A 72,089-nucleotide genomic window follows, 5' to 3' on the forward strand; every position below is an offset into this window, starting at 1 on the left:
AGGTGGTGCCTTTCGTTGTGCGGGTGCAAGATCGAGGATGCCGGGTCGGCGGCCCTGAATGGTGGGAACCTTGTGGGTTGGCGGGCGAGCCCGAGGTTCTGGTGCTGGCTGGGGCCATGGACATGGGGTTGTCATGGTTCTTAGCGAGTTGCGTTCTGTGGGGGCGTGGTGGTTATCACCTCGGTGGTGGCCCTCGCCATGTCTAGGTGGTGGAGAGGTGATGCCGAGAGGAAACTCTCGCCCTGGTACTTCCAGGGCCACGACGGCGGCGTCCACGGACGTCGTCTCCTTCTTGAATGCGTCGTTGTGGCTTCTCCCTGCCCCCTTTCGTGCTCCGGGTGAAAACCCAAGATCCCCGGATCGGGCGGTGGCGGCACTCCGGTGTCGTGCTCTTCTGGAAGACACCGTCTTGGAGCCCACATCACAAGGCTCTCCGACGGTCATGACGGAGGTGACTCTTCGGCGATCTTCGACAAGGCTTACTCCGTGCCCTTCCCTTGTCGAGCTTCCATGGTGCTGCTTCTCGGTCTGTGAGCAACGTGGGTTGGTCCCCGGTGGTGGTCGTCTTCCGGTGGCGTTTCTGCGACGGAAGGGTGCTGTCGACGGCACGCGTGAAAAATGTCTCGCTCTCGAGTGAGCTCCGGCCCGACACTGGAGCTTCCAGCTCTGCTCCGAGTCCTCGTAGGCGTTTTGACTGAGCCCGTTGGTCGCGCTTCCGGTTGTAGCTTCTCTGGTAGTTCGTGTGGGTGTGTGGTCTCGATGTGAAAGGTGGGTTCAACACTTTGTATCGTTTTCGTCGTTGGTGGCTTTGTTAGTTCAAAGTTGGGCACTTGTGCCTTTTATCTAAAAAAAAGGTTTGGTAGCACTTGCTGATCATCTCTTTATGTGTGTTGGCAGCCCTAGCAGGTAGCAGCCCATTGCCTGGCTTGGTCCTTGTTGGATTAGATCTCACAAGGGATGCTGGCTGCTGCTTTGGGCCATGCTGGTTTGCTCACTGAGTTGTTTTATAGTTTCCACAACTGTCTTGATTTTACACGAAAGTGTCTTTGACACATGGACACTAATGCTCTTTTCACTTTCAGATTTATATTTTTACACATCTTTATATTTTTATTGATTCCAATATCCGTAAATTGTTCATCCTCGAAGAGTACAAAAGAGTTAAAAAAGATTTGCTTTGCACGATCAGTTAATCTTTGCATTTTGCATTAATGAATCTTTTCGCTTTGAAGAATTAATCATCATTGTACTAACGGATGCATTGCTCATTGTTAGAGTATATGTCGGTTAGGGATAGATTAGGTAGGGATAGATTTGTTTCCTTGTACTCCTATATATACTCGCCCATGAGGCTCAATACAACATCCAACATATTCCGCATCCCTCTCTATCCTTCAACATGGTATCAGAGCAGGAGGTCGTAGGATCAAATCCTGGCGAACGCAAGAATTAAAAGAAATATTGCCGCTCCCCAAACATGCGTCACAATAGGCCAAAGCGCAAAGACGTAGGGTGAGTGTTGAAATAAATTGCCTACATCTTTCCATAAGCTCGGGCTTTTGGAATAGTTGTTTAGTGCATGCAATTCAATACTCATATATGTACTCCCGCTATCCTCCAGCACTAAATTTGTAAGTATATACTCTCTTTTAAAAAATAAATAAAAATATGTAGTGATGAAACCCACTGTTCAGGCTTCAAAAAATATATGTACTCCCTCAGTTCAGTTTTAATCGACGCGGGGAGACGGGATGAAAGAACAAAGAATTGTTTGATCGAAGTCAATTAAACTGAAACAGAAAGAGTACGATTAATCCACCAATGTTAGTACGTAAGTGATTAGTACAGCCAGTTTTGCTACATTGCCCTGAGCCGTTTTCCCATTCTCGATTGGGATCGACAGAGTCTAATTGTGCATGTTTATCTCAGCAGGTTCAAAAACCAAATCGGATACTTAGGACAAGGTCATTTTTGCGATTAATAACCAATTAAGATAATGTCAGAATCGGTTTTACGTATAGACCGGTAGCTGGGTTGGTTCAACCTAGAAAACCGATGCTTTGAGCAAATTCATGGATTCAATGTGATAATTGCCACTTTGGTTAATAATCAAAGAGACAAGAGTTTACTACCTTGGAGTGACTTTTTCTAAGAGAGGAGAGGAAACTAAGTATGATGTCGAAGAAGCCATAAAATATACGAGAACACAAAGGATTGCTTGCGGCTATATATGAGTTGAGACGAAATCTTCACAATTTTCTTGCCTGGCCTTCCGTCCTCCAAGAAGCAACTTGGCAAGTTCTGTTTTGTTGCTAAACTTATTCCTTTTTTTTTTTTTTGCGGGGGCTAAACTTACTCCTTTAGTCAGTTCAAATATCAAAACAAACTTGGCCAAACCGGAACTTCTGGATTTTATCGGGTCCTCCGGTTTTTATCTAAGCCGTGTACGTAATATTTTGGATCCTCCAGAATTCTCCCTAGGGAAGTATATTCCTACATTTTTCCATTGATCTTGATCACATAGAGTTAATGGCACCCACAGTCACAAAACTTGTCTTACATGTGCACTTAAGTCACACATATTGCAAAACAGACTAACCGATCACACAACTTGCGAAACGTGTGCATCCCAGGTCACAAAACGGTTTGATGTCCGGGTTTTGGAAAAAACCGGTCACGCGCGGACCACGTAAGGTGCGTGGTTCAGTCAGATTTTGCACAGAACCGGTCAAACGCTATTTCAAAACATGTTTATTCGAAACACAATTATTCCAGCTGTAAAATGACTCTCCTTTTGCTGCCAAACATGGCCAAACTGGACTGCGTTGAAAGGAGGAAAAAAATAGGGGGGTTTGTGTAAATTTTGAATGCCCCGTCTACCTCACGTGGCCCGCGTGTGACTGGTTTTTTGGCAAAAACCAGACATCAAACCGTTTTGTGACCGGGGGTGCACACGTTTCGCAAGTTGTGTGACCGGTTAGTTTGTTTTGCAACATGTGTGACTGAAGTGCACATGTGAGACAAGTTGTGTGACCGCGGGTGCCATTAACTCTGATCACATATGTATCACATTCACATGCATAACAAGATCCAAAATGCATTCACAAGATACCGTACTAACATCACAGGTCACAAAATGTAAGGGATTGAAAGGGTCACAAGTTAAGAGTTTTGACATCGTCAATGCTCTCTAAGATCATCTCCAGCCACGCCCCTCATACGACGTCTGCCAACAGCGCCAGATGAGCGCTACTGGGCCACGACACTTGTTGCCGCGTATGGGGGGCACCTTTTCCCAGCGGCACGCCCAATACGGCGGTTCCAATAGAATTTTTTCTTTATTTTCCAAATTTAACATTGTTTCTAAATTTTTTTTTGTAAAGTTTCACATAAGTAAATTAGTTCTACAACAATTAAAATGTAAGTAAAATAATTCATAAAACTAAAATAAAATAAATTTAAACTAGATCAAGGCGAAGGCGGCGACTTCTTTGAGCGCCCATAGATGCCCTATCATATTATTTTGCAGCTTGCGATGAACAACTTCATCATGGATCTTCGCACGGAAAGTAAATCAACAAACTTGGCCGGCCCCTGGTGATAAGAAGCGGCAAAAGGACCCTAGTGATAATATGGATGATCATCATTTGATGGATCTCCGCCTTCACTCTCGATTAATTATCATGTTGTGCATTATCACGCAAGCATTTATCACCTCCCACATAAGATCTTGAGACAAGGTAAGATCACGGTACCGAAGAATAGCAAAACGAGGTTGGATCATACAAAATGCTCGCTCGAAATCCTTCCAACAACTCTCCCGGTGCAAAGCAAAGTGAGACTTTTTCTAACATAGAGGCTCGGAGATTATCTTCACAAATGTCGACCACCTTGGATAGATGCCACTTGCAAGGTAGTACCCTTTGGTATAGGTATATTGGTTCCCATTGATCTCATAGTTTCACTCTAGATCATAGCCTTCAAGTCTCGCAACACCGGTGAGCGTTACAAGAGAGGCGATATTTTTGTTCCTTCCCCGACGAACCCACCTCGCCGCCCGTGATCCGTGGGATTTCTCACCTTCGGTGGCTGCTCCGGCAGCGGGAGGGTGGGGGATCTCCGGATCCGGGCGTGTACATATTGTAGGGCTTGTTAGGGCCCTTGCCGGCGGTGTCTCGGAGGTGGAGGTGTTGGCGGCGGGCGGTTTGGTGTCGGCGGATTTCCCCTCCGGCGGCGGCGTTCCACGGAGCTCCGGCACAGGTTCGTCGACTTCCCAACACTCCTTGCTCCTGGAGTGCTTGTTCCTTGGTCCGGCTCGGTCAGCTAGGCGGCGTGGCTGGAGGAAGATGAATCTGGTGTTTTTTCTTGCGACGACGACGATGGTGGCGATGGATGGAGATTCCCTGGAATCAAGCTTCGAAGACTTCCCGTCTGCGGAGGAGCCAACTCCGATCCAAGGCCAGAGTAGGAGCGGCGGCGGTGGCGCGCCTTCGATACATCATCGACGCTGGCGTGGTCCAGTTCTTGCAGGGCTGAGTTGTTATTTTGGTTTTCTTATGGGTGTTCCTGTAAGTTCGAGGAATTAATACCAGTTTCCTTCCCCGCAAAAAAAAAACACCGGTGAGCGTTACAACATGTTGATATCGTTGTGAGATCCCGCCATGCCAAAAAACACGCAAAATCCATAGGTCATAATCGGCCACAACTTCAAGTACCACACTGCACTCTATTGGTTCAAAAGAGATATGGATGGCACCTATACGATTGAATATGCAGTTTAAAAAATTTACGAGATGGGATTAGCAAATGCGAAATAAAACTAGCGTATAATTTATCAAGCACAAAACCTATATCAACCAGGGTTCACATATGTGCACCAATAAATTATGCAAAAAATACAAGCAACGATGTGATAGCAAGATATATACCTTCAAGCACGTAGGCCGTCACAAAGTAAAGCGCATAAGTAAAGAGCTCGGGTATATGAATAACCGAGGGGACGTGGTGTCAACACCCGGATTTTTAAGTCCAGGTGCCTATTATATGCCATACATCGCAATCCCAGGAAGATTGTTTTTGCGAGACATAATAGTCGATATCACAGATCATCATTCATTACAAACCATAATAGTCTTACAACAAAAGATCTCATGATCCAAGTCTTACAACAACGGTTGATCTAAGGATCAATTACAAAACACATAGTGGAAGAAACGTAGTAGCGGTCCATCTGTTCCACATGCAACGCTTGACGTTGGAAGGTAGTCCTAGTTATCATAGACGTCCTGTTGTCCATCTTCCTGGTACTGGTGCTCCTCTTCATAGTCTGGCCATTTGAATAGCCAGGGACAAATCCATGAGTACTTTTAAAGTACTCGCAAACTAATACTAATAGAAGTACTAATAGCTCAATTAAGGGTTCTATGCTTCTAGGTTTATTTGCACAAAGCTAGTTTTATTTCATAAACACTTATGAGTCAAAGACTCTTTATTTGCCTATAACTAGTCAAGTGGGAACATTAGTGTCATTCCCACAACTCTGTTGTGATCAGTCAAGTTCACTTGTCAAGTCACCCTTCACTTTTTGAAAACATCTGACAACGGAACAGTATGACCATCCAACTGTCCATGACCGCGGACGCGGCTATTCAAATAGTTTATCACTCTGCAGAGGTCGTACTCTTGTGCCACAACTTTTGATTACATCCGTCGGGGATAGCCCTGAATCATCATAACTCAGTATGCGGATCATCAACCATTAACCTTTCACTTACACCCTCTAGTATAGGCACCTCCCCTATGAGCTTGGCCTCCTAGTGATGGCAACTGCCATCCTAGGAGCTGCACAGGGCTTCGGTAGGACATTCACTCTTTTTCACGTTATTTCACTTTCGACGGAGGCAGCCTCAGCATAACCTCTATGACGCTTGTAAAGAGGGAACCCATACTAAGATACATAAATTTCCAGCTAAAGCCTTACCCATTATCAGGTATTGTGGGGGTACTCTAAAATTGGAATGGTATCGCATCCGAACCCAACCATCAGTTTTTGTCAAATTCACCATGTCATTCCAAAGTCATATTCACCTTCAAAACTTTCAATAGAATGACTCATCATCCTAAGGTTTTCAAGGTTACTTGATTCACAAGTTCCCATTTAGAGTAGTCAATTTTAGTTTAGCACTAGCAACTAATCATGAGGGGTGCTAACTTCATTTTAGCTCTCTAGGCTAAGTTTGAAACTCTTGGGGTACTCTATACTTAGACTAGAATTAGCTACAACAAGAAAGACTTGGTAATCAAAGTAAACACTTGTAAGATAAAAACTTGGATTTGGATAGATAAAACTTTAAACAACAATACTAGTGCCATGGTATCTTGCACTAGTAGATTGGCATTAGTAGAGGTTGCTCATATTAATGTCTTGTATTGGTAATAGCTTGGCTTGAGTGGTATAGTGGTCAAAGTGTTTCTCCTCTTCTTCGTAGAAGACCTCCCCCTCCTCGTAGCCTTCGGTACTAGCGTCTATAAACGGATACGAGGTAACAATCACCAAACAATACTTAAGGAGACTTTTTAGCCATAATTGCTCACACAAGATGATCTATCATCATCACAATCATCACTCAACATTATACTAGAGTTTTCCTTATTTAGTTTTGGGGAAAATAATTTCCTCTCATTGAAAAACAAGTACTAAGATTTAATACCTACTAGGGTTTCCATTTATTTCCTTTGAAAGTAATTTCCTCCCATTGAACATTACTAAGATTTAATTTCCTCAAATAATAGAATATGAACTTATGGGGACCAAAGTCACCACTTCATATTTCTTCATTTGGGAAAGTGATTTAAATGAGATACTATGTCTCATACAATTTAAATACTACTTTGGAAATAATTTAACATTCTCAAGTAATAACATATGAGGTCATGAATACTAATGTCATCACCTCACATTTAATTACTTGGGAAAGTGATTTAAAAGGGAGGCTATACCTCATAAGATTTAACTCTTATTTTTAAAATAATTTAAATGAGCTAGAAATGACTACATAGACATTATTTGAATCTAGCCCATGATCGTATGAAACAACTATGTCATATTTTTTAATATTTATAAAGAAAACAAGAAATCTGGTTTTTGAGAGTTGGAATCAACTCAAAATGAATTTTGGTTGATTTTTAATAATTGTTTGAATTTTGAAAAGGTACTGCCTTGTTATTTTTATTGCAAGTGTTCTATAGTGAATCAAAGGTTGAGACCAGTGGGGTTGGTTAGATCTTTTTATCTAATTTCACACAAAATTGGAATCACCCAAATTGGATTTGTAGATTTGATTTTATTCAAATTTTAGCAAAGCACCAGTATTGGATTTTGATTTAAACAAATTAAACGAATTCAAATAGTTGGGCTTAGGCGGGAAACTAAACGGGCCGGCCCAGCTTCGCTTCAGCGCGCAGCAGGCCGCCTGACAAGGGGTCCCACTTGTCAGCGAGTGTTAACTCCCGAAACGGTACGCGAGAGAGGGGGCCGTCGGATTAGATCGTGATCTAACGGTTGAGGTGCGTCGTCTCCGTCGACGAGATCTAACCCTGGGTGCGGCGGAGCTAGGGGGTCGGAGACTTACCGACGCTTTGGCGAGGCTCGGCGAGGTGGGCAGCTGAACTGGTCGACGACGGCGAGTCTAGCGAGGGTCGTGGGAGAGGCTGAGGTGGTCGGAGTCGTCGCCTTCTTCTGGTTACTGCCGCGGCGAACTCCGATGAAATTCCGGCGAGGGAGAGATTAATGTGGAGGAGCGAGGGGTCGAGGGAGCTCAGGGAGGAGAGGGGAGTCGAGTGGCGTGTAGAGATCGAGCAGGGGAGAGCTCTATTTATAGCGAACAAGAGGGGGTGGAAGTCACCGGCAGGTTGATCATGGCGGCAAGGCTATAGCGGCGGAGAGGCGTGGGCGAGGAGCGAGGACTGTTCAGTGTCGTCTGGTGGTCCTAGTGCGCGTCATGGCGCAACAGGAGGTGGACGGGAGCGTGCGGGCGACGTCGATGTCTGTCACGGGTCCGACGGAAGACGTCGATGGTGACGGCAGCTACAGGGCTCGCGCGGGCAGGTGAGCATGTCTGGGAGGTAGCTGGTGCCGTGGTGAGCGCGTGTGCAAGAGGAGAGGGCGAGAGGAGGTCAGCAGCGATGGGGTGAGGCCATGCATTGGCGTGTCCAGGGACGTGGCCTTGCAGGCTCTGGCGTGGCTCGGCGTCGTGGGCACGTCGCGTTCCAGGCAGTGCAGGGTCTCTCTTGGCCAATGGCCGGTACAGGCAGGTTCAGTGGAGTGAGGGGAGGCTCCAGGACAAGGTGAGGACAGCAGGAGATGAGAGGAGAGGAGTTGGCATGGTGGAGTGGCATGAGCTCACGGCATGGGCTTGTCCTGGCCATGATCGTCCATGATCATTGGTGCTGAGGCTTGGCATTGTACAGGAGGTTCAAGAGGACACTAATGATGACATAGGGGGTGATGGTTTAGGCTATTACACACTGGTTATTAGAGAGTATGTACATTTCTGAATCGACACAATGGCCGCAAGAGAAAATATTTCGAATTTTGCCAAAATATTTTATGGGTGTGAATCAAATAATGTTTGGCACCTAATGATGGCCTTGGTTTGAAAATTGGAGGTGGTTTGGTGAAATTAAAAAATGGGATGATCTAGAATCTGATTCAATGTTGCTACTTTGAATGCTTATAATAAGCAATTAAAATTGAATCATCAAGGTTGGCAAACTACAAGATGATCACCTTGATGTGTTCTTGGATGAGGAGCAAAGAGATGAGAAAGTTTAGTTTAGAAAAGATTAACCACAGGGGCTCAAAGTGGGCATCATGTTAAAATTGTCACAAGTGACCATTATCACATGTGCTAGGGTTTTTCATTTTCTTTTCGCTTGTTTTGATTTTCTTTGACCAAAAATCATTGTTTTGGGTTGCTTGAGTGTTAGGTTGAGTTGATCAAGGGTTTCAAACAATTTTAGTGAAGTAAACATGGCATAGGCTCTCATATTTGCAAATATGGCCATTTGCTCACATATGCCTCTCTTTTTATTTTCTTTTCTTTTCCTGGTTTCTCTTTGATTTTGAAAAGGGGTAGGGTTAGGGTTTAGAAATAGGTTCAACACTTCAAACAAACAATCATGGCAAAAATCCAATCATACATGCTTGAACACTATGCACATAAGGTAAGGCAATTCAAGTTTTTGTTGGCTCCAAATTTTGAAAAAGGGAATTGGTCTTCTTCATTGTTTTGAAATTTTGGGGTGTTACAAACCTTCCCCCCTTAAACAAAATCTCGTCCCGAGATTTAAGAAAAGTTAGGATCCTAAGAGAGATTGGGCAAATGGGTTAACATGAAAACATACCCTGCATGGCATTGGGTGCTTCCTGGGCTTCTGTTGCACTCATGCGGTAGAAACGACCGCTGCGGTTGTTCGGGTTCCTTCTAGTTGAGACACGACGCTGTTGCTGGGCAGGTGCAGTGGTATTGGGGGCTGTCTTCATCAGTTTCTTGGGGCACTCATTGGAGTAATGACCAGTAACTCCACATTCATAGCAGGTCACTGTTGACTTGTCCTTTGGGGCAATGGGGACATCATTGCTTCCAGTCCTTGGGGCAGTGTTGGGGTGGTTGTTGTTATTACCAGTATGGTTGTTGTTGTTGTTGCTCCATTGGGGTTGATGAAGTTTGAACGGAACGTCGGAACAGGTGGCTTGTTGGGTCTTGAGGCAAATCCTCCACTTGAGTTGGGGCGATACCTTGGCGTATTGCTGGGTCCACTCTGATTCATCATTCTGCGCTTGCGGTTCTCATTGCCTTGGTGAAGCTTCCCTTTCATCTGGATGGCAGAATCCACTAGGGCTTCCAGATCAGCAAACGGGATATTCACTTGCACTATCTGCATCTCATCATGCAGTCCATTCAGAAATCTTTCCTTCTTCTTTTCGTTGGTGTTGGTCTCCTCCGGGGCGTACCTAGACAGAGTGAAGAACCTTCACAATGATAGGATTATAGATCGAGATCTCCTCTGTTTTCCCTCAAAGTGGAACAACATGGGCAAAAACGAGCTCAAACTATGGTTAATCATTGGGGAAAAACACTGTCGGCCTGGTTCTGCTCGAAAAACAGAAGGCCAGTATTATCGCTCGCGGAGGTGAGATGAAGTAATGTGCACACTACTAGTGAGGCCAGTACTTCTCACTTCATATATATCTTCACATATGCATGATTACCATACGGAAGGAAAACTTCAAGCATATGATCTCTTCTAGACGGGTCATCTTGAACTTGTACTTATTTCTTCTTTCTTTCGTGTTGATGTTTTAAAGATACACATTAATGTTCACTTCATCTTTGTCTTCGGATATACTTGCCACAGGTTCAACTTCTCTCATGACCAATCTTCGGATCACTCCTAGAATAACATCTTGGTCATCCACACTTGATCTTCTTCACTCTCTTCTTTCAACCTTGAAGCCAACATATGATTCAAAGATTGGCTATGAACGTATCCTATAAACATAGCTCAATGCAACCATTAGTCTATAGATATTATCATCAATTAGCAAAACCACACGTGGATGCTCCATGCACTTTCAGGTTGATCTCATAGTTGCACTCTTGAGCATGGCCTTCAGCAAGTCCCGCAAACACCGGTGAGCGTTGCAACATGTTGATGTCATTATGAGATCCCATCATGCAAAAAAAAAAAACATTTCAAATCCACATGTCATATTTCTCCACATCTTCCAGTAGCACACTGCACTCTCCATGATACCCTTTGTACAATCATTTTCAAGCAAATGGACAATTCTTCCATGACTAATGCATGCAATGATGCTTCCAAGCATCTCAAGATATCTTGTTGTAGCATTCTGCGCCATGATCCGAGTTGTTTCTACTTCATTTCGTTCTGTCAAATAGTGTGGACCAAACACTCCCACCGCTGGCTTCAATGGTTGTTGACTCAGACATCCATTGGTAATTGTCAACTATGTGGGCAGGAGCTCCATATGCTAGCAGCGCATTTCTAAATTGACGAAAAAACAACCATTCCGGAGACATCTTTCTTCATAACGAGATTAAGAATAGACTGATCCAAGAGCTCCTTTGGGGACGAGTGTGAGGCTGATCTATGCAGTCAGCATGGCTGAAAGATCCAAACAAAATGGGCGACCTGGTGGTGGTGTGGCAAATATATTCGACAATATTTACACATGGCCATGGGGAGCAAGAAAACTTTGTGGAACGACCAGATCTGCTATAAGCCTACGACATTCTCCAGTTCCTTCTTATAAGATGTTTTGGCAGGTTATTTGGCTTGCCAAAACATCTTATAAAAGGAACCAGAGGAAGTATTTTTCCTTTTTGATGAAGTGGAACACATGATTCCATTACTTGGCTCTTATTTACCATAGTGACGAGAATTTAATCAGAAACATGATTGTACGGTTTGAGGAGCTGGCCACTGGCTCTTCAAATCTACAGTCTACACTAATTCGTTAACATTATTATATCGATTGTACAACATGACGTGCCATATGGCGTTCGGCGTGCACAGCTTATATGCAGGTTCATGACAATTGTTTGCAGTCAGGCACATGTTACGTGGACCGCCAGCGAATCTTCAGGTATCCAAATTTGCCAGCACCAGGAGATGAGCCCTCGAAAACAATCGGTAGGTAGCCGGTAGCTGCTTTGTATCTTTTCTGAATCTGAAAGGGTCCAACAAGTATGAGTTAGCAACTTAGTATTCTACAAGGGAAACGAAGGTAAACTGTAGTTCTCCTTCAGGAAAGATTCATCTATGTATAAGATGCTAGCTAGTATGGCTGTCCTTTGATCCACCTACAGTTTGGAGACGCGTGCTCACTAATACGAAAATAATAAATATATACTTACCTCGAAAATCTCTTCACTGCTTTTCAGGCAATTTTTACCAATCACACAAACCGAACCACCAGAACCTCCACCTGTGATCTTTGCACCAAACAGACTAGGACCTCCATTTTGCGAGCTTGTCTTCCTGTGCTGAATTTCTTGAACTAGATTCACTAGCCTGTCAGTCCCATCCGAACCAAGGCCACAAGCATTGTAGCTGTAATGGCACTGCAATCAAGCAGAAAACAAGATGGTCACTAGTGAGCTCCCTTAATAATACAGAAGCATGGAGATTGATATATAGCTGCCAAAGCTGATGAAAACTACCTGATACATAAGTTCTCCAAGGGCTGAAAGTTGCTCGTCTGTTTTGGCTGCTGTTAACAATGCTTTGAATGCCTACATAGGAGATAAGGTATTTTTTTATATGGAAACACCTCAAGATTCTTGCCCAAAGCATGTTATGCATAAGTTTTATCGAAGATACTTTTGATGTTATCTAACTGCAGATAAAATAAAAGGGCTTCTCTCCGTTTAGTATGTATCGGGAAACAAGCTTTTGAAGGTTTCTGAGATTTAACCTCTACAAAAGTACAAATTTAGTGAGCAATGGAAGAATAAGGCATATGGTTTAAGATATCAAACCTCAACACGGAAGTTCTCGTATATGGGATGTCTAGTAGGAGCCTTCACACTGTAAGATCTTTTTGGGTCAACAACTGTTACTGCATCGTTATGATCTCCATATTTCTCCAAAAACTCATCACCAGTAATGACCTCAGGAATATCTCTTGCATAGGCAGCTTCATATCTGTAGTAGAAGAATTAGCATGAGAATCTACATGACATGGAATATGACAATGCAGAACTATACAAGTCTTCATCAATTTTAGAAACATAAATCAGACCTATGAGGTGGTAGGTTGCACAAATACTGCAGCGAAGCTTCAGATTTCAGAAGCTCCGCACCATATTTCTCATATTCTTCAGAAGCGGCGCACGATTGCGTAGTAGTAGATGGAAAGGACTGAGAAAGTAGGTCAGATGCAGCACACTTAAGCATCTTGCGTCCCATATATGTGCCTACCCTCACAGATCCGTAATCAGTCCCACCAACACTAAAAAAGCAAAGGATAGTGCAATTAGCTTCGGTTCATTAGTGAAATTAGCTCAGGAGAACACAAAGTAGAATCAAGACAAGATCAAAATCTACCTATGCCGTATCCCAGAGTCAAGACCCCAAAATCGTATATGGGTTGGAATGCTAACCAATTCTTTCACTTCTGCAGGCTGCATGAAAGTTGACACAATAAATACAAAGATCACAGAGTTGGACTGGATGAATGATTGTATCAACCAGCTATCTGAGCATGACAACCCTCACTAACCTGGCAAACCATTGCAAGAAGTTTATTGGCTTCTCCGCAAGCAGATGTCATTTGGTCCATTACACCACAAGGAGCTCCAACAATGTGATTCTCAACCTACATAATTGTTCACCAATGGATGACTCACTTGAACATAAGATTAAATGATGATTGCAACACAGTTTGAGCCCATAAAGGGGTATCTTTTTATTTATAAATAGTGTACCTTTTGACAGAGTATAGCAAGATCCCTTGGAGCAATATTTAAACCTAAAGCAAAGAAAAGCACATGGTATAATGTCGTTTAGCATGTTCAATTAAATCAAATGTACACCAGCAAGCAGCAGCTGGAGAAGAACTTGGGAGTTCAACTAATATTAACTAAAATAGGAACCATTCTACAAGATTTTTCTACAAGCAACAAGTATTGATGTATACAACTAACCATAGACCGCAGCAATAGCAGACATGGTAGCAACCTCCACTGATGCAGAAGAAGAGACACCTTTTCCTTCAGGAACAGAAGAAGATACCTGAGGATACAAACAAAACTATCAAAAGGTGGGCATACAAGCAATCCATTTACAATTATGTATGACAGAAGAAAACTCGATCAATCGAGGTTCTGTCTGACAATAAAACATGAAACAAGATGCCTGAAGAATAATTAGAATTTAACACACATCATTTGTCATGAATTCTTGGGAAGAGATGAAGCTTTACATATTTTATTTAAAACTGTGATCGGAGTTGTATGAAAAATAGCAGAAAGGGTACCAAAATGCTCAAGCTGTCTGTGAACCGAACACCTAATTCAGTCATCAACACAAGAATTGTTCCAGCAACATAGGCAGCCCATCTGAGAAAAAACAGATTCGTCAAATAAGAACATACATGCAATGTTATCATTTATAGAGGAAAGCTAAGTATGTTTTTTCTTACTTTTGGGATGGGTCCTGGGAGAAATATTCTTTGGCCTTATCATAGGATATCGGTTTGTCGCCATCCATGAAATCAGATAGGTCCATATCGAAGGTTGGTGCACGATTGCTCAATTCAGACCCAAAAGACACCTGCAAAAACATTTTAGAGACACCCAGTTGTCCAAATGAGCATATTACTCACAAAACTAAACATGCCACATCTACTTTGGCCTCTGTTCAAAATATCAAAAGCAAAAAATGGAACTTAACTTGCTAAATTATTTTTAGGTATCCAATAAAAATGCAAGAAATGGAAGGTCAAAAAAACCTGCATGAACCATGACTATGTGCAATAGAAGGAGATAAAGAGGCTTGGATAGTTAATTATACGTACAATTTGCACCACTGGCACTGCTCCATTTGCTAGCTGTCTAGCTTGAGCATGCTTCCATAGCTTCTGCTTGATAGGATTGGTTCTCTGAATAGCAACATGACAGGCCTCTCTAATGGGCATCTGGTAGTTGGACAAACACAACGCCAATCAGACATGCCAACAAAATAGGACGCTTCCATTTTATTTCATAAATAGATTGAATGAATCAATTCCCTTGAAGTTTGTACTTATAAAGAAAAGTAGATGCTGATAAATATCAAATAAGATAACCAATCCCTGCTATAACCCATTCATGTAAGCACATCCTGAGAAACAAACTAAAAGCAAAATAAATATATAATGGAAGAATCCATAAATAGTGAAAAATTATTTTACTATTTTCATTGAATTGACATGCAAGAATAGAAAAGGGAATAAAAAATATTAGAATACCTGCAATACAAGACTTCCTGAATAATCTGCAATACCACCCATGACATCTAATCGCCCAGGTGCTCTTGCAACATATATTTCCTCCTGCAACAGAACAAATCACCACTAATTAACATTGTATTAGAATCTCATATGCCAATATACTTTCCTCTGAGATATGAAGGGTGTGTCACCAGACATGGTTGTAACTTTTGTGTTACCTCTAGCATAGTATAGATAAAAGAAGCAGAACATGAGACAGGTTACAGAATTAACTATTCAGACATTGGACAGAAAGAACTGCATACCTCCAAGTCAAAGAGTACAGAAGCAGCAGTCCTCTCTCGGGATTGCTTCTCAGGGCTCCTTGGATCATTTCCAACAAGTCCAGATAAACTCGTCAAGAAAGCCATAGTATCAGTTAATCCTTGCATGTCCCCATGGAGTATTTCAAAGTCCTCAAAAGATCTGACAAAAAGGTGAAGATATTTAGATGGAGAAACTTCAAATGATAATAAGGAGAAAGAAAGCAAGTGTGAAACTTACGATTCTGCATTTCCATTAATCCCGGGTGCTACTGCTGGGCGAACACCGATTTCTTTCTCAGAGAGAGAATACCATTCAGGAATTCCTACATCCCTCCCTGGAGCCCTCTGTAGTTGGTAGCCTAGCACTATGGCATCACGTAATCGTCTTGCCCCGCTCAACTAATATTGTGCAATAAAGCAGATTTATTAAATAAGTGGAAAATATGTGAAATTTGATTATAAGAGTTTAAAGGGTTTAATTAAACTTCCAAAGAAGCAAGCACATATTTCAACTAAGAAGTTATCAGGAACATGAACAGTCCTCCATTGCACATGCACACAATTTACCTTCAAACTTCTAGAGTGGAAATCCTTTAAACAATTATTAGGACAAGCAATGATATTTTGCTTTTGAATTATATATATTAATTATATTAAGTTTGAAAGCAAGAAAATTTTAGTATCACTACATACAGATAAATACTTAGCATGACACTATATGCAGATAAATAAAGCAAATCTGTAGCTTCATAGCAACACAAATATATATCAGAAAACTGAGTCAATGCAAGAATCAAGGTGCAACAGAAGTTAAAAGTAAGTCTATTGATCATAGTCGGCATTATTATATTGTACAGTAACTCACCTTCCCGGTAATATACTTCTTCCCAACAGCAGTATCCTGGAGGATATTTGCAGCCACCTGAATGAAATATTACAAAAGCTTAGAATATGTAAAATGACGTTTGCAACGCAGTCCAAATAGTTAGTGGACTGCATGAACTTTATATCTGTTTGTTTTAAGGAAAACAAGATATGGAATATTAAATTGCCGCTTCCTGACTTTTATGTAAGAACTGATTGTGCATGCTATTTAAATGCTTCCTCTATTAAACAAAACTGTCTCTTGTTGTTTTATTGAAGTAGGATCATCAACATACCTCACCACCATTTATTTGACCATCATAGCAGGGTTTAAGTGTTAAAGCTCGCAGCAGATAAGGTTTCCAATGACCGGTAAGTAAATCCCTCCGTATCATCTCAATGCCACATTGATAATGCTGTTTTTTAAGGAACAAAAGAGCAATAGATTGTCATGGTAGTTGAATGATGCACTCCGAGATACCATTTACATAAGGAGATGCTCAGAGATGTTTCAACCTCGAGCATGTTGCGCAAAAAAGGCTCCTCGTTGAAATAATCTCTACGAACAAATACAAATGGCAGCTTGTACGCCAAAGCCTCACTCACGGTACCATATCCAATTTTTCCTACATGAGAGAACCACCAGAACTGTTATGGGTGAGGCAAGAAGGAACAACAAAGAAATAACCCTTAACACCAATGGATATAAACATTTTATTTACCAAGCATGCAATCAGATGCTGCCATTAAATCAGGTGTGTAGGCATCCTTTGCAAGCTTGACGTAATTTGGAGGAAGCTCTTGAGTATCAGATGCACCGCATACCTGTCAGAAATAGCTTAGTCAGCAAGGTTGGCAAGGTATTGAAGGGAAATGAAATTAATTGATGTAAACCAAAACATACCAAACAAAGCCAACCATCAGGCAACCACTCTTTCTTCAGTTTCCATCCTGCCGGCTGGAGAAGATTGTAAAATCATCACACTGACAATAATATTAAACTAGTCTAACAAAATAGATCAATTTTGACAGATATGTGCAAAATTAGCTGCCATCAGTTAAAACTAAAAAAAGCTAAGTAAAGCACTACATATAAGGAAGCACAGTGTCCTGGCCCACCTGTCCTCCAAAGTTGAAAATGACCACCTTAACATCATCTGCTATTCCTAGTTCCTTTCTCACCTGGTATATGAAGAGTATAAAGTTAGTAACCAAAAATGTGGGCTATGCTTGTAGGGTAACACTTGCGAGCAGAATCATACAAACCTCAGATCTAGATTTGTGTAATCTTCTCACCACAAGAGGCACATCAATGACATCACGGAAAGCAGGCACTGCGGAAGAAAGAATCAGTCAGTCTTTATTCATCAGAAGTGCAAAACAAGATTTAAGATCTTTGGAAACATCATCACTCGGACGAGGAGGGGACATACTAGGGCAGTATCCAGGGAGCCGTAGTAAGAACTCACAATGTGAGTAGTCCTCTGCTATCTACAGTTTTTGTCAACATGTGTACATGGTTATTCAACAGTCATAATAAATGTGAGCTTGCATATGTGCACTGTGAATGGCACAATATTAAGGAGAAATATATATGCCGAGAACAAGAATCACATTTATCTAAATTTAAGAAATTTGTCTCTGGAAGGAGGATATTTTGATAGAACTTACTACTTAGCACCATCCAACTAATTCACAATGCATTCGATAAGGAACGGCCTATATCCAAGATTTACCATAAAGGGTAGAAAACATTAAAGTTGAAGTTTTAGCATGCCAAGCTGGCATGAGTAGGTGTTATAAACTTATAATGAGATGAGAAACCAAGTCTGTAACCAAAGGCACCTGCCACACAATTGAGCGATGGTGATGTCCAGCTGCTACCACGTACTCTGCATAAATGAAGTCCCAACTGCAAATAGGAGATGAGAAATAAAGAGCAGGACATATATGTTGGGAAACTCAGATAAGATAACGACCCTAAAGATAAGTAAAACGCATATTTATTTTTATGTATATCACTAGTCACTTGCAGGTAATTAAAGTTAATGAAATTATGAAGTATTGTAAGCTGCCGAGGAGCATGAAGAAGTTAGAGAATACATGAGAACATGTGTGCCATGTCATCTAAGATGTTAGCAGCAGAAAGCAGGGTTGTCTGTAGTAAGTAAGTAGACAGTGTTTCCTTGGTATTACAGCAGCCTATCGAATAAAATGATAAAAAGTTGGAAGTAACTAGAGAGTGATGCCACGCAAACAAACAAATGGACAGGTCACCTGAAGTTGGTGACGCAGACGGAGCGGATGCCAGCATCTGCAGCCGCCCTACAGGCCACCGGGACGACGTCGGAAACCTGGCCGAGATCAACACAGCACAGTTCGGTTCAGATGCAGAAAACAGGGATTAACGGAGACCCAGACATAATACAGTGTAAATCAACTGGCTAGTGTCCCCAGAAGAGAAAAATATATGGTAGTTACTTACCACTAGGTCGGCCTTGATTGAGGTGAGCCATTCCACTTCAGTCCTGAGTATGGCCTCGCGTGGCACCACGGCCGTCTGATGGTACTGCATTCCACCAGCGCAGGGTCAATGAGTTAAGTTAGCCACGCGCGAGGCGGGCCTCGCTGTGAAGGTTGGGATATTGTTTGGGCCGGAGGACTGACCTTCTCGAGCGACGCCAGTCTGTCGACGGTGAGCGCGTCGGCCTGCACAGCGCCGCAGTCGAGCAGGACCCGTCGGATGTGGAGACTCGGGGAGTCGATCTCGGTGGTGAAGACGAACTCCGGCGCCGCCGTGACCACGTGCACGTCGTGCCCCGCGCCGATCAGGTGCCGCACCACCTGCGAATCGAACGCAATTGATCAGAAACCAAGGACAGAGCAGGGCACGACCGAAACGAAACAGAGGAGGTGCCGGCGATAGAAACCTCGAGGGCGCGGGTGGCGTGGCCGAAGCCGTGGCCGGTGATGTAGTAGGCGAAGACGAGCCGCCGCGCCGGCGCGCCCGCCTCCTCGGGCCGATTCACCATCCTTCCGAGTTCCCCAATTCGGGGTGCTCCGATCAGTGGGAGCTCGCTGCTGCTGTCCGTTTCCCTTCCTGGTTCGTTCTGCTGGGAAGACTGGGTCGGCTGATGGGCTCGTCTTATAGCAGCAAGACGGGCTGGTCTACTCTATCCCGTGGGACGGGGAGAGTCCGGGGCGTGAACGTTTGGTTCTATCCGACGTGGAGTATTAAATTCCTGGTTTGTTGGGCCGCTACCTTATCCCGCTGCGGCTGGGTGACTCGTTCGTGCAAAACACCGTGGAGTCAATTCAAGACGACGGGATGGGAGGAGGGGATCGGGTTATCCGCGGCAGGAACGATTCCTGCATATCCCACCATATGCCCAACGGACACTTGCTTTTCGAAAAGAAACGATGAAACTTGCACTTAAATTCTTCTACTAGTACATGTACATTGCAAGGATATATTTTAATATATAATCACTGAATTTTTTGACAAATAATAATGGGCCGCTCGCGTTCAGGTCGTTCGATCGCCGCATCCATGAGCCGATCGCACCTCGCACACATGGGCCACACCCTCGCTCAGGGAAAACGACTACGATCTCAGGGAAACGACTACGATCCCTCTAGCAGTACCGACAACGCAGACTGCAGGTAGGCTCGGGGTGCAGCGCCGGAGTACAGAGGCCATGCGGATCAGCGACGCACCGGGCCGGAGCTAGCACACAAAAGGAAGGCCAGCACGAGATGGATCCAGAGGTTGCGGAAGCTTCCTTAGTGATGCACACACTGCACGAACCACGGCGACGGGTGCAGAACCGGCACGGGCGCCAACAACCTCGCCGTGCCCAAACTGGGCAGCTAGCGCACAACAAAAGCGAGCCGGTACGGTGGAGCATGCCGAGTAGGCGGAGGAGCTGGAGGCCAGAATCGTGGCTTCGTTTCTCGCCGGAGCTGGAGATCCTCTATAGGTTTCATGATTTCCTGATGCAATTCGTGTGATGACTGAAGAAGACAACCGGACAACGACAACGTGAACATAGCTGAGGAGATCAAGCAGGGTTCGTGTGGTGATTCATGCCAGGACCGTGGAGGTCGCAGGCTGAAGCAATATTATTTCCTCTGTTCTTTATGTTGGTTTGTTTTCAGATCTCATCATCAGCTATCTTAGTGCTAGCTTCAGTTCATGGAGATATCTCCTTTTCTGGTTCAGAGTGACAGATGAATGGATGCAGACCAAAGATGCATCGGTGCATACAAAATCATTTTGGTCCGATGTGTCCCAGCTCCAATTGTCTCGTGCATAGCCGATCAAAAAATTGTTTATGAATTGGGATTTCCCCTGTCTGTCTGGTTGCTAAATTTCCCTTTAATGGGTGCTCATTTCTTTTCTCATGTACCTGGCCAGATGTGCATGAAAATGTAGTGGTATGCCCCCTATATTATTGATGGGGATTTTGATATGGCAAATTTTGTGAAAGGGGGAGATTGTTTGTACAGAGTGGAGCACCAGGATGGCCAATACAAGCAGGTGGGAGGGAAAGAGATTACCTCGTTTTTTCTCCATCACACACATCCAACCCAACATTGATGGCGATTGAATTTGTCAACATGAAAATTTGTTCACCAATTCCTCAACGACACCATTATTGGAGCCAATAGCTTAATGGCGCCATGAATCCGCATACCGATTATTCTCAATGATTTATTCGTCTTCTTTTACTCCTGAACCCCAAATGAGAGGAATGCCTTAACGGAATGGGGTGAGCTGGAGAAGGTGACACATGTCATTTCTGCCAGCGGGCAGAGGGAAGGAGGCTAAGTGGCGGTGTGTGCCGTGAAGCTGGCTACTTCTCCCAACATGCCGCGGCCGTATCAACTAGAACTTACTATGTGTGACCCACGAAGTTTCTTACTTCCGTTGCAAGACAGGGTCACAATGTGTGCCGTGAAACTGACTAATTTCTACAACATGCCGCCACTGTACAAACTAGATCTTACTATGTGTGAACCATGAATATTTCTTACTACCATTGACCCATGAAACCATATGAAAAGAGACAATTTAACTTAATATGACACCGTAGCAACGCACGGGTTTTGTGCTAGTCACTGATATTTTAGGAACTACATTTTGACATTCTGAATATTTCGCCGTGCTTTCAACTAATTAGTACATATTGTTGACACATTCTTCATTGTGTATCAAGGTAATTTAATTACTCCGTCCATAGAAGGATGTCGAAGGTCTGTCCAAATTTGAATGTGTCTATACACTAAAAGATGTCTAGATCCATCCGAATTTAGATAAACTTTCGATATCCTTTTATGGGCAGAGGTAGTACTACTTTTTAAAGTGTGTGATGGATAGTTAAACTGATTTCGGTAGTGAATAACGGAGAAACATGGGGGTGGGGGATACGAGGGAGAGAAACATGAAATTTCAGCGGAAGAACTCCCTTTTCAATTCAAACATTTGAGACCAGTTTGGCTGCTCACATCCCATTGCGAATTGGTGCTCGGTGCGCTCGACCGGATGCATGCTCTTACCCAACTTCTGCATCCAGTTTGGTTACCTGGAAGTTCCTTTTGTACATGCTGGGAGAAATAGAACGGTGTTTTTGGTTAGATGTTTTAGACTTCACGGAAACTATACCTGTTGTTTAGTTTTCCGCAAAACGTGAGGTGTGATAATCTTCTCCCCTAGTGGTGAGGATACACTTATTGAATGGTACTATAATTAATCCCCCCCCCACACACACACTTATGGGTCATCAAGGTACTTTTATAGTGTCGTTGCCACGAAACGCAATGCTTTTGGTAAGCTAGTTTGGTAAGGTTACAAAAAAGTGGCCCTTATTTTTTTCAATTTTTCTTTATGTTGTTTTAGTTGCTATTGTTGCTTCTGAAGTCATTAACTCCCCCCCCCCCCATTCAAGGATCCTCAAAAACCTCCTGAGTTGAATTATGTGTTTGTTATTCCTGCTAATGGTGTGGAAGATATTATTGTTATCACCAGAATTTAACCAAGTCTGGAGATGGGCCGTAATTAAATGGGCTTAGAGGATATGCACGGAAAATATTCCCGAACCGGCCTTGTACAAGAAGTTTGGGCAAGATTGCCCGTGTATCTGTAAATTATAGTAGGATACGTGTCGGTTAGAATTAAGAGATAGAGTTTAGCTCGTACACGGTTGGGTTTATTCCCAAGTTTGAAAGTCTATGGACTATAAATATGTATCTAGGGTTATTGAGAAGGAGGACGAACACGTTCACAACAAATCAATCTAGGCGCATCGCCACCCCTTGTTTCGAGGGTTTCTCCCGGGTAAGCAACATGCTGCCTAGATCGCATCTTGCGATCTAGGCAGTATCAGTTTATTCGTTATTGGTGTTGCTCGTGCTGAAGCCTTTTTGATGGCGAGCAAAACCCTTATCTTAGGTGTTTTGGGGTTGATCACAATGCTTTCACGATGCACTTGTTTAGCTATGCTACCCCTCGATATCTAGCTGCCCTTACACCTATTTTAGGTGTAGGGGCAGCATCTTGCTTGTTCTTTATTTAGTAGATCTAATCCGTTATAGTTGCTCCTTGTTCTTCAAGGATTGGTTTGATATCTGTATGGTTAGGCCTTATAAACGGGTTGAACGATCCGGTAGTGCGTAAGGTGTGGTTTATTAAGCTCTAGTGAGATTGTTCCGGGGATCAACTTCACGTTGGTTTTTAGGCCTCTTTAGGGCTGGTTTTCCATTATCTTGCGTATCTGTTAGGCTCAACTACGCATAGGATGTTCCGATTATACGGTGAAAACCCTAGACTATCGTAGATTAGTTTAGCTTGATATTGATAAAGCATGATCCCCATGTCCTTATAAATCTAACATGAACCATGGGGCAATCGGCTCTTTGAGCCGATCCACAGAACAATTTAAGAGCCGATTGGGGCTCGTATTTAATGTTTACGTGTTTGCCATGCAGGAAACTAGTCGAAGCAATCCATCACCTTCCTGACCAGGTATAGGTCAGGTGGCACGCCCTCGTAAGCACCAGGACGCGTGTGCCAGAAGGCATTGCGGGCCATCGCCTGGGGGACCAGGGTCAGCCGCAATCCTGGGAGCCTCCCGGCTCTACTGTGTTGCCCGTCGCTGCTCGCCGGTGGGTTTCTGACAGCAACACATTCTGGCACGCCCGGTGGGACACTCTACAACAACCACTACGTCGACATCTATAGCAACCATGTCAAAAGCCGCGGATGAGGTGGTGGGCGAACCAGTCACGTACGCAGATCTGCCGGAAGAACACAAGAAGAAGTACGATGAGATGAAAGCCATCTTAGAAGCCGATCTCATCGGCTCTTTCATGAAGACCCGTTCACATGGCATCAGGTGGAAAGGGTTCTCCCCTGAAGGTGCCCTCGATGAAGTAGATCTCTCTACCTCTTCAGAGGAACGCACCAGAGCTCTACGCCAGGAGATTAATTACATGGTAGCTCATTCCCTACACCGACATTCTGAGAGCTTGGTGAACGCTTTTGAGCGCGTTGCGGTCCGAGTGGTGCAAGAGATCATGAAACATCAGTACTCTCCGTCAGGACCTACCCTGGGAACTCACTAGGGAGAGATACCACTCCAGATTAGACCGCCGCTGCCATTCGCGCTCACAGCACCAGAACCGCCGGGTTCACCGGCGTACGTTGTCTACAAGGTTGGAGGCGATCCTAGCGATTGTCAATTTCTATATGAGCCGCCCAAGGAGATCCCACATGGATACGTGTGCACATACGTGCCGGACTGCAATGCTTTGGCGCGCACAAGCCAGATCGCACCAACAGGGATCTCTGGCGTAGATGCTGATAAACAAGCATGGCTGGCTAAATATGCTACTGAAACGAGTCATGAAGGTTCGGTCCCTACAGCTAATACCATGGAGCAGATCAGCACTATATTGAGAGACCAGTTCGGCATCCTGCCGAAGAGGAAAGCAATCGGCTATTCCAAGCCGTACCCTGACGAGTATGATCTGATCCCGCTGCCACCCAAGTATCGGCTCCCTGAATTCTCAAAATTCAATGGAGCAGAAGGAGCTAGCTCAATAGAGCACGTAAGCCGATATTTGGCACAGCTGGGCTTGATTTCAGTATCAGACCCTTTACGTGTGAGGTTTTTCGCACAATCTCTTACGGGATCAGCCTTTGGATGGTACACCTCGTTGCCACCAAACTCAGTCCGCACATGGAAGCAGCTAGAAGAAGCGGTTTCACGTGCAATATCACTCGAAGCTACCGAGGCTGGCATTGCCGATCTAACACAAAGCGGCAGAAGCGGGGAGAAACAGTATCTGAATACATCCAACGTTTCAGGACTGTCAGGAACCGATGTTATTCGGTTCGTTTATCTGAGAAGGAAGCGATCGATCTGGCAGTACTGGGTCTCGCAACGCCGATCAAGGACCCGACTTCCCAAGCAGAGTACAGTTCATTGTCGCACATGGTGCAGAAACTCACATCATACGAGCAGCGACACCCTGAATTGTACCAAGACAAGTTCAAGCGTCCGATAGGCCTGGTTGAGATGGAAGAAACTGAAGATCCTGCACCGGACCTGGAGGTGGCTGTAGCTGAATGGGCTCGGGGGGCAAACCCCGTGTCCTGCAAATGGGTAAAACCACAAGGGCCTGCAAAAGGGTTTGACTTCGATGTGAGCAAAGCTGAGCAGATTTTCGATCTATTGCTTAAGGAAAAACAGCTGAAGTTACCCGAAGGCCATAAAATCCCTACAGCACAAGAACTGAACGGGAGGCCGTACTGCAAATGGCATCACTCGTTCACCCATACCACCAATGACTGCAAGGTGTTTCGTCAGCAGATCCAAATGGCGATAGAACAAGGCCGATTGCTCTTCGGACAGTTTGCCATGAAAGTGGACACACATCCGTTCCCTGGCGTCAACATGGTGGAACCTAACCACTCCGCGAGGCGTCGACTGGATTTCTCGTTCGATGTTAACATGGCAGGGCCTGAGCGCCACCATGGCAAGGATAAAGAGGAAAGCAGTCACTCCCGCAGCAAGGAAAAGGAGGAGGCCGATCCACGCGACCGGCCCCGATATGATGACAAGCGGTACCTCACCAAGGAACAAGTGAGAAGCGTGCGATACCAAAAACCACTTTCCACGCACCTCCTCAACAAATATGAATATCAGTATGACCGACGTCGGTAGTACGACAGAAACAACGAGAGATACAATCGGTCCGACGAAGATAAAGGAAGGTACCGTCGGCACGACAGAGACAACGAAGGACGTGAGCACCGCGCTAAGGAGAGGTCAAGGGAGCAGGAAGACATGGATAGACACTGGGACTGTCCCTTCTTTAAACACTGCTGGGACTCAGGGATGAGCCGATTGCCTACAATCGACAACTGCCCGGAGTGTAGACGCCGGAAGGAGGATGCAGGGGAAGTTTCAGTTTTCAAGCGTCTAGGACCTCTCCCGCCACAGAACAAACGTGCTGAGTCCTCTCAAGATGAAGACTTTGAGGAGTCAGAAGATGAAGAAGAGGATAGGTACCACCGGCCAAGGTGGTGCCCCGATGGACTCAGCCACTCCCAAAAGCGTAGGGTTCAGCGGCTGCGTAGCTTGGAGCAAGCCGAAGCGCGATACTTGCACACGTTGAGGAAAGCGCGGCCCGATATGGCCGTGAAAATTCAGCAGACTTTGGACGAAGAGAGTCGTCCACCAAAGAAGGTTTGGCGGCCCAAGCAAGAAAAAGCCGATGTGGGAACATCGGCTGGTACAAACATGGTGTTCTTCCTTCCATCAGAGTTTCGTGCCCCAGGAACTGAAGAAGCGCCAATAGCATAGTTTGGCTGCGATCCACAGCCCGTTATCTTCGAAAAGCCACGGGAAAAGGGATACAAACACATGAAGGCCCTGTACCTAAAGGGTTATATCAATGGGCAGCCCGTCGGCAGGATGTTGGTTGACACAGGAGCAGCGGTGAATATAATGCCATATTCCATGCTACGGCGTTTGGGACGCTCCAGTGCCGATCTGATCAAGACCAACGTCACGCTCAACGACTTCAACGGCCAAGCATCAGGGACGCAAGGTGTCCTGAACGTGGATCTAACCATAGGCCGAAAGACGATCCCAACGACATTCTTCATCGTCGACAGCAAGAGCACTTACGCTGCCCTGCTAGGAAGGGATTGGATTCACGCTAACTGCTGCATTCCATCTACAATGCACCAATGCCTGATACAGTGGGATGGAGACGACGTAGAAGTCGTGCATGCAGATGACTCGATCGATGTCTCGATAGCCGGCATGAACATTTGGGACTCGGCAGACCAAGAGCCACTCTCTGGAATCAGTTTGGACGGCTGTGATCGCATCGAGGTGTCAAAAAACGGGGTGAGGCTGGTCTTATCCACCGGCCTGAGAGAGTAACAAGAGAAGCATCCATCGACATACGTGGCAAGGCCGATCCCTGTGATCGGCCCCAAAAAATAAAAGGCAAGGATCCTTCTTCAAACATGTCACATAGTCGTGGTAAGGAGGCTTCCTCCTGCAAGGGAGCGCATACAAGTTGTAGACCTTCATTGAGCAACTCAATCAACATGGAGGCCGATTCCAGCAATCGGCCAAAATTATCCTCGCCATATGTTCTGCCTGTGTTCAACATCGATCTAACAGGCGACGGAAATCTAGGGTATGGATTTACGTCAGCTGATGAGCTAGAAGAGATTGACATTGGTCCTGGGGGTAAGCCACGACCAACATTTATCAGCAAAAAGTTGGATCCGCACCTGAGGGGCCTGATGATAGCTTTGTTGAAAGAATACCCAGATTGTTTTGCCTGGGATTATACAGAAATGCCCGGGCTAGACAGGAGCATCATTGAGCATCGGCTACCTCTTAAGAAAGGGTTTCGGCCATTCCAGCAACGAGCACGGCAGATGAAGGCCGAAATTCTAGAAGAAGTCAAGAAGGAGATTGAGAAGATGTTGAACGCCGGGTTCATCAGGCCATGCAGGTATGCTGAGTGGATATCTAGCATCGTACCTGTGGAGAAGAAGGACGGCCGATGGTGCGTCGCCATAGATTTTCGCGATCTCAACAGAGCCACTCCGAAGGATGAGTACCCTATGCCGGTAGCTGAAACGTTGATCAATGCAGCGGCTGGCCATAAGGTTTTAAGCTTCATGGATGGCAATGCCGGTTACAACCAGATTTTCATGGCTCCAGAAGATATACACAAGACGGCCTTCAGAGTACCAGGTTCGGTGGGCTTGTTCGAATATGTGGTCATGACATTTGGACTGAAGAATGCCGGTGCAACGTACCAACGGGCCATGAATTATATCTTTCATGATCTGATCGGCAAGCTGGTGGAAATCTACATTGATGACGTGGTGGTCAAGTCTGTCTCAGTGGAAGGGCACCTGGAGGATTTGCGACGTATACTGGACCGAACTAGAAAGTTCGGACTAAGAATGAATCCAAAGAAGTGTGCTTTTGGTGTAACGGCCGGTCAATTCCTGGGCTTCTGATACGTCTCCGACGTATCGATAATTTCTTATGTTCCATGCCACATTATTGATGATATCTACATGTTTTATGCACACTTTATGTCATATTCGTGCATTTTCTGGAACTAACCTATTAACGAGATGCCGAAGAGCCGATTCTTTGTTTCTGCTGTTTTTGGTTTCAGAAATCCTAGTAAAGAAATATTCTCAGAATTGGATGAAATCAACGCCCAGGGTCCTATTTTGCCACGAAGCTTCCAGAAGACTGAGGGGGAAAGGAAGTGGGGCCACGAGGCACCGCCACACTAGGGCGGCGCGGCCTAGGTCTTGGCCGCGCCAGCCTGGCGTGTGGGGCCCTCGTGTGACCCCCCGCGTTGCCCTTCCGCCTACTTAAAGCCTTCGTCGCGAAACCCCCAGTACCGAGAGCCACGATACGGAAAACCTTACTGAGACGCCGCCGCCGCCAATCCCATCTCGGGGGATTCTGGAGATCTCCTCCGGCACCCTGCCGGAGAGGAGATTCATCTCCCGGAGGACTCTTCACCGCCATGGTCGCCTCCGGAGTGATGAGTGAGTAGTTCACCCCTGGACTATGGGTCCATAGCAGTAGCTAGATGGTTGTCTTCTCCTCATTGTGCTTCATTGTTGGATCTTGTGAGCTGCCTAACATGATCAAGATCATCTATCTGTAATTCTATATGTTGTGTTTGTCGGGATCCGATGGATAGAGAATACTATGTTATGTTAATTATCAAGTTATTACCTATGTGTTGTTTATGATCTTGCATGCTCTCCGTTATTAGTAGAGGCCCTGGCCAAGTTTTTGCTCTTAACTCCAAGAGGGAGTATTTATGCTCGATAGTGGGTTCATGCCTCCATTAAATGCAGGACGATGTGAGAAAGTTCTAAGGTTGTGGATGTCTTTGTTGCCACTAGGGATAAAACATTGATGCTATGTCTAAGGATGTAGTTATTGATTACATTACGCACCATACTTAATGCAATTGTCTGTTGTTTTGCAACTTAATACTGGAAGGGGTTCGGATGATAACCTGAAGGTGGACTTTTTAGGCATAGATGCATGCTGGATAGCGGTCTATGTACTTTGTCGTAATGCCCACTTAAATCTCACTATATTTATCATATCATGTATGTGCATTGTCATGCCCTCTCTATTTGTCAATTGCCCGACTGTAATTTGTTCACCCAACATGCTATTTATCTTATGGGAGAGACACCTCTAGTGAACTGTGGACCCCGGTCCTATTCTTTACATCGCATACAATCTACTGCAATACTTGTTTCTTGTTTTCTGCAAACAATCATCTTCCACACAATACGGTTAATCCTTTGTTACAGCAAGCCGGTGAGATTGACAACCTCACTGTTTCGTTGGGGTAAAGTACTTTGGTTGTGTTGTGCAGGTTCCACGTTGGCGCCGGAATCCCTGGTGTTGCGCCGCATTACATTCCGCCACCATCAACCTTCAACGTGCTTCTTGACTCCTACTGGTTCGATTAAACCTTGGTTTCTTACTGAGGGAAAACATACTGCTGTGCGCATCGCACCTTCCTCTTGGGGTTCCCAACGAACGTGTCAATTATACGCGCATCAAGACTGTTTTCTGGCGCCGTTGCCGGGGAGATCAAGACACGCTGCAAGGGGAGTCTCCACTTCCCAATCTCTTTACTTTGTTTTTGTCTTGCTTTATTTTATTTATTTACTTGTTTGCTGCACTTATATCAAAACACAAAAAAAATTAGTTGCTAGCTTTACTTTATTTACTGTCTTGCACTCTATATCAAAAACACAAAAAAAAAATTAGTTTACTTGCATTTATTTTATCTAGTTTGCTTTATTTACTACTGCTAAAATGGCCACCCCTGAAAATACTAAGTTGTGTGACTTCACAACCACAAATAATAATGATTTCCTATGCACACCTATTGCTCCACCTGCTACTACAACAGAATTCTTTGAAATTAAACCTGCTTTACTGAATCTTGTTATGCGAGAGCAATTTTCTGGTGTTAGTTCTGATGATGCTGCTGCCCATCTCAATAACTTTGTTGAATTGTGTGAAATGCAAAAATATAAGGATGTAGATGGTGACATTATAAAATTAAAATTGTTTCCTTTCTCATTAAGAGGAAGAGCTAAAGATTGGTTGCTATCTCTGCCTAAGAATAGTATTGATTCCTGGACTAAATGCAAGGATGCTTTTATTGGTAGATATTATCCCCCTGCTAAAATTATATCTTTGAGAAGTAGCATAATGAATTTTAAACAATTGGATAATGAACATGTTGCTCAAGCTTGGGAAAGAATGAAATCTTTGGTTAAAAATTGCCCAACCCATGGACTGACTACTTGGATGATCATCCAAACCTTTTATGCAGGACTAAATTTTTCTTCGCGGAATTTATTGGATTCAGCTGCTGGAGGTACCTTTATGTCCATCACTTTGGGGGCGGCTACAAAGCTTCTTGATGATATGATGATTAATTACTCTGAATGGCACACGGAAAGAGCTCCACAAGGTAAGAAGGTAAATTCTGTTGAAGAAAACTCCTCCTTGAGTGATAAGATTGATGCTATTATGTCTATGCTTGTGAATGATAGGACCAATGTTGATCCTAATAATGTTCCGTTAGCTTCATTGGTTGCCCAAGAAGAACATGTTGATGTAAACTTCATTAAAAATAATAATTTCAACAACAATGCTTATCGGAACAATTCTAGTAATAACTATAGGCCATATCCTTATAATAATGGTAACGGTTATGCTAATTCTTATGGGAATTCTTACAATAATAATAGGAACACACCCCCGGACTTGAAGCTATGCTTAAAGAATTTATTAGTACACAAACTGCCTTTAACAAATCTGTTGAGGAAAAACTCAATAAAATTGATATTCTCGCTTCTAAGGTTGATAGTCTTGCCTCTGATGTTGATCTTTTGAAATCGAAAGTTATGCCTAATAGGGATATTGAAAATAAAATTGTTACTACAGCAAATGCCATCCAAGTTAGAATTAATGAGAATATAAGATTAATGGCTGAATTGCGTGCTAGGTGGGATAGAGAACAAAATGAAAAACTAGCTAAAGAGAAAAATGTAGCTAAAGTTTGGACTATTACCACCACTAGCAATGCTAATGATTCACATGTTGCTGCACCTCCTACTATTAATGGTAAAATAATTAGTGTTGGCAATGTTTCTACTCCTAGTGCAAAGCGTACAAAACTGCCTGAAATTGCTAAAACTGCCGAAATTGCTTGTGATAAAACTGCTGAAATTTTTTCCAACCTTGGGGACAATGATCCCATTGCTGTAGCTCATAATGATTTAGATTTTGATGATTGCCACATCTCTGAAGTTATAAAGTTCTTACAAAAACTTGCTAAGAGTCCCAATGCTAGCGCTGTAAACTTGGCTTTCACAAAACATATTACAAATGCTCTCATAAAAGCTAGAGAAGAGAAACTAAAACTTGAAACTTCTATTCCTAGAAAGCTAGAGGATGGTTGGGAGCCCATCATTAAAATGAGGTTCAATGATTTTGATTGTAATGCTTTATGTGATCTTGGTGCAAGTATTTCTATTATGCCTAAGAAAGTCTATGATATGCTTGACTTGCCACCATTGAAAAAGTGTTATTTGGATGTTAATCTCGCTGATAATGCTAAAAAGAAACCTTTGGGGAGAGTTGATAATGTTCATATTATGGTAAAAAATAACCTTGTCCCCGTTGATTTTGTTGTCTTGGATATTGAATGCAATGCATCTTGCCCCATTATATTGGGAAGACCTTTTCTTCGAACCGTTGGTGCTACTATTGATATGAAGGAAGGTAATATTAAATATCAATTTCCTCTCAAGAAAGGTATGGAACACTTCCCTAGAAAAAGAATGAAGTTACCTTTTGATTCTATTATTAGAACAAATTATGATGTTGATGCTTCGTCTCTTGATGTTACTTGATATACACTTTATGCGCCTAGCTGAAAGACGTTAAAGAAAAGCGCTTATGGGAGACAACCCATGTTTTTACTACAGTATTTTTGTTTTATATTTGAGTCTTGGAAGTTGTTTACTACTGTAGCAACCTCTCCTTATCTTAGTTTTGTGTTTTGTTGTGCCAAGTAAAGTCTTTGATAGTAAAGTTCATACTAGATTTGGATTACTGCGCAGTTTCAGATTTCTTTGCTGTCACGAATTTCGACCTGCCTCCCTGTAGGTAGCTCAGAAAATTAAGCCAATTTACGTGCGTGATCCTCAGATATGTACGCAACTTTCATTCAATTTGGGCATTTTTATTTGAGCAAGTCTGGTGCCTCAATAAAATCCATCTTTACGGACTGTTCTGTTTTGACAGATTCTGCCTTTTATTTCGCATTGCCTCTTTTGCTATGTTGGATGAACTTCTTTGATCCATTAATGTCCAGTAGCTTTATGGAATGTCCAGAAGTGTTAAGAATGATTGTGTCACCTCTGAACATGTTAATTTTTATTGTCCACTAACCCTCTAATGAGTTGTTTCGAGTTTGGTGTGGAGGAAGTTTTCAAGGATCAAGAGAGGAGTATGATGCAATATGATCAAGGAGAGTGAAAGCTCTAAGCTTGGGGATGCCCCGGTGGTTCACCCCTGCATATTCTAAGAAGACTCAAGCGTCTAAGCTTGGGGATGCCCAAGGCATCCCCTTCTTCATCGACAACATTATCAGGTTCCTCCCCTGAAACTATATTTTTATTCCGTCACATCTTATGTGCTTTGCTTGGAGCGTCGGTTTGTTTTTGTTTTTGTTTGAATAAATGGATCCTAGCATTCATTGTGTGGGAGAGAGACACGCTCCGCTGTTGCATATGGACAAATATGTCCTTAGGCTTTACTCATAGTATTCATGGCGAAGGTTGAATCTTCTTCGTTAAATTGTTATATGGTTGGAATCGGGAAATGCTACATGTAGTAATTCTAAAATGTCTTGAATAATTTGATACTTGGCAATTGTTGTGCTCATGTTTAAGCTCTTGCATCATATACTTTGCACCCATTAATGAAGAAACACCTAGAGCTTGCTAAATTTGGTTTGCATATTTGGTCTCTCTAAAGTCTAGATAATATCTAGTATTGAATTTTGAACAACAAAGAAGACGGTGTAGAGTCTTATAATGTTTACAATATGTCTTTTATGTGAGTTTTGCTGCACCGGTTCATCCTTGTGTTTGTTTCAAATAACCTTGCTAGCCTAAACCGTGTATCGAGAGGGAATACTTCTCATGCATCCAAAATCCTTGAGCCAACCACTATGCCATTTGTGTCCACCATATCTACCTACTACATGGTATTTCTCCGCCATCCCAAAGTAAATTGCTTGAGTGCTACCTTTAAAATTTCCATCATTCACCTTTGCAATATATAGCTCATGGGACAAATAGCTTAAAAACTATTGTGGTATTGAATATGTACTTATGCACTTTATCTCTTATTAAGTTGCTTGTTGTGCGATAACCATGTTTCTGGGGACGCCATCAACTACTCTTTGTTGAATATCATGTGAGTTGCTATGCATGTCCGTCTTGTCTGAAGTAAGAGAGATCTACCACCTTAATGGTTGGAGCATACATATTGTTAGAGAAGAACATTGGGCCGCTAACTAAAGCCATGAATCATGGTGGAAGTTCCAGTTTTGGACATATATCCTCAATCTCATATGAGAACACTAATTGTTGCCACATGCTTATGCATTAAAGAGGAGTCCATTATCTGTTGTCCATGTTGTCCCGGTATGGATGTCTAAGTTGAGAATAATCAAAAGCGAGAAATCCAAAATGCGAGCTTTCTCCTTAGACCTTTGTACAGGCGGCATGGAGGTACCCCATTGTGACACTTGGTTAAAACATGTGTATTGCGATGATCCGGTAGTCCAAGCTAATTAGGACAAGGTGCGGGCACTATTAGTATACTATGCATGAGGCTTGCAACTTATAAGATATAATTTACATAACTCATATGCTTTATTACTACCGTTGACAAAATTGTTTCATGTTTTCAAAATAAAAGCTCTAGCATAAATATAGCAATCGATGCTTTCCTCTTTGAAGGACCTTTCTTTTACTTTTATGTTGAGTCAGTTCACCTATTTCTCTCCACCTCAAGAAGCAAACACTTGTGTGAACTGTGCATTGATTCCTACATACTTGCATATTGCACTTGTTATATTACTCTATGTTGACAATTATCCATGAGATATACATGTTATAAGTTGAAAGCAACCGCTGAAACTTAATCTTCCTTTGTGTTGCTTCAATACCTTTACTTTGATTTATTGCTTTATGAGTTAACTCTTATGCAAGACTTATTGATGCTTGTCTTTAAGTACTATTCATGAAAAGTCTTTGCTTTATGATTCACTTGTTTACTCATGTCATTACCATTGTATTGATCGCTGCATTCATTACATATGTTTACAATAGTATGATCAAGGTTATGATGGCATGTCACTCCAGAAATTATCTTTGTTATCGTTTACCTGCTCGGGACGAGCAAAACTAAGCTTGGGGATGCTGATACGTCTCCGACGTATCGATAATTTCTTATGTTCCATGCCACATTATTGATGATATCTACATGTTTTATGCACACTTTATGTCATATTCGTGCATTTTCTGGAACTAACCTATTAACGAGATGCCAAAGAGCCAGTTGCTGTTTTCTGCTGTTTTTGGTTTCAGAAATCCTAGTAAAGAAATATTCTCGGAATTGGACGAAATCAACGCCCAGGGTCCTATTTTGCCACGAAGCTTCCAGAAGACCGAGGGGGAAGGAAGTGGGGCCACGAGGCGCCGCCACACTAGGGCGGCGCGGCCTAGGTCTTGGCCACGCCAGCCTGGCGTGTGGGGCCCTCGTGTGGCCCCCCGTGTTGCCCTTCCGCCTACTTAAAGCCTTCGTCGTGAAACCCCCAGTACCGAGAGCCACGATACGGAAAACCTTACTGAGACGCCGCCGCCGCCAATCCCATCTCGGGGGATTCTGGAGATCTCCTCCGGCACCCTGCCGGAGAGGAGATTCATCTCCCGGAGGACTCTTCACCGCCATGGTCGCCTCCGGAGTGATGAGTGAGTAGTTCACCCCTGGACTATGTGTCCATAGCAGTAGCTAGATGGTTGTCTTCTCCTCATTGTGCTTCATTGTTGGATCTTGTGAGCTGCCTAACATGATCAAGATCATCTATCTGTAATTCTATATGTTTTGTTTGTCGGGATCCGATGGATAGAGAATACTATGTTATGTTAATTATCAAGTTATTACCTATGTGTTGTTTATGATCTTGCATGCTCTCCGTTATTAGTAGAGGCCCTGGCCAAGTTTTTGCTCTTAACTCCAAGAGGGAGTATTTATGCTCGATAGTGGGTTCATGCCTCCATTAAATCTGGGACAGTGACAGAAAGTTCTAAGGTTGTGGATGTGCTGTTGCCACTAGGGATAAAACATTGATGCTATGTCTAAGGATGTAGTTATTGATTACATTACGCACCATACTTAATGCAATTGTCTGTTGTTTTGCAACTTAATACTGGAAGGGGTTCGGATGATAACCTGAAGGTGGACTTTTTAGGCATAGATGCATGCTGGATAGCGGTCTATGTACTTTGTCGTAATGCCCAATTAAATCTCACTATATTTATCATATCATGTATGTGCATTGTCATGCCCTCTCTATTTGTCAATTGCCCGACTGTAATTTGTTCACCCAACATGCTATTTATCTTATGGGAGAGACACCTCTAGTGAACTGTGGACCCCGGTCCTATTCTTTACATCGCATACAATCTACTGCAATACTTGTTTTACTGTTTTCTGTAAACAATCATCTTCCACACAATACGGTTAATCCTTTGTTACAGCAAGCCGGTGAGATTGACAACCTCACTGTTTCGTTGGGGCAAAGTACTTTGGTTGTGTTGTGCAGGTTCCACGTTGGCGCCGGAATCCCTGGTGTTGCGCCGCATTACATTCCGCCACCATCAACCTTCAACGTGCTTCTTGACTCCTACTGGTTCGATTAAACCTTGGTTTCTTACTGAGGGAAAACTTACTGCTGTGCGCATCGCACCTTCCTCTTGGGGTTCCCAACGAACGTGTCAATTATACCCGCATCAGCTTCCTAGTTCATGAACGTGGAATTGAGATCGGCCTGAAAAGTCAAGAGGCAGTACGAACAATGAAGCCACCTACCACCAAGAAGGAACTCCAAAGTCTCATCGGCAAAATCAATTTCGTCAGAAGGTTCATCTCTAATCTGTCAGGACGAATTGAGCCGTTCATGGGATTGGTAAAAATTAAGCCTGATGAGGAGTTTCACTGGGGGGCAGAGCAACAGCGAGCGTTTGATGAGATTAAAGAATATCTAACGAAGCCGCCCGTGTTGGTTCCGCCCCAGCAAGACAGGCCATTCTATATTTACCTGTCAGTAGCCGATACTTCTATCGCCTCAGTGGTAGTGCAAATCTATGATGGCATGGAAAGAGTTGTTTTCTACCTCAGCAGAAGGATGCTGGATGCAGAAACGAGGTACCCGGAGATCGAGAAGTTGTGCCTCTGCCTATTTTTTACCTGCACCAAGCTTCGTCACATCTTTCTGACGGCAGAAATCGTCATCATTTGCAAATCAGACGTCATCAAGCACATGCTGTCGGCTCCTGTCCTGAAGGGCCGACTAGGTAAATGGATGTTTGCATTATCGGAGTTGGATCTCCGGTATCAACCTGCGAAAGCAGTTAAAGGACAGGCCCTGGCCGATCTGATCGCTGAGCAAATCAACACTAATATAGCGAGTCGCTCTTCCCGTTATGGATGCATTGCCGCGAGCTGATGACACAGTTCAGGTACATAAACGTCAATTGGGTCCCGAGGTCGCAGAATACGGAGGCGAACGATCTCGCAGAAATGGCGTCAGGCTATAAGGAGACAGTGGAAGGAGCCGATGTCCAGATACATTTCATGGAGCCAGATGATTGGAGAGCCGATATCTTCAATTACTTGAAGGATCCGGCTCGGGGGGCACCTAAACGGATAAGATACAAGGCCATGAAGTATGTCCTTATTGGAGATGACATGTTCTATAGGACCTTGGAAGGGTTACTTCTCAAATGTTTGGGAACAGCCGAGGCAAATCGGCTCTTACACGAGGTACATGAAGGCGCCTGTGGGACTCATCAATCGGCTCATAAGATGAAGTGGTTAATCAGGCGATCAGGGTTTTATTGGCCCACCATGCTTGAGGACTGTTTCAATTACTATAAAGGGTGTCAAGCATGTCAGAAGTTTGGGAGCATTCAGATGGTACCCGCATCAGCAATGAACCCCATCATCAAGCCTTGGCCATTTCGAGGATGGGGCATGGACATGATCGGCAAAATCCATCCTGCGTCCAGCAAAGGCCACGAGTTGATCTTGGCCATTACAGATTATTTTACTAAATGGGTGGAGGCCGTCCCTATGAAGTCTGTGGCATCGAAGGACGTTATCAGTTTCGTGAAAGAACATGTCATTCACAGATTTGGGATTCCTCAGACCATCACGACCGATGGAGGTTCGGTTTTCGTTTCTAAAGAATTCAAAGAGTTCTGCGACGACATGGGAATTAAGCTGATCCGATCGTCTCCATACTATGCTCAAGCAAATGGCCAGGCTGAAGCATCCAACAAAAGCCTTATCAAGCTGATCAAGAGAAAGATTGACGAGTACCCTAGGCGTTGGCACGAGGTTTTATCGGAGGCTTTATGGGCTTACCGCATGTCATGTCATGGGGCGGTAAAGACCTCGTCGTACCATCTGGTCTATGGACAAGAAGCCGTGTTACCCTGGGAGATCACGGCTGGGTCGAGGCGTGTCACGTTTCAGAATGACCTGACGACTGAAGAGTATGCAGCCCTGATGAGTGATAGCATTGAGGATCTCACGGAACTTAGACTTTGGTCACTTGAGAAAATTAAGGAGAACAAGGCCAAGGTGGCTCGTGCATATAATAAGAAGGTGAAGCCAAAGGAGTTCCATGTTGGTGATCTGGTATGGGAGGCTGTATTGCCGTTGGGGACTAAGGACAAGGCATATGGTAAATGGTCTCCAAATTGGCACGGGCCGTACAGGGTTGACCAAGTCCTAAAGGGCAATGCATATATGCTCGAACAGTTGGATGGTGTGAAGTTCCCAGTGGCCGTCAATGGCCAGCATCTCAAGAAGTATTTCCCAAGTATGTGGGATGATGGGCAGTGAGATACGGGGGCCGATTTTTAAATCGGCCAGTAAATTTTTTTTTTCATCAACTGGAGCAGTAAAATATGGAGGCCGATGCACGAAATCAGCCGGTAAAAAAAAGACTTTAGAAACAGCCGATGCACGGACATCGACTTGAGAACAAAACAGCCGATGTACAGCCATCGACTTTAGAGTTGCAAAGTATTATGGTCAGATATCAAATTACAGTCTGAATTTGAGGAGTGTTTGCTTGGATGTCTGTCTGATTTGGTGTGTGAGTTTGGCCTTATGGGCGTTTGAGGGGAAAAGACCGATACGTTGCTATCGGTTCTTGGTGCGGCAATCGGAAGATTTGAGATTGGATAAATGGAGAATCAAATTAGAAGAACAATTTTCATTCATTCAAAGGAGCGACTTTACAAGAAAGAGCCGATGGCTCTCAAAAGGATCATCCGATGCCTAATGCATTACTACTACTAGCCCTATACTACTTCCTAATCTAAGGGCCGTCGCTGCCCTCGTCGTCGCCGTCGTAGCTGCCGTCGGCGCTGCTGCCGGCGGGCTCCTCGTCGCTGCTGATGAAGCCGCCAGCGGGGGCTTCATCCTCCTCGTCATCATCGTCGTCGTCGTCATCCGACCAGGCCCAGCCACGGAAGCGCTTGGCCGGTGGGTATTCCGCGGAGGAGGAGTCTTCATCCGTCTCCTCCGCCTCTTCTTCCTCCTCGTCGGAGGAGAAGTCCGCCTCCCATGAGAGGAGGTCGTCGTCGCTCGCCGCCTCCAGCTCCCCATCGATGAGGAACCGGAGGTCTTCTTCCCCGTCGGTGAGGGGCTCGTCGTCCTCCGACTCGATGGAGGAATCCCATTCTCTCGCGTCCCAATACTCGGGGGTGAGAGCCTCGTAGATGGCCATCAGATTGACCTCCGGCTCTGGCTCGCTGGAGGAGGAGGAGTCGAAGGAAAGGCCGAAGGAGGCAGAGGAGGAAGAGGAAGACATGGCTGATACGTCTTCGACGTATCGATAATTTCTTGTGTTCCATGCCACATTATTGATGATATCTACATGTTTTATGCACACTTTATGTCATATTCGTGCATTTTCTGGAACTAACCTATTAACAAGATGCCGAAGAGCCAGTTGATGTTTTCTGCTGTTTTTGGTTTCAGAAATCCTAGTAACGAAATATTCTCGGAATTGGACGAAATCAACGCCCAGGGTCCTATTTTGCCACGAAGCTTCCAGAAGACCGAAGAGGAGACGAAGTGGGGCCACGAGGTGGCCACACCCTAGGGCGGCGCGGCCCAAGCCCTGGCCGTGCCGACCTGTAGTGTGGGGCCCTCGTGTGGCCCCCTGACCTGCCCTTCCGCCTATTTAAAGCCTCCGTCGCGAAACCCCCAGTACCGAGAGCCACGATACGGAAAACCTTCCAGAGACGCCGCCGCCGCCAATCTCATCTCGGGGGATTCAGGAGATCGCCTCCGGCACCCTGCCGGAGAGGGGAATCATCTCCCGGAGGACTCTACGCCGCCATGGTCGCCTCCGGAGTGATGAGTGAGTAGTCTACCCCTGGACTATGGGTCCATAGCAGTAGCTAGATGGTTGTCTTCTCCCCATTGTGCTTAATTGTCGGGTCTTGTGAGCTGCCGAACATGATCAAGATCATCTATCTGTAATTCTATATGTTGCGTTTGTTGGGATCCGATTAATAGAGAATACTTGTTATGTTGATTATCAAAGTTATGTTTATGTGTTGTTTATGATCTTGCATGCTCTCCGTTATTAGTAGATGCTCTGGCCAAGTTGATGCTAGTAACTCCAAGAGGGAGTATTTATGCTCGATAGTGGGTTCATGTCTCCGTGAATCTGGAGGAGTGACAAGAACCTCTAAGATTATGGATGTGCTGTTGCCACTAGGGATAAAACATTGGTGCTATGTTCGAGGATGTAGTTACTAATTACATTACGCGCAATACTTAATGCAATTGTCTGTTGTTAGCAACTTAATACTGGAGGGGGTTCGGATGATAACCTGAAGGTGGACTTTTTAGGCATAGATGCATGCTGGATAGCGGTCTATGTACTTTGTCATAATGCCCAATTAAATCTCACTATACTCATCATAATATCTATGTGCATGGTCATGCCCTCTTTATTTGTCAATTGCCCAACTGTAATTTGTTCACCCAACATGATGTTTATCTTATGGGAGAGACACCTCTAGTGAACTGTGGACCCCGGTCCAATTCTCTATACTGAAATACAATCAACTGCAATACTGTTCTACTGTTTTCTGCAAACAATCATCATCCACACTATACATCTAATCCTTTGTTACAGCAAGCCGGTGAGATTGACAACCTCACTGTTTCGTTGGGGCAAAGTACTTTGGTTGTGTTGTGCAGGTTCCACGTTGGCGCCGGAATCTCTGGTGTTGCGCCGCACTACACCCCGCCGCCATCAACCTTCAACGTGCTTCTTGACTCCTACTGGTTCGATTAAACCTTGGTTTCTTACTGAGGGAAACTTGCCGCTGTGCGCATCACACCTTCCTCTTGGGGTTCCCAACGGACGTGTCAACTACACGCATCAAGCAAATTTCTGGCGCCGTTGCCGGGGAGATCAAGACACGCTGCAAGGGGAGTCTCCACTTCCCAATCTCTTTACTTTGTTTTTCTCTTGCTTAGTTTTATTTACTACTTTGTTTGCTGCACTAAACCAAAATACAAAAAAATTAGTTGCTAGTTTTACTTTATTTGCTATCTTGTTTACTATATCAAAAACACAAAAAAAATTAGTTACTTGCATTTACTTTATCTAGTTTGCTTTATTTACTACTGCTAAAATGGCCACCCCTGAAAATACTAAGTTGTGTGATTTCACAACCACAAATAATAATGATTTCTTATGCACACCTATTGCTCCACCTGCTACTACAGCAGAATTCTTTGAAATTAAACCAGCTTTACTGAATCTTGTTATGCGAGAGCAATTTTCTGGTGTTAGTTCTGATGATGCTGCTGCCCATCTTAATAATTTTGTTGAACTATGTGAAAAGCAAAAATATAAAGATGTAGATGGTGACATTATAAAATTAAAATTGTTCCCTTTCTCATTAAGAGGAAGAGCTAAAGATTGGTTGCTATCTCTGCCTAAGAATAGTATTGATTCCTGGACTAAATGCAAGGATGCTTTTATTGGTAGATATTATCCCCCTGCTAAAATTATATCTTTGAGGAGTAGCATAATGAATTTTAAACAATTAGATACTAAACATGTTGCACAAGCATGGGAAAGAATGAAATCTTTGGTTAAAAATTGCCCAACCCATGGACTGACTACTTGGATGATCATCCAAACCTTTTATGCAGGACTGAATTTTTCCTCGCGGAACCTATTGGATTCAGCTGCTGGAGGTACCTTTATGTCCATCACTCTTGGTGAAGCAACAAAGGTTCTTGATAATATGATGATCAATTACTCTGAATGGCACACGGAAAGAGCTCCACAAGGTAAGAAGGTAAATTCTGTCGAAGAATCCTCTTCCTTGAATGATAAGATTGATGCTATTATGTCTATGCTTGTGAATGATAGGACAAATGTTGATCCTAATAATGTTCCGTTAGCTTCATTGGTTGCACAAGAAGAACATGTTGATGTAAACTTCATTAAAAATAATAATTTCAACAACAATGCTTATCGGAACAATTCTAGTAATAACTATAGGCCATATCCTTATAATAATGGTAACGGTTATGCTAATTCTTATGGGAATTCTTACAGTAATAATAGGAACACACCCCCTGGACTTGAAGCTATGCTTAAAGAATTTATTAGTACACAAACTGCCTTTAACAAATCTGTTGAGGAAAAACTCAATAAAATTGATATTCTCGCTTCTAAGGTTGATAGTCTTGCCTCTGATGTTGATCTTTTGAAATTGAAAGTTATGCCTAATAGGGATATTGAAAATAAAATTGTTACTACAGCAAATGCCATCCAAGTTAGAATTAATGAGAATATAAGATTAATGGCTGAATTGCGTGCTAGGTGGGATAGAGAAGAAAATGAAAAACTAGCTAAAGAGAAAAATATAGCTAAAGTTTGGACTATAACCACCACTAGTAATGCTAATGCTACACAAGTTGCTGCACCTCCTACTAATAATAATAAAAGAATTGGTGTTAGCAATGTTTCCACTTCTAATGCAAAGCGCGAAAAACTGCTGAAACTGCCTGTGATAAAGCTGCTGAAATTTTTTCCAACATTGGGGATGATGATCCCATTGATTTAGATTATAATGGTTTGAATTTTGATGATTGCCACATCTCTGAAGTTATAAAGTTCTTGCAAAAACTTGCTAAAAGTCCTAATGCTAGTGCTATAAATTTGGCTTTCACGCAACATATTACAAATGCTCTCATAAAAGCTAGAGAAGAGAAACTAGAGCGCGAAGCCTCTATTCCTAGAAAGCTAGAGGATGGTTGGGAGCCCATCATTAATATGAAGGTTAAAGATTTTGATTGTAATGCTTTATGTGATCTTGGTGCAAGTATTTCCGTTATGCCTAAGAAAATCTATAATATGCTTGACTTGCCACCGCTGAAAAATTGTTATTTGGATGTTAATCTTGCTGATCATTCTACAAAGAAACCTTTGGGGAAAGTTGATAATGTTCGCATTACCGTTAACAATAACCTTGTCCCCGTTGATTTTGTTGTCTTGGATATTGAATGCAATGCATCTTGTCCCATTATATTGGGAAGACCTTTTCTTCGAACTGTTGGTGCTATCATTGATATGAAGGAAGGTAATATAAAATATCAATTTCCTCTCAAGAAAGGTATGGAACACTTCCCTAGAAAGAGAATGAAGTTACCTTTTGATTCTATTATTAGAACAAATTATGATGTTGACACTTCGTCTCTTGATAATACTTGATACACAATTTCTGCGCCTAGCTGAAAGGCGTTAAAGAAAAGCGCTTATGGGAGACAACCCATGTTTTTTTACTACAGTACTTTGTTTTTATTTTGTGTCTTGGAAGTTGTTTACTACTGTAGCAACCTCTCCTTATCTTAGTTTAGTGTTTTATTGTGCCAAGTAAAGTCGTTGATAGAAAAGTTCATACTAGATTTGGATTACTGCGCAGAAACAGATTTCTTTGCTGTCACGAATCTGGGCTGTTTTCTCTGTAGGTAACTCAGAAAATTATGCCAATTTACGTGAGTGATCCTCAGATATGTACGCAACTTTCATTCAATTTGAGCATTTTCATTTGAGCAAGTATGGTGCCTCGATAAAATTCGTAAATACGAACTGTTCTGTTTTGACAGATTCTGCCTTTTATTTCGCATTGCCTCTTTTGCTATGTTGGATGAATTTCTTTGATCCATTAATGTCCAGTAGCTTTATGCAATGTCCAGAAGTGTTAAGAATGATTGTGTCACCTCTGAACATGTTAATTTTTATTGTCCACTAACCCTCTAATGAGTTGTTTCGAGTTTGGTGTGGAGGAAGTTTTCAAGGATCAAGAGAGGAGTATGATGCAATATGATCAAGGAGAGTGAAAAGCTCTAAGCTTGGGGATGCCCCGGTGGTTCACCCCTGCATATTCTAAGAAGACTCAAGCGTCTAAGCTTGGGGATGCCCAAGGCATCCCCTTCTTCATCGACAACATTATCAGGTTCCTCCCCTGAAACTATATTTTTATTCCATCACATCTTATGTGCTTTTCTTGGAGCGTCGGTTTGTTTTTGTTTTTGTTTTGTTTGAATAAAATGGATCCTAGCATTCACTGTATGGGAGAGAGACACGCTCCGCTGTAGAATATGGACAAGTATGTCCTTAGGCTCTATTCATAGTATTCATGGCGAAGTTTCTTCTTCGTTAAATTGTTATATGGTTGGAATTGGAAAATGATACATGTAGTAATTGCTATAATGTCTTGGATAATGTGATACTTGGCAATTGTTGTGCTCATGTTTAAGCTCTTGCATCATATGCTTTGCACCCATTAATGAAGAAATACATAGAGCATGCTAAAATTTGGTTTGCATATTTGGTCTCTCTAAAGTCTAGATAATTTCTAGTATTGAGTTTGAACAACAAGGAAGACGGTGTAGATTCTTATAATGTTTTCAATATGTCTTTTATGTGAGTTTTTCTGCACCGGTTCATCCTTGTGTTTGTTTCAAATAACCTTGCTAGCCTAAACCTTGTATCGAGAGGGAATACTTCTCATGCATCCAAAATCCTTGAGCCAACCACTATGCCATTTGTGTCTACCATATCTACCTACTACATGGTATTTCTCCGCCATTCCAAAGTAAATTGCTTGAGTGCTACCTTTAAATTTCCACTCTTCACCTTTACAATATATAGCTCATGGGACAAATAGCTTAAAAACTATTGTGGTATTGAATATGTACTTATGCACTTTATCTCTTATTAAGTTGCTTGTTGTGCGATAACCATGTTTCTGGGGACGCCATCAACTATTCTTTGTTGAATATCATGTGAGTTGCTATGCATGTTCGTCTTGTCTGAAGTAAGGGAGATCTACCACCTTATGGTTAGAGCATGCATATTGTTAGAGAAGAACATTGGGCCGCTAACTAAAGCCATGATCCATGGTGGAAGTTTCAGTTTTGGACAATATCCTCAATCTCAAATGAGAAAATTAATTGTTGTTACATGCTTATGCATAAAAGAGGAGTCCATTATCTGTTGTCTATGTTGTCCCGGTATGGATGTCTAAGTTGAGAATAATCAATAGCGAGAAATCCGATGCGAGCTTTCTCCTTAGACCTTTGTACAGGCGGCATAGAGGTACCCCTTTGTGATACTTGGTTAAAACATGTGCATTGCGATGATCCCGGTAGTCCAAGCTAATTAGGACAAGGTGCGGGCACTATTAGTATACTATGCATGAGGCTTGCAACTTGTAAGATATAATTTATATGATACATATGCTTTATTACTACCGTTGACAAAATTGTTTCTTGTTTTCAAAATAAAAGCTCTAGCACAAAAATAGCAATCGATGCTTTCCTTTTTGAAGGACCATTCTTCTACTTTTATTGTTGAGTCAGTTCACCTATCTCTCTCCACCTCAAGAAGCAAACACTTGTGTGAACTGTGCATTGATTCCTACATATTTGCATATTGCACTTGTTATATTACTCTATGTTGACAATATCCATGAGATATACATGTTAAAAGTTGAAAGCAACCGCTGAAACTTAATCTTCCTTTGTGTTGCTTCAATACCTTTACTTTGATTTATTGCTTTATGAGTTAACTCTTATGCAAGACTTATTGATGCTTGTCTTGAAGTACTATTCATGAAAAGTCTTTGCTATATGATTCACTTGTTTACTCATGTCATATACATTGTTTTGATCGCTGCATTCATTACATATGCTTTACAAATAGTATGATCAAGGTTATGATGGCATGTCACTCCAGAAATTATCTTTGTTATCGTTTTACCTGCTTAGGACGAGCAGAACTAAGCTTGGGGATGCTGATATGTCTCCGACGTATCGATAATTTCTTGTGTTCCATGCCACATTATTGATGATATCTACATGTTTTATGCACACTTTATGTCATATTCGTGCATTTTCTGGAACTAACCTATTAACAAGATGCCGAAGAGCCGATTCTTTGTTTTCTACTGTTTTTGGTTTCAGAAATCCTAGTAACGAAATATTCTCGGAATTGGACGAAATCAACGCCCAGGGTCCTATTTTGCCACGAAGCTTCCAGAAGACCGAAGAGGAGACGAAGTGGGGCCACGAGGTGGCCACACCCTAGGGCGGCGCGGCCCAAGCCCTGGCCGCGCCGACCTGTAGTGTGGGGCCCTCGTGTGGCCCCCTGACCTGCCCTTCCGCCTATTTAAAGCCTCCGTCGCGAAACCCCCAGTACCGAGAGCCACGATACGGAAAACCTTCCAGAGACGCTGCCGCCGCCAATCCCATCTCGGGGGATTCAGGAGATCGCCTCCGGCACCCTGCCGGAGAGGGGAATCATCTCCCGGAGGACTCTACGCCGCCATGGTCGCCTCCGGAGTGATGAGTGAGTAGTCTACCCCTGGACTATGGGTCCATAGCAGTAGCTAGATGGTTGTCTTCTCCCCATTGTGCTTAATTGTCGGGTCTTGTGAGCTGCCGAACATGATCAAGATCATCTATCTGTAATTCTATATGTTGCGTTTGTTGGGATCCGATGAATAGAGAATACTTGTTATGTTGATTATCAAAGTTATGTCTATGTGTTGTTTATGATCTTGCATGCTCTCCGTTATTAGTAGATGCTCTGGCCAAGTTGATGCTAGTAACTCCAAGAGGGAGTATTTATGCTCGATAGTGGGTTCATGTCTCCGTGAATCTGGAGGAGTGACAAGAACCTCCAAGATTATGGATGTGCTGTTGCCACTAGGGATAAAACATTGGTGCTATGTTCGAGGATGTAGTTACTGATTACATTACGCGCAATACTTAATGCAATTGTTTGTTGTTAGCAACTTAATACTGGAGGGGGTTCGGATGATAACCTGAAGGTGGACTTTTTAGGCATAGATGCATGCTGGATAGCGGTCTATGTACTTTGTCGTAATGCCCAATTAAATCTCACTATACTCATCATAATATGTATGTGCATGGTCATGCCCTCTTTATTTGTCAACTGCCCAACTGTAATTTGTTCACCCAACATGCTGTTTATCTTATGGGAGAGACACCTCTAGTGAACTGTGGACCCCGGTCCAATTCTCTATACTGAAATACAATCAACTGCAATACTGTTCTACTATTTTCTGCAAACAATCATCATCCACACTATACATCTAATCCTTTGTTACAGCAAGCCGGTGAGATTGACAACCTCACTGTTTCGTTGGGGCAAAGTACTTTGGTTGTGTTGTGCAGGTTCCACGTTGGCGCCGGAATCTCTGGTGTTGCGCCACACTACATCCCGCCGCCATCAACCTTCAACGTGCTTCTTGACTCCTACTGGTTCGATTAAACCTTGGTTTCTTACTGAGGGAAACTTGCCGCTGTGCGCATCACACCTTCCTCTTGGGGTTCCCAACGGACGTGTCAACTACACGCATCAATGGCTACAGAGGAAGGGGGTTTTTTGCCGATGGCTAGTATGGAGCAAGAGGGTGAAGAGGCGAACTGCTCGGCGCGGTTAAATAAAGGGGATATAGTGGAGATTTAATGCTATAGCGGTTTCCAAGGGCATGGTGCCGAATCTATCAAATCGTGCAGAGAAGTTCAGAAGGCAAGGCATCATGATGAAGGATACTGCGACGGTTCTGCTCTGCCACGACATGACCCTACGAAGGAAAAACAGAGTGGTTTTGAAATTATCATTGCCAAAACCAGGGGGGCATGTGTTATCACCAGAATTTAACCAAGTCTGGAGATGGGCCGTGATTAAATGGGCTTAGAGGATATGCACGGAAAATATTCCCGAACCGGCCTTGTACAAGAAGTTTGGGCAAGATTGCCCGTGTATCTGTAAATTATAGTAGGATACGTGTCGGTTAGAATTAAGAGATAGAGTTTAGCTCGTACACGGTTGGGTTTATTCCCAAGTTTGAAAGTCTATGGACTATAAATATGTATCTAGGGTTATTGAGAAGGAGGACGAACACGTTCACAACAAATCAATCTAGGCGCATCGCCACCCCTTGTTTCGAGGGTTTCTCCCGGGTAAGCAACATGCTGCCTAGATCGCATCTTGCGATCTAGGCAGTATCAGTTTATTCGTTATTGGTGTTGCTCGTGCTGAAGCCTTTTTGATGGCGAGCAACACCCTTATCTTAGGTGTTTTGGGGTTGATCACAATGCTTTCACGATGCACTTGTTTAGCTACGCTACCCCTCGATAACTAGCTGCCCTTACACCTATTTTAGGTGTAGGGGCAGCATCTTGCTTGTTCTTTATTTAGTAGATCTAATCCGTTATAGTTGCTCCTTGTTCTTCAAGGATTGGTTTGATATCTGTATGGTTAGGCCTTATAAACGGGTTGAACGATCCGGTAGTGCGTAAGGTGTGGTTTATTAAGCTCTAGAGGGATTGTTCCGGGGATCAACTTCACGTTGGTTTTTAGGCCTCTTTAGGGCTGGTTTTCCATTATCTCGCGTATCTGTTAGGCTCAACTACGCATAGGATGTTCCGATTATACGGTGAAAACCCTAGACTATCGTAGATTAGTTTAGCTTGATATTGATAAAGCATGATCCCCATGTCCTTATAAATCTAACATGAACCATGGGGCAATCGGCTCTTTGAGCCGATCCACAGAACAATTTAAGAGCCGATTGGGGCTCGTATTTAATGTTTACGTGTTTGCCATGCAGGAAACTAGTCGAAGCAATCCATCACCTTCCTGACCAGGTATAGGTCAGGTGGCACGCCCTCGTAAGCACCAGGATGCGTGTGCCAGAAGGCATTGCGGGCCGTCGCCCGAGGGACCAGGGTCAGCCGCAATCCTGGGAGCCTCCCGGCTCTACTGTGTTGCCCGTCGCTGCTCGCCGGTGGGTTTCTGACAGCAACAATTATGAAGGATCAATTTTTAGGCAACGGAAGTGTTGGACCTTCTAACCATTTATTCAAGATTGAATGAATGTGTGCTCTATTTAAACTTTCCTGTATTTCTCAAGAAGAAGTCAATAAAAAATATTTTATGTATCTCTAAAGTGTGAAGCTAGAAATTGGTATTACTCTTTGAAGCATATAGACATACCTGATTGGGAATTATCAAGAAAAGTCCTTATTGTACTTTTTCTTATAGGAGAATTTCATTTGGCCTATGTAAAGTTCATGCTACTTTTTAAAGATGCATGAATGACATATTTACTGATTACATTGAAAGAGTATCGAAAATTTGCATCGATGATTTTTCTGTATATGTCACTGCATTTGATAATTGTCTATTGAACCTTAAAAAAGTTCTACATCGGTGTGAGGATCAATAGTTAGTTCTAAATTGGGAGAAAGTAACTTCATGGTGACATAAGGAGTTGTTCTTGGACACAAAATTTCAGGTAGATGCATTGAAGTTGATAGAGCTAAAGTAGAAGCAATTGAAAGCTACCTTATCCATGAGATTATAGGAGATTCATTAAATATTTTTTTTCAAACTTCAAAACCTTTAAATAATATTTTTTAAAAGATGTTCCCTTTTATGATGATTGCCTTGAATCTTTTTAAACATTGAAGAAATATTTAATTTTTTCTCCTTCCATTCAACCATCTAATTAGAACTTGTCTTTTGAAATAATGTGTGATGCTAGTGATTATATTTAGGAGTTGTTCTTGGTCAACATGTTGACAAGAAACTGAATGTGATGTACTATACTAGCAAAACACTTGATGGTGATATTCGCTTGCGGTAAATTTAGGCAACACAAAATGGATTCTATATCATTGTCCATACTGAACATTCAACCCTTAAATATATATATCATGAATAATAAAGATGCTAGACCAAAATGAATACTAATAATGGGTCCTTCCATTGCAAGAATTTGACTTGAAAATTATTGATAGAAAGGTGAGAATAACCTTGTAGCTGATCATTTATGTAGAATGAAAAATATACCTAATGATACTATTTCTATTTGTGATTGATTTCTAAAATTAAAACACCTTAATTTGTTTATTATGCTAATTTTAGGAAAATATCTTTTGTGATCCTAGATAATACTTTTGGGATGGCCCATTTTTGTATAAGAAGGGTGTTGATGATATTATTAGATATTGTGTGCATGAGCATGAACAACAAGACATCATAAAGAAGTGTCATTCAAGTTCCTCTAGATCGAGGTCATCACGCGGGTACGAGAAGTGATGCAAAGGTATTTTAATATGGTTTCTTTTGGCCTACTATATACACCTACACATTATCTAGAAAATCATAGACTTTAGCTGGTTGTTCGCTTGCACGAAAAGTACACCTTATCACAAGAATGCAATGCCAGCAACATTTGTTTGTTAGGTAAACATGGAAACCACATCACATGACCCAAAAAAAATTCAGTGGCATATTCATAATTTAACATACACTTGAGCTGGTGATTATGTTGTAGGAGCTCCTAGTGATTATGTTGTCAAACATTTGTTAGCATGTCAACATTTGTTTGGCATGCTAGTGATTCTGTTGTAGGAGCTCCTAGTGATTATGTTGTCAAACATTTGTTAGCATGTCAACATTTGTTTGGCATGCTAGTGATTATGTTGTAGGAGCTATTCTTGGTCAACATGTTGACAAGAAACTGAATGTGATATACTATGCTAGCAAAGCACTTGATGATGCTCAAACAAACTATGCTACTACTGAAAAATATGTTTGACTATCATATTTGCTTGCTGTAAATTTAGGCAACACCAAATGTATTCTATATCATTGTTCATACTGATCATCCATCCCTTAAATATCTTATAAATCAGAAAGATGCTACCAAAATTAATAAGAATGGTTCCTTTCATTACAAGAATTTGACTTGCATATTGTTGATAGAAAATTGAGAATAACCCTGTAGCTGATCATTTATGTAGAATGAAAAATATGCCTGATGATACTATTCCTATTGATGATTGGTTTCATAATAAACAACTTGCAAGTATTAAAATTAAAACACCTTGGCTTGTTGATTTGGCTAATTTCATTGTTGCAAAAGTTATGCCACCAAATTTTATGTGGAACAAAGGAAGAAATTATTTTATGATCCTAGATAATACTTTTGGGATAATCCTTTTTTGTGTAAGAAGGGTGTTCGTGGTATTATTAGACATTGTGTACATGAGCTTGAACAACATGATATCATAAGAAAGTTTCATTCAAGTCCCTACAGAGATCATCACGTAGGTATGGGAACTTATGAAAAGATATTGTAATCCGGTTTCTTTTGGCCCAGAATATACATGTAAACATTAGCTGAAAAGCGAACATAAAAAAATAGAATACAAAATACTCCGAACATAATCAAGAAAATCATAGACTTTAGTTGGCTATCCACTTGCACGAAAAGTACACATTATCACAAGAAAACATTTGTTTGTTAGGTAAAAATGGAAAGCACTTCACAGATCACACGACCCAGTGACATATTCACAATTCGACGTACACTTGAGATGATTGTAAGGCACGAAAGTGAAAAGAGCAAACTGGTAGCTAGTGAAGGAAATAAACATATGTCAGGCATCAAAGGGCTGCGATGCCCAACTCCACAAGAAAACAAAATGCATAATATAGCCATCAAAAAGGATATATGATAATGAGCCACGCATGGGTGGGCCCACTTCAATTCAAGGGTATTCAGTTGAATACCCAAATATTCAGAAAATACCGGTATACGAAAGTTCCATGTAATATATATAATATAAGTAAACTATCCTATACGGACTAGCTCAATCGATTTGGAAGAAATTACTAAGTTGTTTGGTGCAGGGTTCAATCCCCATGTTTTCCATTTTTCCTTGTTTTCAAAATAATTCTTTTGTACGTGCTTTTGTTATAAAAGGCTCATATAGTGTTATTTCTACTCATGTATTCATGTTAACTCAATTATTAGTTAGAAATTTGTAAGTGTTATATATTCGATACTCTAGAGTTGTATGTACTTTTGTTACTTTCTCTGATCCAAAATAAGTGTCTCAAATTTATCTAGATTTGGATGTATATAAACATGTTTTAGTGTATGGATACATTTAAATTTAGACAACTTTAAGATATTATTTTGGATTGGAGAGAGTATAAAAAGATCTTATGTTAGTAAACTCATACGTTTCTCAAGCACAACTATCCTTCATTGTGAGGGTTTCTCAAGTACATATGATATACTTATATTTATTAGTTCATACTCTAAAATTTATAAACTTTATTTTATATGATAAAATATTTTAATAATTTTGAATATCATGCTCAAAATTCTAGGCCCGCCCTGGAGCCAGGGTGTTAACACACCACCATCTATGCAACTTGTTAAGTCCTCCAAGAAGCAACTGATATCGACCGTACGTGTGTGTTAGAATGGGTGGCCGCGGCGAGAAATTATAGCCCAACGTGGGCACCAAATTTCTAGGTTGTCTGTTTTTATGTTTAGGAAGACCTAAAGTCAGCCCAAATACAAACCAGCCTTGCGTGCCCGTGCTAGCCGGCCAAAAGGGCACAAGGCAACCAAGCCCAACATGAATGGTGATGCTTTGGCCCTTCATTTGGCCAGCACCTTGAAAGGCATGTATACCGAAAAGGATATGTCAACCGATAGGAGGGATGATGAAACTTCGGAACAAAGAACAGGCCATGAGAAACTACTACAAGGTTCAAAGAAGACAGCTTGAGATTGATGAGGCCAATGCACCAAGGAGGTGGAGTTCAAGGGAGAAAGAAGTGGAGCTCAATGCATTGACAAAGGCCAGGGAGGTTGAGCTCAAGCAAAGACAAGTTGAGCTGAAACTTCTCTCCAAGAAGACCTTTATCATGACGGCCAGCTTTACCACCATGCGCCAAATAGATCTTATATGGAGCATGGAGGTGTCGACCTCCTTGGCCAGCACCTCAACATCCCCGGCCGACTACTACCGGCCGCAACCAAGGGTGGGCAGCAAAGCAGTCGCATAGGGAACAAGGGGAAAAAAGTCACCAGACCGAGCACATGGCATACGCGACGCAGCGGTGGGCGAGGAGGCGGCACTGCAATGGACTGAAATCCACCCGAATCGTCACTTCCCCATCTAGACAACATCGGGCGGGGGAGGAGACAATCGACTCAAACCACAACCACACTAGCTTGTTTATGTTAGATCCCTGGGATCACTAGTCTAGATCTTTGTCGAGTAGAACTATGTGTTACATATATGTGTACCTTCTCCTTTGCTGGAGGAGCTCGAGCCGTTGTCCATAGCGACGGCGCGAGTAGCGTGTGAGGCAGCGGTGGTGGTGCTTCCCGTGAGCACTGCGCGAACCCTAGATCGGTAGGGGATATCGGTGGGGTGACTAGCGGCGCGGTGAACCTCATACTGCGTGCCCCGGCCCCCACCTCTTTATATAGCGCAGGTCATAGGGGCCCACCAACCATAAGAGGGTTGGACGCCCCCGATCAGGGCGCGAGTCAAAGGGCCCGTCGAGCCGTTGGGCTCGATCGGGAGGAGATCAATCTAACAGTTTCCACCATGGTCCAACAGTGTGCAGGGCGGCAAGCATAGCAAACCAACATGAGGCAGGTCCAAAACATCAATCAAAATTTCCGCTTGCATTGTTAGAAAGCAAAATGAACCCACCGTTTCATGAACTAAAGTCAGCAGAAAGAACCGCCGTCATCGGCCATCCTAAACTAGAACCAAAGTGCTAATCCAGAACTGGAATCAATAGAGAAATGCTGATCCTAAACTAGAACAAATCCGAGCGAGTCCTCGTCCTCAATAGCTTTGGACGCCCTTAGGCCCTTGTCGAGTCTACAGTCTTTGCAGCCACCGTCGTAGCTCACTGCAGCAAAATCACACATTGAGTATGCGAATGAGCCTCAAACTGAAGAAAACGCGAACATTCTGGTCCTAGCGGTGGATGCGCATCACGTTCCCGGCTGCAGCTTGGGGGCCGCGGTACCCCTCATGGTTCGGGCAGCGATGTGACGAGTACATGAGCTCGCACACGCCACAAAACCGATCCTTCGCGCTAAGCTCGGTGTAATAACCGGCCACGAGGGCTTCCACCATGTTTCGTACCACACCTTCATCCTCCCGAAACTGAAGCTGCCAAACTGCTTCGTCCGCCAACTCCTCGTTAGGCGTGTCCCAGGACATGAGAGGCCTTGTATAGGCCTAAGTTGGACGACAAGCTGAATTGGTATCCCCAAATATCTCACTATTCATGGTTGATGACTGTATGATATTTCCTGATAGATTTATTGGAAAAAAAAGTTTCCATGTTCACCATCCGCCATGAGGCAAAGGCAGCACTGAGTAGTGAGTACTTATAGTGTTTGAGATATATAACTTGTGCATTTCTCTGCATCCAGATGCCATGAAAGTATTTCTCGCGTGACTCCTAACCAAAACTGCATTCTTGCACCGGAAACCTTGATTCACACATCTTGTATTTTTTGCAATACGTAAGAGAGAAACATGAGTCTCTCCCTAATCTTGTACTTTTGTAACTGCGCTACTAGGATCCAATGTTTCAATGTGCTAGTCATGTGGAGTTGTCTAGTCAGTTCCACTTAAAACTTCGACTTGTATATAATGTAAAGACCGTGGTTTAGTTTATTGGAAATGAAGCTGGAACCTGGCGTGTTCCTGAATTTTCTGAACATCGTAACTCCGGCAGCGCGCTACTGGTCAGCTCCCGATGCTGCCCCGCGTTCTTGAACTGCAACTCGATAGTCGCTTTTTTTTTGTTGGATCGGCCATCGTGTTGCAGTTTTCTCTTAGAGGGCCTGAATCGATCAATTAAACAAAGTACTACATCAGATCGAAACACCTAAAAATGCGTGAACCACAAAGATTTCTGATAAAACAAAAAGTTACTAAAATTCTCATGGTCGCGGTCGTCATCTCGAACTCATCATCTAGCATCGTGACATTCCTCCAAGAATCAGCTAACCAAATCTTCGAAGACCAAACCTACATAGGTTGTTGTAACACGTAAAAAATAACCCTACCTCCTCTCCCGCCCCCCAGGAAGGGCGGCGGTGGAGGATCCGCCCGCCCCGCAAAGCCGCCCCGACCGCCACCCCACAGCCGCCGCTGCTGCCGGCCTCGTCCCTAGCCCCGGCCACAGCCCTAGCCCTGGCGGCCGTGGCGACGCCCCTTCCATCAAACGACGAGGGGTCGGCGTTCCATGGGAGGTGATGAAGCGCCGATGGAGGAAGTCGGGCGGCACGGCTACTTGACTGGGGCCTGATGCTCTCCGTCGGTAGCCATGGATGATTCGGTGGAGCGGTGGCGGCCTACGCCCCTAGTGACGGTTCAGCGGCGGTACGCATGATCCGCGCCGCCGTCCTCTTCCCTGGTGATCCGACAGGTGGGACTGGCGGCATGGGGGCTGCTGGTCTTGCTTTGTTTTTCGTGGCGGTCCTCGGGTTTCTCGCAAGCGAAGATGAAGATCTACCGGAGGTCAGTTTGCCTTGATCTGGTGAGAGAGATGAGTTCCGAAAAGCTCCGCCGGCGAATGGAACAGTGCATCTTTTGCCTGGAGTTTGCTAGATCGGGTGGTATTCGGTCGCGCGCACTCATGTTTTTATTCCGACCGTTTGGTTCGAGAGGGAGTGATACGTCTCCAACGTATCTATAATTTCTGATGTTCCATGCTAGTTTTATGACAATACCTACATGTTTTGTTCATACTTTATGATGTTTTTATGCGTTTTCCGGAACTAACCTATTAACAAGATGCCGAAGTGTCAGTTCTGTTTTCTGCTGTTTTTGGTTTCAGAAATCCTACAAAGGAAATATTCTCGGAATTGGACGAAATCAACGCCCACGATCTTATTTTCCACGGAAGCTTCCAGAGAGCCAGAGAGGGACCAGAGGGGAGCCCTGGGGGCCCCACCCCACAAGGCGGCGCGGCCAAGAGGGGGGGCGCGCCAGCCTATGGGGGGGCCACCCCCTGGCTCCTCCGAGGCTGCCCTTCCGCCTATATAATCTCTCCGCCTCGAAAACCCTAAAAGAATAAGCCACGGGACGAGAAAAGTTACGCAGCCGCCACCATCGCGAAGCCAAGTTCGGGGGACAGAAATCTCTGTTCCGGCACGCCGCCGGGACGGGGAATTGCCCCCGGAAGGCATCTCCATCGACACCACCGCCATCTTCATCGCCGCTGATGTCTCCCATGATGAGGAGGGAGTAGTTCTCCCTCGAGGCTAAGGGCTCTACCGGTAGCTATGTGGTTAATCTCTCTCTCATGTACCTCAATACAATGATCTCATGAGCTGCCTTACATGATTGAGATCCATATGATGAGCTTTGTGATCTAGTTGAATATCATCTATGTGCTACTCTAGTGATGTTATTAAAGTAGTCTATTCCTCCTTCATGATGTAAAGTGGACAGTGTGTGCATCATGTAGTACTTGGCGTAGGTTATGATTGTGATCTCTTGTAGATTGTGAAGTTAACTATCACTATGATAAATATATTATCTTGGATTTATGATTTGACGTGGATATCCCTATGAGTGGTGTTTGTCAAGTACTTGATGAACTCTGAGCGGAGCTTTTGTAGACACTACACGATTAGTGATTCCATTAGGAGAGTTATCCAGAGTAGCACTATTATACACTCTAGAGGTTACTTTAGTATGAACTCCGGATTCACTCTCCACGGTGTGACGGTGACGGTGTGCGCATCGTGTGTGTTTCCTTTATGAAGTTGTGGAGCTTGTTAACTCCGGCTTGAGGGTGCTCTCGTAGCCCTACACAATGAATGGTGTTTGTTATCCAACACTAGAGTGTAGCATTTATTTATTCAGATATGTGATCAATGTTGAGAGTGTCCACTAGTGAAAGTATGATCCCTAGGCCTTATTTCCAAATACTGCAAACATCGCTTGTTTACTGTTTTACTGCATCTTTACTTCCTGCAATATTACCACCATCTATACCACTTGCGTTTTAATATCTCTTCGCCGAACTAGTGCACCTATACATCTGACAAGTGTATTAGGTGTGTTGGGGACACAAGAGACTTCTTGTATCGTAATTGCAGGGTTGCTTGAGAGGAATATTTCTGACCTCTACCTCCCTGAGTTCGATAAACCTTGGGTGATTCACTTAAGGGAAACTTGCTGCTGTTCTACAAACATCTGCTCTTGGAGGCCCAGCACTGTCTACAGGAATAGAAGCGTGCGTAGACATCAAGCTATTTTCTGGCGCCGTTGCCGGGGAGGTAAGTTAAAAAAGGTATTCACATCCTCCGACTACTAAGCTATTTCCTAGCGCTGTTGCCGGTGTGTGAGTGCTCGAAGCTATTTCCTTTAGATCCTGCAATTATATCTTTTTGTTTCTTGTTTTTATTTTTCACTAGTTAGGCATAATGGAAAACAACAGTGAGCTTTTTAATCTATTTCCTAAAATAAGACATGAATTATGTGATGCGAAAATTAAAAAACCTATGGAACCTTATTTGCATGCTAGTAGCAATGTTATTAGTATGAACGCAATTACTGCTAATGCTATGGAGAAGTCTAAGCTTGGGGAAGCTAGTTTTTGTGATCTTTTTAGCTTCCCATCTTTAGGGGAGAAAATTTGCTCTGATAATGCTTTATCTCCCATATGCGATAACTCTAATAATGTTTGTGATATTTTAAATCCACCTATTGAAAGTTTTCCTTTCAAGATACCCATGAAAATTATTGAACTTGTTATGGATAACCGCTATGAAGGGGGTGGAACTGTTCATCATGGAGATCATTTACTGTTTCTACATGAATTATGCGGGTTATTCAAGTGTGCAGGTATTTCTATGGATGAAGTTAGGAAGAAAGTATTCTCTATGTCGTTGTCTGGTAAAGCGGCGCATTGGTATAAACTGCTGAAGGATGGGCATTCCCTTGATTGGAAGGATATTGTGCCTCTATTTTATTCTAAATTCTATCCTCCAAGTGAAATTCACAAAGACCGAAACCGCATATACAATTTCTGGCCTCATGATGGAGAGAGTATTGCCCAATCATGGGGAAGGTTGAAGTCTTTAATGCTCAAATGCCCCATTCATGAGCTTCCTGGTAATATCATCATTGATAATTTCTATGCAAGACTTTCTTTTCAAGATAAAACCTTGCTGGATACTACTTGTTCTGGATCATTCACGTGCAACAAACAAGATTTTAAAAGGGACCTTCTTGATCGGATTGAGGAGAACGCTGAAGATTGGGAGAACGACAAAGGTAGAGAGTCAGGTATAAATTATGATTATGAATGCACTGAAACTTTTATGGATACTGATAAAATTCGAAATATGAGTGCTACTTATGGTCTTGACTCTCAAGTTGTTGCAAATCTTTATAAAGCTTTTGCCTCTCATTTTGAATTGCCTAGGAAGAATTTTGATAAGTATCATGAACCTTTTAAAGATGCTTGCATGAAGGATGAAACTGTTATCAATGATTGCAATAAACATGCCCAAACTTCTGAAAATACTATTTCTTATAAGCATGTTAATTTTTGTGGAATGCATAGACCTTGTGGAATTAATCAAATCGAAGATGAATATTGTATCCATCATAGGAATGAAAAAACTAGAAAGTGGTTTAGGGCTCTATATGATCTTGGTAAAAAAGTTTGTGCCCTCTATCCTTTTATTTGTGAATTTTGCCATAGAGTGGGTCATTTTAATTTTCAATGCTCCTCCAATGATAATTTGAACCCCATGAGTGCTGCAAATTTGTATTGTGATGATGAAATCCTTCTTAATCAGCATGATGAACTTACTTTATTTTTGTGGTGTGAAGAGTTATCAAGAAAAATTTCTTTGTTACATATGAGTGATCTTGATATTGATGATGTCCTGCATGGGTGTCTTTCTTATTGCATTAATAATTGCCATAAAAATACTTACAGACAGAATATTTTAGAAGATGACACTTTGCCAAAATATGATAGGACCGCTGTGTGTTTTGAACTTATTAATGAAAAGGAGGAATCCTCCCAAGTTTCTTCAATTGTTTCTGGAAATAAAACAGGTTATATGGAGAAGCCTCTCATCAAGCCTCTCCCTCCTAAAGAAGGGAACGAGGAAAATGAGAAGAAGAAGAAGGGAACGAAGAAGAAGAAGAAGAAGAAGAAGAGGGGGAATAAAAAGAAAGAGGTAACAGCATATCCTCGCGTGTATGAGATAACGATAGGTAACCGTAAGTATGTTGCTCCTAATGATTATTATGATAATGAATCTGAGTACAATGATCTTCCTATGCCCTTTACCTACATTAGTGATCATGATTTGAAAGAGCACACTACTTTTGATATTGAAAATCTCTGGGAAACTAATTCTGAAAATGATGATGTTAATAATTGCCATAGTATTAGTATTATCCATGCTTCTTCCCATAATGATATAGGAAGTTCTAAGCTTGGGGATGAGGTGTTTGAAAATCCTTTTGCTACTGATGATTATATGCTTGATACATCTCCTTCTAGTAACAATGATGGTAAGGTTACAGATGAACATACTGTGGAAGATAACTATTCTATTTCTTATGATGACACTATGCCTCCAGTCTTTGATAATTATTATAAAGAATGCTATGACATAGGTTATAATTATCCTTATGAAACTTGTCATAGTTATGATTGGATTGCCAAAAACAATTCTCTTAGTATGCAACTTGTTTACCATATTCAAATTCTTGATAATGATCCTGCTCCAATTACTATTAATGAGAAGAAATCTTCTTATGCCAAAATTAATGATACTTTTATGCATATGAACCATGATAAGAATGTTTTAAGTGATGGTTATATTGTTGAGTTTGTTCATGATGCTACTGAAAGTTATTATGAGAGAGGGAAACATGGTTATATGCATCTTAATAATATTAAGCTTCCCCTCTTTATGTTGAGAATCTTGAAGTTACACTTGTTTTGTCTTCCTATGCTATTCACTTTGTTCTTCATTGACTTGTTTATTTACAAGATTCCTTTTCATAGGAAGTGGGTTAGGCTTAAATTTGTTTCATACTTGCTTTTTGATGCTCTCTCTTTGCTTCAACTCTCATCCTTATGTGAGCATCACTAAAATCACTGAGCCCATCTTAATGGCTATAAAGAAAGCACTTCTTGGGAGATAACCCATGTTTTTATTTTGCTACTGTTTTGTTGTGTCTTGGAAGTTGTTACTACTGTAGCAACCTCTCCTTATCTTTATTTTATTGCATTGTTGTGCCAAGTAAAGTCTTTGATAGTAGGGTTGATACTAGATTTGGATTACTGCGCAGAAACAGATTTCTTACTGTCACGAAATTGAGCAGCCCTGTCTGTAGGTAACTCAGAAAATTCTGTCAATTTACGTGCGTGATCCTCAGATATGTACGCAACTTTCATTAAATTTGAGCTTTTTCATCTGAGCAAGTTAAGTACCCCAGAAAAATTCGTCTTTACGGACTGTTCTGTTTTGACAGATTCTGCCTTTTATTTCGCATTACCTCTTCTGATATGTTTGATGGATTTCTTTGTTCCATTAACTTTCAGTAGCTTTGGGTAATGTCCAGAAGTGTTAAGAATGATTGTGTCCTTGCTGAACATGTGAATTTTTGATTATGCACTAACCCTCTAATGAGTTTGTTTTGAGTTTGGTGTGGAGGAAGTTTTCAAGGGTCAAGAGAGGAGGATGATATAATGTGATCAAGAAGAGTGAAAAGTCTAAGCTTGGGGATGCCCCCGTGGTTCATCCCTGCATATTTCAAGAAGACCCAAGCGTCTAAGCTTGGGGATGCCCAAGGCATCCCCTTCTTCATCGACAACTTATCAGGTCACCTCTAGTGAAACTATATTTTTATTCCGTCACATCTTATGTACTTTACTTGGAGCGTCTGTGTGATTTTATTTTCGTTTTGTTATTTTTATTCTCTGAATAAATCCATGCTTATGTGGGAGAGAGACACGCTCCGCTTTTTCATTTGAACACTTGTGTTCTTAGTTCTATCTTTAATGCTCAATGGCGAAAGTTGACCGCTTCACTTATTGCTATTTGGTTTGAAACAGAAAATGCTTCATGTGGTAATTGGTATATTGTCTTGAATAATTTGATACTTGGCAATTGTTGTGCTCAAATAGATTATGTTTAAGCTCTTGCATCATGTACTTTGCACCTATTAATGAAGAACTACCGTAGAGCTTGTTGAAATTTGGTTTGCATGATTGGTCTCTCTAAAGTCTAGATATTTTCTGGTGAAGTGTTTGAACAACAAGGAAGACAGTGTAGAGTCTTATAATGCTTGCAATATGTTCTTATGTAAGTTTTGTTGTACCGGTTCATACTTGTGTTTGCTTCAAACAACCTTGCTAGCCAAAGCCTTGTACTGAGAGGGAATACTTCTCGTGCATCCAAAACCTTGAGCCAAAATCCATGCCATTTGTGTCCACCATACCTACCTACTACATGGTATTTCTCTGCCATTCCAAAGTAAATTACTTGAGTGCTACCTTTAAAATTTCATTCCTTGTCTTTGCAATACATAGCTCATGGGAAAATAGCCTTAAAAACTATTGTGGTATTGAATATGTTGATATGTATCATATTTCTTATAAGTTGCTTGTTGAGCGGTAACCATGTTTCTGGGAACGCCATCAACTATTACACCTTTGTTGGATATCATGTGAGTTGCTATGCATGTTCGTCTTGTCTGAAGTAAGGGCGATTTTCATGATCAAATGGTTTGAGTATGCATATTTTTAGAGAAGAACATTGGGCCGCTAACTAAAGCCATGAATCATGGTGGAAGTTTCAGTTTGGACATTAATCCTCAATCTCTTATGAGAATATTATCTGTTGTTGAATGCCTATGCATTAAAGAGGAGTCCATTATCTGTTTTCTATGTTGTCCCGGTATGGATGTTCTTAGTTGAGATCTATCAAAAACGAGAAATCAAATGCGATTTATCTCCTTGGACCTTTGTACATGCGGCATAGAGGTACCCCTTTGTGACACTTGGTTGAAACATATGTTGTGCAATGATAATCTGTGTTAATCCAAGCTAATTAGGACAAGGTGCGGGCACTATTGGTATTCTATGCATGAGACTTGCAACTTATAAGATGTATTATGCATAACACATATGAATTATTACTACCATTGACAAAATTGTTTCTATGTTTTCAAAATAAAAGCTCTAGCACAAAAATAGTAACTCATGTTTCCCTCTGTGAAGGGCCATTCTTTTACTTTATGTTGAGTCAGTTTACCTACTTCCTTCTGTCTTAGAAGCAAACACTTGTGTCAACTGTGCATTGATTCTTACATGCTTACTTATTGCACTTGTTATATTGCTTTATGTTGACAACTATCCATGAGATATACATGTTACAAGTTGAAAGCAATTGCTGAAACTTAATCATCCTTTGTGTTGCTTCAATGCCTTCTACTTTGAATCTATTGCTTTATGAGTTAACTCTTATGCAAGACTTATTGATGCTTGTCTTGAAAGTACTATTCATGAAAAGTCTTTGCTATATGATTCAGTTGTTTAATCATCATCTTTATCATTGCTTTGAATCACTTCATTCATCTCATATGCTTTACAATAGTATGATTAAGATTATGTTGGTAGCATGTCACTTCAGAAATTATTCTTTTTATCGTTTACCTACTCGAGGGCGAGCAGGAACTAAGCTTGGGGATGCTTGATACGTCTGATGGCGTGTAACTCACACGTTCGTTGGGAACCCCAAGAGGAAGGTATGATGCACACAGCAGCAAGTTTTCCCTCAGAAAGAAACCAAGGTTTATCGAACCAGGAGGAGCCAAGAAGCACGTTGAAGGTTGATGGCGGCGGGATGTAGTGCGGCGCAACACCAGGGATTCCGGCGCCAACGTGGAACCTGCACAACACAACCAAAGTACTTTGCCCCAACGAAACAGTGAGGTTGTCAATCTCACCGGCTTGCTGTAACAAAGGATTAACCGTATTGTGTGGAAGATGATTGTTTGCAGAAAACAGTAGAACAAGATTATTGCAAGAGATTGTATTTCAGTAAAGAGAATTGGACCGGGGTCCACAGTTCACTAGAGGTGTCTCTCCCATAAGACAAACAGCATGTTGGGTGAACAAATTACAGTTGGGCAATTGACAAATAAAGAGAGCATGACCATGCACATACATATCATGATGAGTATAGTGAGATTTAATTGGGCATTACGACAAAGTACATAGACCGCCATCCAACTGCATCTATGCCTAAAAAGTCCACCTTCAGGTTATCATCCGAACCCCCTCCAGTATTAAGTTGCTAACAACAGACAATTGCATTAAGTATGGTGCGTAATGTAATCAACAACTACATCCTTAGACATAGCATCAATGTTTTATCCCTAGTGGCAACAGCACAACACAACCTTAGAACTTTTACATCCTTTGTCCCAGTGTCAATGCAGGCATGAACCCACTATCGAGCATAAGTACTCCCTCTTGGAGTTACAAGCATCTACTTGGCCAGAGCATCTACTAGTAACGGAAAGCATGCAAGATCATAAACAACACGTAGATATAACTTTGATAATCAACATAACAAGTATTCTCTATTCATCGGATCCCAACAAACGCAACATATAGAATTACAGATAGATGATCTTGATCATGTTAGGCAGCTCACAAGATCCGACAATGATAGCACAATGGGGAGAAGACAACCATCTAGCTACTGCTATGGACCCATAGTCCAGGGGTAGACTACTCACACATCACACCGGAGGCGACCATGGCGGCGTAGAGTCCTCCGGGAGATGATTCCCCTCTCCGGCAGGGTGCCGGAGGCGATCTCCTAGATCCCCCGAGATGGGATCGGCGTTGGCGGCGTCTCTGGAAGGTTTTCCGTATCGTGGCTCTCGGTACTGGGGGTTTCGTCACGGAGGCTATTTGTAGGCGGAAGGGCAGGTCAAGAGGCGGCACGGGGGCCCCACACCATAGGGCCGCGCGACCAAGGGGGGGGGGCCGCGCCGCCCTAGGGTGTGGCCCCCTCGTGGCCCCTCTTCGTCTCTCCTTCGAACTTCTGGAAGCTTCGTGGAAAAATAGGCCCCTCGGCTTTGATTTCGTCCAATTCCGAGAATGTTTCCTTACTAGGATTTCTGAAACCAAAAACAGCAGAAAACAGCAACTGGCACTTCGGCATCTTGTTAATAGGTTAGTTCCAGAAAATGCACGAATATGACATAAAGTGTGCATAAAACATGTAGATAACATCAATAATGTGGCATGGAACATAAGAAATTATCGATACGTCGGAGACGTATCAGCATCCCCAAGCTTAGTTCTGCTCGTCCCGAGCAGGTAAAACGATAAACACGTATAATTTCTGGAGTGACATGCCATCATAATCTTGATCATACTATTTGTAAAGCATATGTAGTGAATGCAGCGATCAAAACAATGTATATGACATGAGTAAACAAGTGAATCATAAAGCAAAGACTTTTCATGAATAGCACTTCAAGACAAGCATCAATAAGTCTTGCATAAGAGTTAACTCATAAAGCAATAATTCAAAGTAAAGGCATTGAAGCAACACAAAAGAAGATTAAGTTTCAGCGGTTGCTTTCAACTTGTAACATGTATATCTCATGGATATTGTCAACATAGAGTAATATAATAAGTGCAATAGGCAAATATGTAGGAATCAATACACAGTTCACACAAGTGTTTGCTTCTTGAGGTGGAGAGAAATAGGTGAACTGACTCAACATTGAAAGTAAAAGAATGGTCCTCCATAGAGGAAAAGCATCGATTGCTATATTTGTGCTAGAGCTTTGATTTTGAAAACATGAAACAATTTTGTCAACGGTAGTAATAAAGCATATGCATCATGTAAATTATATCTTATAAGTTGCAAGCCTCATGCATAGTGTACTAATAGTGCCCGCACCTTGTCCTAATTAGCTTGGACTACCGGATCATCACAATGCACTGTTTTAACCAAGTGTCACAAAGGGGTACCTCTATGCCGCCTGTACAAAGGTCTAAGGAGAAAGCTCGCATTGGATTTCTCGCTATTGATTATTCTTCAACTTAGACATCCATACCGGGACAACATAGACAACAGATAATGGACTCCTCTTTTATGCATAAGCATATAACAACAATTAATAATTTTCTCATTTGAGATTTGAGGATATATGTCCAAAACTGAAACTTTCACCATGGATCATGGCTTTAGTTAGCGGCCCAATGTTCTTCTCTAACATATGCATGCTTAACCATAAGGTGGTAGATCTCTCTTACTTCAGACAAGACGGACATGCATAGCAACTCACATGAAATTCAACAATGAATAGTTGATGGCGTCCCCAGTGAACATGGTTATCGCACAACAAGCAACTTAATAAGAGATAAAGTGCATAAGTACATATTCAATACCACAATAGTTTTTAAGCTATTTGTCCCATGAGCTATATATTGCAAAGGTGAATGATGGAATTTTAAAGGTAGCACTCAAGCAATTTACTTTGGAATGGCGGAAAATACCATGTAGTAGGTAGGTATGGTGGACACAAATGGCATAGTGGTTGTCTCAAGTATTTTGGATGCATGAGAAGTATTCCCTCTCGATACAAGGTTTAGGCTAGCAAGGCTTATTTGAAACAAACACAAGGATGAACCGGTGCAGCAAAACTCACATAAAAGACATATTGAAAACATTATAAGATTCTACACCGTCTTCCTTGTTGTTCAAACTCAATACTAGAAATTATCTAGACCTTAGAGAAACCAAATATGCAAACCAAATTTTAGCATGCTCTATGTATTTCTTCATTAATGGGTGCAAAGCATATGATGCAAGAGCTTAATCATGAGCACAACAATTGCCAAGTATCACATTACCCAAGCCATTAATAGCAATTACTACATGTATCATTTTCCAATTCCAACCATATAACAATTTAACGAAGGAGAAACTTCGCCATGAATACTATGAGTAGAAACCAAGGACATACTTGTCCATATGCTACAGCGGAGCGTGTCTCTCTCCCATAAAGTGAATGCTAGGATCCATTTTATTCAAACAAAACAAAAAACAAAAACAAACCGACGCTCCAAGCAAAGACATAAGATGTGATGGAATAAAAATATAGTTTCAGGGGAGGAACCTGATAATGTTATCGATGAAGAAGGGGATGCCTTGGGCATCCCCAAGCTTAGACGCTTGAGTCTTCTTGATATATGCAGGGGTGAACCACCGGGGCATCCCCAAGCTTAGAGCTTTCACTCTCCTTGATCATGTTGCATCATACTCCTCTCTTGATCCTTGAAAACTTCCTCCACACCAAACTCGAAACAACTCATTAGAGGGTTAGTGCACAATAAAAATTAACATATTCAGAGGTGACACAATCATTCTTAACACTTCTGGACATTGCATAATGCTACTGGACATTAGTGGATCAAAGAAATTCATCCAACATAGCAAAAGAGGCAATGCGAAATAAAAGGCAGAATCTGTCAAAACAGAACAGTTCGTATTGACGAATTTTAAAATGGCACCAGACTTGCTCAAATGAAAATGCTCAAATTGAATGAAAGTTGCGTACATATCTGAGTATCATTCATGTAAATTGGCTTAATTTTCTGAGCTACCTACAGGGAGGTGGACCCAGATTCGTGACAGCAAAGAAATCTGGAACTGTGCAGTAATCCAAATCTAGTACTTACTTTTCTATCAACGGCTTAACTTGGCACAACAAAACACAAAACTAAGATAAGGAGAGGTTGCTACAGTAGTAAACAACTTCCAAGACACAAAATAAAAACAAAGTACTGTAGGTAAAAACATGGGTTGTCTCCCATAAGCGCTTTTCTTTAACGCCTTTCAGCTAGGCGCAGAAAGTGTGTATCAAGTATTATCGAGAGACGAAGTGTCAACCTTACCTTGGTTTTACCTTTACCTTTCTTATTGTTTTTCTTCCCCTTTGGTTTAGGAAATATATGATTTCCCCCCGGTATAGAGGTGAATTTCAGAGTGCCTTCTCCAACATCAATGACTGCTCCCAATAGCTTCAGCAGGGATCTTCCGAGTGTGAGTTTTCCTGTTTCAATAACAAGATAATCAATGGATATTGTCCTTCCAAGAATGGTTGTATGCACACCTGCGGCTATTCCTTTAGGAATTATAGTAGAGTTATCAATGAGAGTTATTTCTTCTCCTCCTTCATCAATTCCCCAAAGTTTCAAAGATTTATAAATACTTTCAGGCATAAGGCAAAATTCATATATAATATCACAGTAGGCAAGGAGAGTTCGATCACCGATAACAATTTTAACAGCAGGATCCAACAATGAGAGTTTAGAGTTCACTAAAACTTGTTCAAGACGATTACGAACGTGGCAATAGTTATCATTCAAGCGAGATGTACTTATCTCGAGATTATTTAATCTACTATATATGCTAGTGAGGGCTGAATCAAAGTTATTAGCTGAATCATGTGACGCAACCAACTTCTTTATGGCATTAAAAGCTTGATCCCCATTGCAATGAAGGAAATCTCCTCCCACTAAAGTATCCAAAGCATATCTATAGCGAACCATAAGACCAAAATAAAAATTACTAAGGAGCAAACTTAGAGTCATTTGAGGTTCAGTTTTACGATAAGAAGTAAAAATTCTAGACCAAGCATCCTTAAAACTCTCCTCATCCCCTTGTTTAAAAGTGAAGACTAATTCTTCAGGCGAAGAAGTAACAGGTTCAGAGCTAGACATGGTAACAAAAGTAACTAAATTTTTTTGTGTTTTTGATATAGAGTGCAAGACAATAAATAAAGCAAACTAGATAAAGTAAATGCAAGTAACTAATTTTTTTGTGTTTTCTTGATATAGCAAACAAGATAGAAAATAAAGTAAAACTAGCAACTAATTTTTTTGTATTTTGATTTAGTGCAGCAAACAAAATAGTAAATAAAACTAAGCAAGACAAAAACAAAGTAAAGAGATTGAGAAGTGGAGACTCCCCTTGCAGCGTGTCTTGATCTCCCCGGCAACGGCGCCAGAAAATATGCTTGATGGCGTGTAACTCACACGTTCGTTGGGAACCCCAAGAGGAAGGTATGATGCGCACAGCAGCAAGTTTTCCCTCAGAAAGAAACCAAGGTTTATCGAACCAGGAGGAGCCAAGAAGCACGTTGAAGGTTGATGGCGGCGGGATGTAGTGCGGCGCAACACCAGGGATTCCGGCGCCAACGTGGAACCTGCACAACACAACCAAAGTACTTTGCCCCAACGAAACAGTGAGGTTGTCAATCTCACCGGCTTGCTGTAACAAAGGATTAACCGTATTATGTGGAAGATGATTGTTTGCGAAAAACTTAGAACAAGTATTGCAAGAGATTGTATTTCAGTAAAGAGAATTGGACCGGGGTCCACAGTTCACTAGAGGTGTCTCTCCCATAAGACAAACAGCATGTTGGGTGAACAAATTACAGTTGGGCAATTGACAAATAAAGAGAGCATGACCATGCACATACATATCATGATGAGTATAGTGAGATTTAATTGGGCATTACGACAAAGTACATAGACCGCCATCCAACTGCATCTATGCCTAAAAAGTCCACCTTCAGGTTATCATCCGAACCCCCTCCAGTATTAAGTTGCTAACAACAGACAATTGCATTAAGTATGGTGCGTAATGTAATCAACAACTACATCCTTAGACATAGCATCAATGTTTATCCCTAGTGGCAACAGCACAACACAACCTTAGAACTTTCTCATCACGTCCCTGTGTCAATGCAGGCATGAACCCACTATCGAGCATAAGTACTCCCTCTTGGAGTTACAAGCATCTACTTGGCCAGAGCATCTACTAGTAACGGAAAGCATGCAAGATCATAAACAACACGTAGATATAACTTTGATAATCAACATAACAAGTATTCTCTATTCATCGGATCCCAACAAACGCAACATATAGAATTACAGATAGATGATCTTGATCATGTTAGGCAGCTCACAAGATCCGACAATGATAGCACAATGGGGAGAAGACAACCATCTAGCTACTGCTATGGACCCATAGTCCAGGGGTAGACTACTCACACATCACACCGGAGGCGACCATGGCGGCGTAGAGTCCTCCGGGAGATGATTCCCCTCTCCGGCAGGGTGCCGGAGGCGATCTCCTGGATCCCCCGAGATGGGATTGGCGTTGGCGGCGTCTCTGGAAGGTTTTCCGTATCGTGGCTCTCGGTACTGGGGGTTTCGTCACGGAGGCTATTTGTAGGCGGAAGGGCAGGTCAAGAGGCGGCACGGGGCCCCCACACCATAGGGCCGCGCGGCCAAGGGGGGGGGCCGCACCGCCCTAGGGTGTGGCCCCACTTCGTCTCCTCTTCGGACTTCTGGAAGCTTCGTGGCAAAATAGGACCCTGGGCGTTGATTTCGTCCAATTCCGAGAATATTTTGTTACTAGGATTTCTGAAACCAAAAACAAGCGACAAGAATCGGCACTTCGGCATCTTGTTAATAGGTTAGTTCCAGAAAATGCACGAATATGACATAAAGTGTGCATAAAACATGTAGATAACATCAATAATGTGGCATGGAACATAAGAAATTATCGATACGTCGGAGACGTATCAACGTCTCCAACGTATCTATAATTTCTGATGTTCCATGCTAGTTTTATGACAATACCTACATCTTTTGTTCATACTTTATGATGTTTTTATGCGTTTTCCGGAACTAACCTATTAACAAGATGCTGAAGTGCCAGTTCCTGTTTTCTGCTGTTTTTGGTTTCAGAAATCCTACAAAGAAAATATTCTCGGAATTGGACGAAATCAATGCCCACGATCTTATTTCCCACGGAAGCTTCCAGAGATCCAGAGAGGGACCAGAGGGGAGCCCTGGGGGCCCCACCCCACAAGGCGGCGCGGCCAAGAGGGGGGGGCAGCCTATGGGGGGCCACCCCCTGGCTCCTTGATACGTCTCCGACGTATCGATAATTTCTTATGTTCCATGCCACATTATTGATGATATCTACATGTTTTATGCATACTTTATGTCATATTTATGCGTTTTCCGGAACTAACCTATTGACGAGATGCCGAAGGGCCAGTTGCTGTTTTCTGCTGTTTTTGGTTTCAGAAATCCTAGTAAGGAAATATTCTCGGAATCGGACGAAATCAATGCCCAGCATCCTATTTTTCCACGAAACTTCCAGAACACCCGAGAGCCGCTAGAGAGGGGCCACAGGGGGCCCACACATGGTGGCGGCACGGCCCAGGAGGGGGTCGCGCCGCCCTAGTGTCTGGTGGCCCCAGACCCCTTCTGACGCCGCCCTTCCGCCTACTTAAGGTCTCCGTCGCGAAAACCCTATTACGTTCGACGAAACCAGAGAAAACCTTCCAAAGCCGCCACCATCGCGAAGCCAAGATCTGGGGGACAGGAGTCTCTGTTCCGGCACGCCGCCGGGACGGGGAAGTGCCCCCGAAAGGCTTCTCCATCAACACCACCACCATCTTCATCAACGCTGCTGTCTCCCATGAGGAGGGAGTAGTTCTCCATCGAGGCTCGGGGCTGTACCGGTAGCTATGTGGTTCATCTCTCTCCTATGTACTTCAATACAATAATCTTATGAGCGCTTACATGATTGAGATTCATATGATGATGCTTGTAATCTAGATGTCATTATGCTAGTCAAGTGGATTTTACTTATGTGATCTCCGGAGACTCCTTGTCCCACGTGTGTAAAGGTGACAGTGTGTGCACCGTGTGGGTCTCTTAGGCTATATTTCACAGAATACTTATTCACTGAGTTATGATTTGAGTTGGATATCTCTATGAAATTGTGGTGTGTTAGTACCTCCTGTGAATGCTCAAAGTGACAGCGTGGGGTGTTCATTAGTACTTGAGAATGCATCTTTAAGGTTTGCCTACATGATGAATTAGTGTTCGTTATCTTGCCAGAGAGTAATTCAGAGTAGCATAGTGAAGTGCTTATTTATATCCCTTTATGATTGCAATGTGTTTTGTATCACAATTTATCTGTGTGCTACTCTAGTGATGTTATTAAAGTAGTTTATTCCTCCTGCACGGTGTAATGGTGACAGTGTGTGCATCGTGTAGTACTTGGCGTAGGCTATGATTGTGATCTCTTGTAGATTATGAAGTTAACTATTGCTATGATAGTATTGATGTGATCTATTCCTCCTTTCGTAGTGTGAAGGTGACAGTGTGCATGCTATGTTAGTACTTGGTTTGGTTATGTTGATCTGTTATGCACTCTAAGGTTATTTAAATATGAACATTGAATATTGTGGAGCTTGTTAACTCCGACATTGAGGGTTCGTGTAATCCTACACAGTTAGTGGTGTTCATCATCCAACAAGAGGGTGTAGAGTCTAGCATCTATTTATTTATTCTGTTATGTGATCAATGTTGAGAGTGTCCACTAGTGAAAGTATGATCCCTAGGCCTTGTTCCTAAATACTGCTATCGCTGCTTGTTTACTGTTTTACTGCATTTTTACTTCCTGCAATATTACTACCATCAACTGCACGCCAGCAAGCACTTTTCTGGCGCCGTTACTACTGCTCATATTCATTCATACCACTTGTATTTCACTATCTCTTCGCCGAACTAGTGCACCTATTAGGTGTGTTGGGGACACAAGAGACTTCTTGCTTTGTGGTTGCAGGGTTGCATGAGAGGGATATCTTTGACCTCTTCCTCCCTGAGTTCGATAAACCTTGGGTGATCCACTTAAGGGAAACTTGCTGCTGTTCTACAAACCTCTGCTCTTGGAGGCCCAACACTGTCTATAAGAATAGAAGTACCCGTAGACATCAAGCTATTTTCTGGCGCCGTTGCCGGGGAGGAAAGGTAAAAGGCACTCATACTCCGGTCCCAGGTAAAGTACTTTTCTGTTGCCGTTGTGTGTGTGCTCGAAGCTATTTCCTTTAGATCCTGCAATTGCATCTTTTTGTTTCTTGTTTACACTAGTTAGGCATAATGGACAACAATGAGCTTCTTATTCTATTTCCTGATTTAAGACATGGATGGTTAATGTCTACGGGTGCTTCTATTCTTGTAGACAGTGTTGGGCCTCCAAGAGCAGAGGTTTGTAGAACAGCAGCAAGTTTCCCTTAAGTGGATCACCCAAGGTTTATCGAACTCAGGGAGGAAGAGGTCAAAGATATCCCTCTCATGCAACCCTGCAACCACAAAGCAAGAAGTCTCTTGTGTCCCCAACACACCTAATAGGTGCACTAGTTCGGCGAAGAGATAGTGAAATACAAGTGGTATGAATGAATATGAGCAGTAGTAACGGCGCGAGACAAGTGCTTGCAGCGTGCGGTTGATGGTAGTAATATTGCAGAAGTAAAGATGCAAGAAACGATAAACAAGCAGCGATAGCAGTATTTAGGAACAAGGCCTAGGGATCATACTTT

The 72,089-nt window shown here is 42.7% G+C and overlaps 1 protein-coding gene across 1 annotated transcript; it reads right to left on the reverse strand.

Moving 5' to 3' along the window:
* Nucleotides 1–11,426: 11,426 nt before the first annotated feature.
* Nucleotides 11,427–19,322, reverse strand: LOC127308393 (L-arabinokinase). Its single transcript, XM_051339200.2, has 28 exons — nt 19,119–19,322; nt 18,856–19,032; nt 18,674–18,757; nt 18,466–18,542; nt 18,034–18,100; nt 17,622–17,679; nt 17,455–17,522; nt 17,308–17,370; nt 17,093–17,146; nt 16,911–17,013; nt 16,705–16,814; nt 16,485–16,604; nt 16,190–16,246; nt 15,563–15,723; nt 15,325–15,484; nt 15,038–15,121; nt 14,606–14,725; nt 14,231–14,361; nt 14,066–14,147; nt 13,734–13,821; nt 13,515–13,558; nt 13,310–13,405; nt 13,135–13,211; nt 12,830–13,039; nt 12,567–12,732; nt 12,249–12,320; nt 11,943–12,149; nt 11,427–11,755 (listed from the first exon to the last, which is right to left on the reverse strand). Exons 1-28 carry the CDS (start codon nt 19,218–19,220, stop codon nt 11,645–11,647), a joined length of 2,949 nt encoding a protein of 982 aa, XP_051195160.1. The 5' UTR covers nt 19,221–19,322; the 3' UTR covers nt 11,427–11,644.
* Nucleotides 19,323–72,089: the final 52,767 nt, after the last annotated feature.

The sequence above is a fragment of the Lolium perenne genome, chromosome 6 (assembly GCF_019359855.2).
Source record: "Lolium perenne isolate Kyuss_39 chromosome 6, Kyuss_2.0, whole genome shotgun sequence".
Taxonomy (NCBI): domain Eukaryota; kingdom Viridiplantae; phylum Streptophyta; class Magnoliopsida; order Poales; family Poaceae; genus Lolium; species Lolium perenne.

Coding starts and splice junctions, on each gene's coding strand:
- LOC127308393 (XM_051339200.2), bottom strand. CDS start 19,220: ATGGTGAATCGGCCCGAGGAGGCGGGCGCGCCGGCGCGGCGGCTCGTC. Junction 17,680..18,033: donor ATCGCTCAATTGTGTGGCAG/GTGCCTTTGGTT, acceptor CAAAAACTGTAG/ATAGCAGAGGACTACTCACA. Junction 12,321..12,566: donor ACGAGAACTTCCGTGTTGAG/GTTTGATATCTT, acceptor TCTCCTATGTAG/GCATTCAAAGCATTGTTAAC.